General features: G+C 34.6%; 4 protein-coding genes and 3 pseudogenes across 7 annotated transcripts in view; 1 reads left to right on the forward strand and 6 right to left on the reverse strand.

Moving 5' to 3' along the window:
• Window positions 1-16,099: 16,099 nt before the first annotated feature.
• LOC120156572 (B3 domain-containing protein REM16-like) lies at window positions 16,100-17,908 on the reverse strand. Of its 2 annotated transcripts, none has more exons than XM_039167880.1 (5): window positions 17,892-17,908; window positions 17,605-17,741; window positions 16,949-17,522; window positions 16,431-16,609; window positions 16,100-16,316 (listed from the first exon to the last, which is right to left on the reverse strand). In XM_039167880.1, the coding sequence occupies exons 2-5, from the start codon at window positions 17,713-17,715 to the stop codon at window positions 16,128-16,130; spliced, it is 1,053 nt and encodes a 350-aa protein (XP_039023811.1). In that variant the 5' UTR covers window positions 17,716-17,741; window positions 17,892-17,908; the 3' UTR covers window positions 16,100-16,127. The 2 variants fall into 2 exon arrangements, with proteins under 2 accessions (XP_039023811.1, XP_039023806.1); XM_039167875.1 differs by having other exon boundaries at window positions 16,101-16,316; window positions 16,431-16,618.
• Window positions 17,909-20,925: 3,017 nt separating this feature from the next.
• LOC120152397 lies at window positions 20,926-33,867 on the reverse strand (annotated as a pseudogene).
• A 218-nt stretch (window positions 33,868-34,085) lies between these two features.
• Window positions 34,086-37,094, reverse strand: LOC120156587 (annotated as a pseudogene).
• Window positions 37,095-51,469: 14,375 nt separating this feature from the next.
• LOC120156597 lies at window positions 51,470-53,115 on the forward strand. Of its 2 annotated transcripts, XM_039167907.1 has the most exons (4): window positions 51,476-51,714; window positions 51,820-52,134; window positions 52,294-52,353; window positions 52,498-53,115. In XM_039167907.1, the coding sequence occupies exons 1-4, from the start codon at window positions 51,610-51,612 to the stop codon at window positions 52,636-52,638; spliced, it is 621 nt and encodes a 206-aa protein (XP_039023838.1). In that variant the 5' UTR covers window positions 51,476-51,609; the 3' UTR covers window positions 52,639-53,115. The 2 variants fall into 2 exon arrangements, with proteins under 2 accessions (XP_039023830.1, XP_039023838.1); XM_039167899.1 differs by having other exon boundaries at window positions 51,470-51,714; window positions 52,294-53,115.
• A 4,242-nt stretch (window positions 53,116-57,357) lies between these two features.
• LOC120156613 lies at window positions 57,358-60,423 on the reverse strand (annotated as a pseudogene).
• Window positions 60,424-64,515: 4,092 nt separating this feature from the next.
• Window positions 64,516-72,089, reverse strand: part of LOC120156634 — a 10,173-nt gene continuing 2,599 nt past the window's right edge. Inside the window, exons 2-5 of one of the 2 annotated variants that reach the window (XM_039167939.1) lie at window positions 70,452-70,462; window positions 69,217-69,223; window positions 65,627-66,096; window positions 64,516-64,810 (exon numbers count right to left, since the gene is read on the reverse strand). In XM_039167939.1, coding sequence (XP_039023870.1) covers window positions 64,631-64,810; window positions 65,627-66,091 — 645 coding nt within the window. In that variant the 5' untranslated portion in view covers window positions 66,092-66,096; window positions 69,217-69,223; window positions 70,452-70,462 and the 3' untranslated portion in view covers window positions 64,516-64,630. Of the gene's footprint in view, window positions 64,811-65,626; window positions 66,179-66,315; window positions 66,392-69,216; window positions 69,224-70,451; window positions 70,463-72,089 lie in introns of those variants that run through there. The other variant, XM_039167934.1, reaches the window with a different exon arrangement.
• On the reverse strand, window positions 67,731-68,606 carry LOC120156622 (protein MIZU-KUSSEI 1-like). Its single transcript, XM_039167926.1, has one exon. The coding sequence runs from the start codon at window positions 68,543-68,545 to the stop codon at window positions 67,847-67,849; it is 699 nt and encodes a 232-aa protein (XP_039023857.1). The 5' UTR covers window positions 68,546-68,606; the 3' UTR covers window positions 67,731-67,846.

Genomic DNA, 72,089 nt, shown 5'->3' on the forward strand with positions numbered 1-72,089 from the left:
TTTAAAAAAATAAAATTTAAATACTAAAATAAATAAAAATAATAATTTAATGGCTAAACGTATACTTTCTCCTCCAAATAAAGAAAAAGTCCTTTGTAATATATTTTGTAGACACACGTTTTTGTTCGAACTTTTAAAAAAATATTATTATTATTATTGTTATTTTTATTAATATTATTTATTACTGTTGCAGGCCACCCAAAACGATCCACTCCAACAATCGAAGGCTTCTAGAATTATCACCAACAAGCATCGTCATTTAGCATCCCCAAATTCATCATCACCAAATGCAAAAGTCAAAAACAAACCTTACCTACCCAATCAAAATCCCACTTAATCTTACCTAATCCACCATTAATCAATGATTCAATTATCCAGTCATCTTGCATGCAAAGACAAAAACAAAGAGATTAAATGGAGGCATTCGAACCATTTCAGGGGAGGAGGCAAGCAAAAAACACGAACAAAGGGGGGGGAAAAGAAAAAACAGAGAGGAAGACTTCCCCCCTCTCCCTCGTTGATTATTCTCTAAAAAAAATGGACATTTTGTAATAGCTTTGTAACCGAGGCTCCCTCCAGATTTTCGAAATATATGCAATAAAAAAGGGGTTCGTTGGAATCTTTTCCTTTGTTTCGTTTTCTTTTATGTGTATGTGCTTCAAGAATAAAAACAGTAGAGGGAAATGGAGAGAAGAATACATTTACCTTAAGAGTGACCCTCGCCGGAGAAGGTAGTAGCATCTAAGGCCACGTCGTCGTTTATGGTGTCGGGTTTTAGTTTGATTTAGGGTATCGATTAGATTCCAAAGAATGAAAGGATGTTGTTGTGGGTTTGTTTTAGGAAGAGTGTTGGTCGTTTGGACAACCATGGGTGGTGGCCGAGAGGAAGACCATTGAGGAACGACGGTTGGCGTCATGGAGGGCTCGAGTTTGGCCGGCGATGAGGTTCTTTGGATTCCACGGTTGAAGTTAGAAAATGAAAGAAATGTTTAATGTTTTTCTGGTTTTCACGTTTCTGGAGTGTTAAAAGGAGGTGTCTTCATTTTAATTTTTTTTGGCAAATCATGTGTTAGGTCCTTGATTTCTGGAAACTTCATGTTTTGTTCACTTATTTTAGGAGTTAATCATTTAATGGTCCCTTTAATTTTAGCACCCTTTTCGTTATGGTCACTAATTCGTGGTATAATCACCCCTAAGTCCCCATAGTCTAGCTGTGTTTTCATATTATGGTCACTAGGTGCATTTGTTTTATTTTGAACTCTATATTTTACTTAGGTTTAATTTAGTCCTTAAACTGTCATGTTTCTTATTTGAATTTAATTACTGCTTTTTACCTTTATTCTTTTTTAGTAACTGCTAGTGTTCTGTTAATTCTTGTTTTAAGTTTTTTTTTTTTTAATTTTAGCACTTAATTGAGATAATTATTGTTTTAGGCCTTAATGTTATTTCATGGTTTATCGGCATTACTAGTGTTTTATTATTTAAAATTTCCGATTGTTACCTTAATTTTTGGTTTTACTATTTAGCTATTCAAATTAATGTTAATATTATTATATATTAAAGAAATTCCTATATACGAGTATTAAACATGTTAATAAAATAAGTTCATTTGAGTTTTCCATCTGTATGTATGTTTACTTATATGTATATCATTTCACCCTATATGTGTATTATTGTTTCATGTATTCTTTGTATGGTAGGTAGTTTATTTACCTATGTTTTAATATGATATATTTACCAAGTATTATTATGTTTTCATGAACAAGTATATGTATATATATATGTTTATGTAAATAAGATAAATGTTAGTCATGTTAAATACATTATATTTTACTACGTGTATGTATACTTTGTTCATTAAATACATCTAAATTAATGTTTTAAAATACATATATATATATATATATATATAAAATATTTCTTTGTTTTTTAGTGTCAATCTTTCAACAACATGTATTCGTAGAATGGGCGTGGAAAGTATCACTTGATCGAAGTGGTACAATCCGATACGACATTCGAACGAAATGAGACTTGAAATAAATCTATTTTATTATTTTATTAATTAAATATTTTATGTGAATAATTCAAGGTGTTTTTATTAATTTATTTTTATGCAATTATCAATATTCATTTTATATTATTTTATATTTGATTTGCGTTTTTTAATGAGGAAATTTTCTTTTACTATTAAGAAATAGACGAGTTAGTTTTTCTGATGGAGGATTGCTAATCTCGATATTTCTTTTTAAGTTAAAGAATTTTTCATAATAATATAAATCATTCGAAGCAAATTAATTATATTTTAATAAATGGATCATATTTTAACTTGATATTCGATTTGTGATTTCCACAACTACGATAGTGTATAAGCGATACAGTACTAAATTTGGACGCTGTGGGGGTGTTAATCCTTCCCCACGCTTAATCGACTCCCGAACCCGTTTTAATCAAATCTTTGGTAAAGGCAGACCAACTTTTGTCTTAAAAATGATTTTTTTAAAATTGTTTTTAAAAGACGGTTTTAGGTATTCGACTTACCTAACACAAAGGTCGATGACGACTCTTTTCAATTTTATCCAAATCAATCCAAAATCATTAATTTTCCAAAATTAAAAGTCGTAACTGTTTTTAAAATAATATTTAATTGTTCCACCTAAAAACGGTTATGACAGCTTGGCGACTCTGCTGGGGAATTTTTTTAGAGAGTCAGGCTGTCAGTCGTTTACATATTATTGTTTGATGGAAATTATGAGTTCGAATCTTTAGTTAACTTATAATCATTTTATTGAAGTTTTTAATTGCTTCATTATTTTTATTTTTTTGATAGAAGTTGGAGGTCTCATTAAAAACTCCCTTCGTATTCTTCCACATACTTAGAAGTATGTTGAAGAACAAGGAAGGGAGAAAAGAGTGCCTCATATTTTATTAAATATAATATTAAGTACATGAGGTAACACCAAACCCACATGCGGGAATAAACACCAATACAACCCATATCACCTAGAAATCTTACATCGTCAACCAAAAAGCCCCTAAATCACCTCAAGATGTAAGATAACATAACAAAAAAACCAACAATTACAACCACAAACTTAAAAACGCCTCTGAATACAGCAGCCGAACAATCACAACCCAATTGGAGGATCAAGTTCTAAAGAAATATCGCAATCTTCAGGAACCCAAGAATTAGGTTTGAAGGAAGGATCAACTTCATGCACCAAGATTTTGAATAAATGATCCCCGACCTTCAACTCCAACAACTCATTAATTCTCACTTGAGCATTTGTGAGTATTTGGATTTTAGCTCGATCAAAAGACGAAGGGAACTCACAACTGTTATCGATTGCTATTAACTTGCCCCACTTAGTAGCTATGTTTTGAAAGTATCCCAATTCCAAGCGTGAAAAGGAATACCTTCGCAAACTAGCCAAACGCGCCGGCTCTCCACCACAAGGCTCTCAGACCAAGTTTCCACTCTGGAAAACCATTCTGCAAGAGTTTCTAACTTTTCATCCTTCACGCATCTCAACGAATTAGAATCTTCAAAAACCATTAGAACTACGTTCCCAGCAGCTCTCATAAGCGTGAAACCCGCTAGTCCTTTGGCTTGTATTTGGTTAGCAAGATTACCAATCTTGATAAAGTTCTTGCACCACCCCACAAGACAGTTAGACAACACATGAAGTTTATCTGCGTCCACAACACCCTCAACTTCACAATGTTAATCGTCGGAAAAACTTCCAGCCCCGACTTACTATGAACAACTTTCGAGGACTTTCGCCAGTAAGACTGTCGGGGTTTATGTTTAGCCAAAGAGACTCTAATTTTGTTTCCGTAAATATGATAACCATTCATCTTAGAAATCGATGTCCTTGCTTCTTCAATTGTAGCAAAGCGAATAACCCAAAACGAACCCCATTCGAGTTTCTTTTTTTGGGAATGAAGGCATCAATAACTTGACCATGTGAGCCAAATATGGATCCAAGTTTCTTCCAATGGATCTTCTCTGGAAGGTTTTCGATAAAAATCGTGTAACAATCCTTTCTGGACCCAGTACGAAAATCTGGTTGGCCTTCTTTCGATCGATTATAAAACCCATTTCTTCTTCTTCCCACCACTTCGGAAATTTTGCATCGGAATACCCTTTCGAATAGATCTCCTTGGCACCACCATGATCAACATTAGCGACTGGAAGCGTTGGTGTTGCGTGAACAAAATACAGCTTTCCGTTGCTATGTTTCGCTTCTTGTGAGCATTTCTTCAAAGGACTGGATGATAGTGGACTTTCACCCGACCTCGCCGAAAATGATCCCGAATTTTGTTGATTTTGGGTTGAAGGAGAGTGTCTGTAAGTGGTGCCGTCGGACTCAACTATCCAACCCGCCTCACGTGCCAAGGCTGCCAAAACATCGTTCTTAGCAGCATTCGGTGGAATAGAGAAGTTACCAAACTGTCTCAATCCGGCCAACAAGCGTCTGGTAAAAACTCTTCTTTGCGGTTTCCGTAACCTTGTCCTCTCCTTTTCATTCTCAATTTTACGATTGTCCTTACCGGAGTAAGATGAAGAGGCTGCACCAGCGGATCCAGATTTCTTGAGAAGACTGCCTCGTGGAACTGCATTTTCCTTCATTTTTAAATCAATAACCCGCTTATTCAACTCTGCCACTAATGCTTTAAGAGCCTTCACTTTCGCTTCTAATTCCTTGGCAGACTCCAGGGGGAAATCACCAGCTGCAACACGGCAGTCTGGTTCAAGCGGGAGATGAGAACTCCTAGTCGATGAAGGAGGAACAATAGGAGGCCTCACGGAGGAAGCAGCCACCGCACCAGCTGAGTCAAACCCTTGAAGTTGGCTGGGTTGAGACGTGGGTTGGGGTTCCATGGTGAATACTCAGCTGTACACCACTGCTCGACACAAGAGAAGACGGGATTAGGTCACGTTTAGGCACTGCGCTGGGTTGAGTGGCGGAGGCGAACTCGGACGGCTGGAGGCTTCGAAAATCTGCAGAGGACGAGTGTAGATCTGCGACTAAAGACAGCGTATTTCGCAAATGCAAGTCCAGATCTGTATTCACCGTGAGCAGACGACCATCCTAGGAAAAAGCGGCGTCAAACGGTGGTCAGAGTGTGGCGGCGGACGGCTGACGGCGGCGGCAGACGGCGGGCGGCGGCAGCGGCCAGCGGGCAACAGACGAATGAGACAACACTTTTTAAATTTAAAAACACCTGGGCCCTAGAGAGAAGCGGGAACTTCTCTCACTACACTTTTTATTGTTATACTAATATTTGAATCTTTGCTTTCAGATCTGTTCAAGTTTTTATCGAGTTGTTTCGTTTTCCTTTGGAGTTAAATGGTTGAATTTCCTCCTCACACACATCACGTGCATTGGCATAACATGAGCTCTAGACCCGAGCTTCGTTCCAAATTAGTCGGGGTGAATGCTTTACTCTCGTAAGAATTTATTCTTCGTATGAGTTTTAGCAAATAACCAATGTGATACATACTTTATACCTTCGTAGGGATTTATTCCTCATATGGGTATAAGGTAGTGAATCCCCTTGAATTGAACTCGTTCCGTTCGAAACCTGTAATGGGTGAGGATCGAGGGTTTGGCAGCCCAAGGGGACACCGACATCAAGGATAATTCGAGTACATTTTCCTCATAGAGCCGAAACCATGCATATAGTGAACCGTAGAATAATCACCCTAGATATAACTATACCGAATCTCTGTCTGTCAGTAGGTATACAAAATGGTGTACACAAAGGAGGAGTGTTTCTAAACCCTTTTCTTTTACTTTAAATTCATACGATATATTTTTCCTTTCGAATAAAAGCATGCGAACTAGATACCATGCGGTTAGGATTATTTTCTTGAAATTAATCATTTGGGTAGAAAGCATGTATGAGTAGGATTACTATTTAATTAAAGCATGATCGGGTAGGTATCATGACGGGGTAGGTGTTTTATTCATCTTTGAATAACAGCTTTATTTGTATCGATTATCTTACATATACTAACTAATTTCTTTTCTTTTGTTTATGTACACTAACTTCTTTCTTTTGTTTGTGCCATTTGTTATCTTTCTTTGCATTACATTTCATTGTCATAACATAATGTAAAAGTGTTGATTCGCAAGGGGATACTCAAGTGGAAATTTTGCACAAGAAGAGATAAAAAATTTCAATCAAGCAGTCGCGTACACAGACATGTGCCGAGGGCTAAGAGAAGTCCAAAGTACCAGAATGAGACTTATTCGAATATCGTGCAACATTTGAGACTGGAAAGATGATCCTTTGATCCAAAGAAGTAATCTAACAGTAGATTCTTATCTACGATCATCTCATAATTAGTCAAGGAGCGATGTACTGACTTCAACACCGCCAAAGCATTAATGGAGTTAGTTTACAGAGCATTGAGGGGCATCAATTCCAAAGATGAAGATCCAAGACGAAGCAATGATATTGAAGATCGTGCAACATTCGAGACTGAAATGACGATCCACTAATCCAAGGAGTAATCCAGCAATAGATTCTTATCTATGATCATTTCATCGTTAATTATTAAGGAGTAATGCACTTCAGCACCGCCGGGGCATTAACAGAGTTAGGTTACAAAGTGCTTGAGGGGCATCATTTTCAAGGACGAAGACCCAAGATGAAATGACGATCCACTTCAGACTCAACATCTAAGTGAAGGCGCATGTCTGTAAAATGGACTGTGTTATAATGTGAAAGTTTTTATCACTAGTGAAAAGTATTCTACAATATCCATCGTTGGGATTAACATTTTTGCATTTGCATTTTCATTTCATTTTTAAGCATTTTCATAAAAAAAACATGGAGTTAATTCATGAAGGATTCTATAAAGTGGTCCTAACCACGTGACACCACAAATAAGCAAAAACCTGAAATCAGTACAGTGGGGGCTTGTTCAGTTAGTTGTAAGACTGAGCCTTCCAGGATGATCTGAGCAAATAGTCCCCATATACTAAGGGTTACAATGTTGATCCCCTGTACAATGACCACATAGGAAACTCCAGACATTTCGTTGAAAACTGTAAGGCACTGAAGTGCAAGATCCAGAACCTGATGGATTCAGGGGCATGAACAATCGAAGAAGAATAGGGGCATGCCATCTACCACATTGCAATGAGAACATTGTTTTGTTTGAAATCGTTTTTGTTCTGTCTTTTATATTTGTTTAATCTTTTAAACGACTGAACTTATGCTACCTTCTAAGGTTGAATAATTGAGCAAATTTTAATCTTTAGTTCTTCGAATATTGAATGAATTAAGGATTCTTTTAATTCTTTAAGAATTATAGATTTTTGACATATGGCAAGATCAGACCTTTCTTATACTGTATAAAAAACCCCCGTCAATTTTTTACCCAGAACAATTCATGGATACAGAAAGAGTCATACCCATACCTTTCTTTGAGTCAATAAAGTCACACCATAATCTTTTTAGACACAACACTGACATCTTTATACCAATAAAACCTAAGGCATTGAGTTGTTCACTTGAGCATGAACCTTCCTACCAGAAGACACAACGTGAGGCATCTGGTATCAACTTCCTGAAGATGAGCCTAAACAATTGAGACATGTTGGGAGCAAGAAGCAGAAAGGAGAATTACTTCGAAATAATTCTATAATGCATTAATTACATTTTTTTCATGTGAATAAAATTAATCCTGAAAAATCTATCCCTTTGGGGATATCTCTTCTGCGAAGACTTTTGTGTATGAGATGATGAACAGCTTTATTTCATTTATCCATATATGTATATATATATCCCTTGTTGTCCTGTTTTGAGCCTATAATTTTTTTTTCTTATTCAACCCTAACCAATGATCACCCTCCACACTGGGGGGCAAGGTGGAAGAAATCTGCTCACATGAGTGAAGACATCAATCCAGAGTAGATACCGAAAGGTGAAACAAATGCCAAGTTCGGATGTGTGTAGACTACCGGGATCTCAACTGAGCAAGTCCCAAAGATAATTTTCCACTGCCACATATTGACACATTGGTTGACGATACAATTGGTCATGCTTTTTTCTCCTTCATGGATGGTTTTTCAGGGTATAATCAAATCAAAAATAAACCCTGAAGATAAGGGAAAAACAACATTTGTGACAATTTGGGGTACCTTTTGTTACAAGGTGATGCCCTTTAGACACAAGAATGCTGGGGCAATATATCAAAGAGCCATGGTTACTTTGTTCCACGACTTGATGCATAAAGAAATAGAAGTATACGTGGACGATATGACTGCCAAATCACAAACTGAAGAAGAACATGTGAAGGTCTTAAGGAAGCTAATTTTAAGATTAAGAAAATACCAGCTCAAACTTAATCCAGCCAAGTGCACTTTCGGAGCTACTTCAGAGAAATTATTGGGATTTGTAGTCAGTGAAAATAGGATGGAGATTGATCCTGATAAAGTCAAAGCAATCTTGGAATTACCAACTCCTAGAACGCAAAAAAGAAGTACGAGGATTTCTTGGGAGGTTAAATTATATTGCCAGATTCATCTTTCAGTTAACTAAGAAGTGTGATCCAGTCTTCGATTATTGAGAAAAAAAAACCAGGATAATGGGATGATAGTTGCCAAGAATGTTTTGATAAAATTAAGAGTTACTTGACTAATGCTCCGATTTTAATGTCACCAATCCCAAACAAATCATTGATCTTGTACCTGGTTGTCTTTGAGAAGTCAATGGCATGTGTACTGGCACAACATGATGAAAATAAAAGAAGAGAACGAGCTATTTACTATCTCAGTAAGAAATTCACTGGTTGTCAGAGTCGATATTCCTCAATTGAAAAGTTATGTTGTGATTTGGTATGGACTACTAAGAGACTAAGACAATATTTGTTGTATCACACAACCTGGTTAATATCAAGATTGGATCCGTTAAAATATTTGATGGAATCAACTGCTTTAACCTGAAGAATGACAAGATGGCAAATGTTGTTGTCTGAATTTGACATAGTCTATATAAATCAGAAAGCAATAAAAGGAGGTGTTATTGCTGATTTCCTGGCAAGCAGAGCTTTAGAAGACTATGAGCCAGTAAAATTTGATTTTCCAAATGAGGACTTAATAAGTATATCTGCGGCGGAAGTAGATGCTCCGAATAATGAAGTCTGGAAAATTAACTTTGATGGTGTCTCAAATGTTGTGAGACATGGAATTGGGGCAATACTAGTTTCACCAGAAGGAGATCATTATCCTTTTACTAGTAGGCTCGCATTTGAATGCACAAACAACATGGCAGAATATGAAGCATGTATCTTGGGTATTCAAGCAGTAATTCAACGCAAAATTAAAAGCTTGGAACTATTTGGTGATTCTGTTCTGGTTATTTATCAACATCGAGGGGAATGGATGACTCGAGACTCCAAATTGATAGAATACAAGGATTTGGTGATGAATTTGATCAAGGAGTTTGAAGAAATTTCTTTCACTTATATTCCCCGTGAAGAAAATCAAATGGCGGATGCTCTGGCTACGTTGGCAGCCATGTTTAAGGATGATGATCAGTCTCGAATGATGCCTATTCGAATGAGTATAAGAGAAATGGCAGCTCATTGTTGCAATATTGAGGAAGAAGAGGAAGACGGTCTTCCTTGGTATTACGATATTCTCCAGTATGTGAAGTATCGAACTTATCCAGCTGAGGCAAATGAGAATGATAAACGAACTTTGAGAAGATTGGCAATGGAGTATGTTCTCGATGGAGACATTTTGTACAAAAAAAGCAAAGAGAAAATTAAAAAAAACAATTAGAGCAAAAAGAGAAAATAAAAAAAGAGTAATAAAAGTAAAAGAGAAAAGAAAAAGAAGGAAAAAAGCTAAAAGAAAATTAAAAAAAAAACAACAAAGAGCAAAAAGAAAAGAAAAAAAGAAAAAGAAACAAAAAAAAACAAAGAAAAAGGGACGAGAATTGACTCAAATGGCACATCAAGCTTCAAACTATGAGATTGATCAAGCACAATTATTCCAGAATCACTTCACTCGAAGATCATGGAGCATACAAAGAGCATCAAGAGTAAGACATACGAGCATATTCAAATTGAGCAAGACAAAATTGAAGGCATCAGAATGAATTGATCCTTGGTTCAATACCCTTAAACACTTGTTTGGGCCTTTTATCCATTTCTTTCTAAACCATGAACCATGACTTACATTACGTGCCTTAAAAAGTTCTTTCTAATCATATATGGATTTCTAGACAGAAGAGACTATCTTCAGATTTTATCCCGCACATCAGGGTTAATTTTTATTTGCAAAAGGTTTTCTAAAATCTTTAATGCATGATAGAGAAAAATAACAAAGGGGGTTCAAGACGTAAATTTTGAATGACGTTTTGAAACTAAAGGAGGATTTGAGTTGAAAACCTGAAAAGGCAACTCGAATATAAAAATGGTGCAGTTGAGGCAATTGCTTAAATTTCTTGATAAGGCATTGCACAATCCGAGTGTGACCATGAGAGCTAGGAGCCAGAGAACACTTCTAGTAAAGGAGCATACAAGCTACCCCATCAAATTAGTGAACATCAAAGAAACAAAAAGGCCAAACCATTGACAAAAAAAGCAATAAACTGAGACAATTTACCCTTTCCTTACCTAACCATTTCCCAAAGATAGCTTTGATTTTGACACTTGTCAAAAAGCTATAATTTATTGAAGGATTAACAGTGTAATTAATTCTTTGATATCCAATGAACTTTTTTTATGATTTGTCAATTGTAAAACATAAAAAGGGACAATATTTTCAAAATTTTTGATTAAACATGTTTTAAAACTTTTCTAATTGATATTTTGAAAATAAAAGTGGAAGAAAAACACTTTTCAAATAAGACAATCTCTCTAGAGTGAATCTTGGTATTTGACATGTGGCTCTCAGACACAAAGCTAATGCTTAGAATCATCGCTGAAACAAGCAAAGAGGAACAATGGGGCATCTTTAAAGATTCAACAACAAATGTTGGGGCATATTTGGAGATTCAACATCGAATATTGGGACATCTTTAGATATTCAACATCCTGATGCGAATAATCAGATCTTCTGAAGGCCTTTCCTCCACATACAGAATTGGCATACATCTTAGACATACTTAAGAGCATCACGTAGGAACCGAGTTATCACCCATCTTAAATATGGCCAAGAACTCTTCATCACGTATGAGCAATGTCATCCATTGACTAGATCTTCTCATTATGTAGGAGTCTTGTCACCTTTAAACAATCAGAACTCTTCAACACGTATGAGTTGTGTCGTCTCCCAAATCAAACAACAAATCTCAAAACCAAAAACAAAGAACTGGACAAAAACTGGTTGTCTTTTTCATCTTTATCCTATTCTTGTTAACACAAGAATGTGCAAAGAGGGGCAGCTGTAGACACCCATTTTTGTCCGGGCTTTAAAAAAAATATTATTATTATATATTATTATTATTATTGTTATTTTTATTAATATTATTTATTAATGTTGCAGGCCACCCAAAACGATCCACTCCAGCAATCGAAGGCTTCTAGAATTATCACCAACAAGCATCGTCATTTAGCATCCCCAAATTCATCATCACCAAATGCAAAAGTCAAAAACAAACCTTACCTACCCAATCAAAATCCCACTTAATCTTACCTAATCCACCATTAATCAATGATTCAATTATCCAGTCATCTTGCATGCAAAGACAAAAACAAAGAAAGATTAAATGGAGGCATTCAAACCATTTCAGGGGAGGAGGCAAGCAGAAAACACGAACAAGGGGGAAAAGAAAAAACAGAGAGGAAGACTTCCCCTCTCTCTCGTTGATTATTCTCTAAAAAAAATGGACATTTTGTAATAGCTTTGTAACCGAGGCTCCCTCCAGATTTTCGAAATATATGCAATAAAAAAGGGGTTCGTTGGAATCTTTTCCTTTGTTTCCTTTTCTTTTATGTGTATGTGCTTCAAGAATAAAAACAGTAGAGGGAAATGGAGAGAAGAATACATTTACCTTAAGAGTGACCCTCGCCGGAAAAGGTAGTAGCGTCTAAGGCCACGTCGTCGTTTATGGTGTCGAGTTTTAGTTTGATTTAGGGTATCGATTAGATTCCAAAGAATGAAAGGATGTTGTTGTGGGTTTGTTTTAGGAAGAGTGTTGGTCGTTTGGACAACCATGGGTGGTGGCCGAGAGGAAGACCATTGAGGAACGACGGTTGGCATCATGGAGGGCTCGAGTTTGGCCGGCGATGAGGTTCTTTGGATTCCACGGTTGAAGTTAGAAAATGAAATAAATGTGTTTAATGTTTTTCTGGTTTTCACGTTTCTGGAGTGTTAAAAGGAGGTGTCTTCATTTTAATTTTTTTGGCAAATCATGTGTTAGGTCCTTGATTTCTGGAAACTTCATGTTTTGTTCACTTATTTTAGGAGTTAATCATTTAATGGTCCCTTTAATTTTAGCACCCTTTTCGTTATGGTCACTAATTCGTGGTATAATCACCCCTAAGTCCCCATAGTCTAGCTGTGTTTTCATATTATGGTCACTAGGTGCATTTGTTTTATTTTGAACTCTATATTTTACTTAGGTTTAATTTAGTCCTTAAACTGTCATGTTTCTTATTTGAATTTAATTACTGCTTTTTACCTTTATTCTTTTTTAGTAACTGCTAGTGTTCTGTTAATTCTTGTTTTAAGTTTTTTTTTTAATTTTAGCACTTAATTGTGATAATTATTGTTTTAGGCCTTAATGTTATTTCATGGTTTATCGGCATTACTAGTGTTTTATTATTTAAAATTTCCGATTGTTACCTTAATTTTTGGTTTTACTATTTAGCTATTCAAATTAATGTTAATATTATTATATATTAAAGAAATTCCTATATACGAGTATTAAACATGTTAATAAAATAAGTTCATTTGAGTTTTCCATCTGTATGTATGTTTACTTATACGTATATCATTTCACCCTATATGTGTATTATTGTTTCATGTATTCTTTGTATGGTAGGTAGTTTATTTACCTATGTTTTAATATGATATATTTACCAAGTATTATTATGTTTTCATGAACAAGTATATATATATATATATATATATGTTTATGTAAATAAGATAAATGTTAGTCATGTTAAATACATTATATTTTACTATGTGTATGTATACTTTGTTCATTAAATACATCTAAATTAATGTTTTAAAATATATATATATATATATATATATATATATATATATATATATATATATATATATATATATATATATATATATATATTCTTTGTTTTAGTGTCAATCTTTTAAGAACATGTATTTGTAGAACGGGCGTGAAAAGTATCACTTGATCGAAGTGGTACAATCCGATACGTCATTCGAACGAAATGAGACTTGAAATAAATCTATTTTATTTTATTAATTAAATATTTTATGAATAATTCAAGGTATTTTTATTAATTTATTTTTATGCAATTATCAATATTCATTTTATATTCTTTTATATTTGATTTGCGTTTTTTAATGAGGAAATTTTCTTTTACTATTAAGAAATAGACGAGTTAGTTTTTTTGATGGAGGATTGTTAATCTCGAGATTTCTTTTTAAGTTAAAGAATTTTTCATAATAATATAAATCATTCGAAGCAAATTAATTATATTTTAATAAATGGATCATATTTTAACTTGATATTCGATTTGTGATTTCCACAACTACGATAGTGTATAAGCGATACAGTATTAAATTTGGACGCTGTGGGGGTGTTAATCCTTCCCTACGCGTAATCGACTCCGGAACCCGTTTTAATCAAATCTTTGGTAAAGGCAGACCAGCTTTTGTTTTAAAAATGATTTTTTTAAAATTATTTTTAAAAGACGATTTTAGGTATTCGACTTACCTAACACAAAAGTCGATGATGACTCTTTTTAATTTTATTTAAATCAATCCAAAATCATCAATTTTCTAAAATTAAAAATCATAACTGTTTTTAAAATAATATTTAATTGTTCCACATAAAAACGGTTATGACATGTTTCTTTCTTCATCTTCTTTTTTTTATGAAAAGTCGTCGACTATTATTATTAGAGAAAACAAATAAGAAAACGTGGCTAACAAAACGTCCCAAAAATGAAAGAAAAACAAGAGAAAGAACGGAGACACGAGAGCCCTCTGGAAGGTGAGCAGAACAGTCGAAAGCAGGGTGACTAGTCGACAAAAACTCCGGCCAAGAGGGAATAATGGGGGTTTGCCAGAGCAAAATTAGAAATCCCTCCAAAGAAGATGCACCCAAGGTTCGTCATCTGCATGCTTAAGGGCTCTGAACGGAGATTCCTCAACCCAGAAGCGGTCCGTGGAACTACTGATGCCTTCCACCGCCATCGCATGCGCAGCTTTGTTGCCGTCCCGTCCGATGAAACCAAATTTGCTGGAGAGAAAGGATGCCGCCAATGAGTTGTTCCGCGTCGCGAGTGATGGGTCCTGTTTCCGATAGGTCAGCTACTTTGCTGTTCAATTTGACGATGATCGACTTGGCTTCACTCTCAAGCAGCACCGAGTGGAGGTCGATGTCCCTACCAAATTTGAGACCCTGCAAGACAGAGGTAATGCTGTTGTTTAACATATATCAAGAGCCTAGCCTAGTGTCAGTCCATCATCGTCTCTAGCTATAATACCTGAACAGGATTTACAAGCCCAATTGTTGTAACTTACATGACATCCACATTGGTTTCGGCATAGGGTTGTGGATGAGGCTTCCTGCGGGCAAATCCATACATGAAGGACAAGAGTAGGATCATTTCGTATTTAAAAGCATTTAATGTTATATTATATAACATCTTTTAAATCATTTCTATTTTAATAAAAAAATTAAAATATTATTAACTTTCATCAGCCACTCATTGGACTTAATTTTAAATTATCCCAATAAATTATTGTACTTCAAATGAAAACACATTAAAAAGATACTTCATAATAAAGTTGATAGTACAATGATATGCCGCTCTCATTGTACATAAGATTCACACAAATTTTTTACCTCAAATAAAACATAATGAAACATCTCTTGTTAATTTGAGTCAAATATCAACACCGAGTAATGAATATTTTATCAAAAAATCCGTTAAGGTGCAAGTGTTTATAAAAAAACGTGTATAATTATTGTGGCGTTTATCAAAAACTTCACTAATGTGTATGACTATTGTGATTTTTTTTTTTGTTGCAAGAAGGCTAAAATGCATGACTATTGTGGCATTTATTACAAAAACACCATTAAACTGCCATTAGGGGACAGATTGCAGACTTGCTTGCTGCAACTCCAATTGCTCCCTCTTTTGCATAACTTGCATTAAATAACTAGTTGAAAGTTATATATATATTTATTTATATTAAATTAATAAAAAATATCAATGAAAAATTTAAATACACTATGGTTCTTTTATTTCGTGTGTCATGACGTGTTGGAGAGAGAAATTTGTTTCCGAGATAAATAATTGTGTACCATGTCTTTTCATTATGAATTTTGGTCGAGGGTCATGCACGAGTTGTAAATGAACGATATTTAATAAATTATTGGTGAATTATTCTTATAGTGTTAGTTTATGTTTATTTATTAAGTTAGTTAAACTAAATAAATAAGTATAAATAAAAAAATATTTTAGAAAAATAAATTATTTTTAAAAAATATATTTTTCAAAATCTAGCCATAAGAGAACTAGTTTTACTTTGGAAAGTTATTTTTAATGAATGAAAATAAAGGATGAGATGAGCTTCTTAAGGCATAAAGCCTTTATCTACGAAGTTGTATACTGCACAATACATGGATTGCTAAAAGCGAACACACGCATATAATTAACATATATAATTACAGCTGCACAATGTTTTCTAGTAGGCTTACTAGCAAACTATATTAATTGTGTTTAAAAACTATATCATATCTATTTTCAGGCACGTAATGATGATGCATCGATTACCTTGACTATGTCCGGTGTCGGTGTCGGTGTTGGTGTCGAGTTCAAGTCGACTATGTCTGGGGGCGAGCTCAGGGGACGATTTACCCGTCTCATAGGAACTGCAGTTGGGAGAACATGGAAGATCGTAACATGCAGGATGATTGGTTTACTTCCTATATTTGCAGGCTCAAATACACACATCATGTTCTTCTATGTTGTTGTCGTTCACAAACTTCCTCCATCCACCTGAAAGCCCTCCGCTTTTGCGAGTTCGGTGATAATAAAATCGGGTCCTCCATGTACGCTGATCCATACGAAGAATCACATCTGTCTTTGTTTTAAAGAGATGTTTAACCACCCATGCAATGGGGATAGACTGCACAGTAAACATGGCTCAGCTCTAACATCATTGTCCAACTTGATTGGACAAACAATGTATACATTAAAAGCCATAATCAAGACACACGATCGAGTTTGGGATTAACTTTACCATATAAAACTTTCTGTCAACATGTGTGGGCTTCATAACTACCATAAAACCTTCATCGGTTACAACTTCTTGTGCCTTTAAGAGAGCATTCATTTTCTCAGCTCGGGTCGCAACCCTTTTACCCGTTGCATGCCACAACGAGACGAAGACATCGCCATCTGATGTTGTATGTTCATACTCTGAATCATGTGTGTCTTAGGGGCGGAAAAGAGAGTACAAGTATCAGTCACCCAATTCTTACGAAAGCAAGGTCATGCATAGGGATTGATCATAACATTATGTGACAGGTTCAACCAAGGATGGACCATGGTGGCAATCAATTTCATATTCTCAAATATTTTCTATTGATAATCTATTGACTCCCCCATAAAATTTTATAAAGTTTATAAGTTGGCCTCAAACATAACATCCTCCCTACGATTTATCACTGGGTTCAACAAACTAGTATAAAAAATTAACAAATTCAACCATGGAATGCAGGTTTTATGTTTAGAATAAAGTCTTCAGAGTGCTCCTACCAGTTTCTTGTCTTTCAACCTTCACTCCTACAGGAAAAGTGGATAGTTTTTTGCTTGCAAGGCTCCTCTTTGGTGTGATGGACCGAGCACCGGAATCCAAATTCTCGATCTTCTTCTTCTTATTAGTAGCCGCGTACTGAATAGCATTCCTGGATGGCCTGGCGTCGGTGTCATTGTTGGTGGATTTTTCCGGACTGCTTTCAAGGCCACACCGAGAAGACTTGTGAACAAGTTCATCAGGATTTTCACTCGCTTTCCTTTTCATTTGGTGTCCACAGTCGGATTCCGTGTGCATACACTTCCTCGCAAAATAAGAACATGCTTTCTCACATAAGCTCTTGCCATCAAATATCAGAACATCGAAATGGGACACCCCATTGTATTTGAAGATCAACAAGTCATTCTCGATCAACGAATGGTCTTTTACAAAAGTTTTCCATCCGCCACAGAAGAACAAGGTATCATCGTCTGCTGCTGTCAGTCCTACATCCCATATGACACCACTGGGACCTTTAAGAGTCACATTTTCTGGAAGCCTTTTCTTCACATTCTTGGCAAACTTTTCCGGTATTTCCTGCAAGTCAAAGAAAGGCTAAAGAAAATCGCCATGGAGAGCAAGAGAAGAGGCTGTGGGCTGTGGCAAAAACACAACTCACCAAGCGCTGAAGAAAATCAGCATGGAGAAATTGGGAGAAATGAATGGACTGAAAATGGGTCCAAAAGATTTCCTCTTTCCAGTTCCTACAGTCTTTGCATGAATCTCCCATTTGCTTTAACAGCGCAGATCTGCAAACTTAGATGATTAACAAATGAAAAAACCAGAAATTGAAAGCTATTAACTACAATTCATGTACAGGACTGGTTTTAATTATTCATGATTATGAGAAGGCTAAAAGCAAACCAAAATGGTGAGTAAAAACCATTGAAATGTTTGTACCACAACGATTGAATAGCTGAGACTGAGCTTGAGTGGTGTGTTTTTTTAGACAGAAGCCTTAAAGGACGAGATTTTATGGTTTTGACTCAGAAAACAAAACATGTGGAACACACTTGGCAACCCACAGTTACCACTTCCCACGTTTCAGCTTCGGGTACTGCGCTGTCTGGTATGGTTTCCATAACACACATTGTGTTTGGTACATTGCTATGCTTGAGTGGGGTGTTTTTTAGACAGAACCCTCACGGTTGTTGATTATACGATAATGTTTTATTATTAATAGTAGATTTTTTGGGATATATTATCGAGAATGTCATTATCTCTCTTTCCTTAAGTATTGTAACATTATCGACGTTTTGGATTAAAATGCCCTTAAATTTTTAATTTTTTTTAAAAATATCCTTATTCTCAAAAATATCCTTATTCTCTCAATGAATAATAAAAATTCTACGAATTTTAAATTACAAATTTATCCTTAAATTATTTTAAATTTACAAAAAAAATCTATAATTAAAATTTTATATGAAGTTGATGAGTTAAATTTTTTTTATCATTTCATTAAACCCTTTTTATATTTTTAATTTTTTTTTAAAAAATTATATAAATATTATGAATTTAATTTTTTAAAGAAAATATATAAATATTTTACAATTTGTAATATTATACAAATATATAATAAGCATGGTTTTCAGAACCAGATCGGTTAGCGAATCGGTTATGCTACTGGTTCACTGGTTCAACCGGTCGAACCGGTCCGACCGGTCGGAAGAACCGGACGATGTCATAATTATTTAAAAAATTAAATAAAAATACAAAAAATATTTAATAAAAATAATTTTTTATATCACAAGTCATAACATATATAAGTTAAAAACTATAAAATCAAGTGAAACAAAATGATTCAAAATAACTACAACATAATATTTAAGGTAAAACATATTAAATAATAAATATAATTATATAACTATAATTAAAAAAATAAATTTGGGGTTAAAAAATCATAACAAAATGATATTGTTTGGTTTAATTTTTTTAAAAACAATCTCACATGGCTAAGAAACATAGAAGAGCATCCCAAAAGTCTAAAAAGTAAAAATATGAGAACAAAACAATCTCACATTGCTAAGAAACATAGAAGCGCATCACAACTAACTTCTATAAATAATAGAGGTAATTTGACATTCAAAATCATGGAGCCTTTTGATGAGCATTTAGTGAACTATTCTTTCATTCAATCAAGCTCGAATTTTAAGCTTCAATCGAGCTTCTAATTTTTTTGAGTTCAAGCCTTTTTTAGTTCAAGTTTCAATATTATATTTCGAGTTTGAGTTGAACCTGATAATTTTTAGTTTGTGAGTTTGAGTTGAGTTTACTTTTAAAGTTTTCAAGTTCGAGTCGAGTTCAGCAATACTCGAGTTCGATTTGGCTCGTTTAACAAACGACGTTGTTTGGTTTAATTTTTTTTTAAAAAAAAACAAAAATCTGGGTTTTTCTCGGTTTTCAGCCGGTTCGGTTCGAACGGTTCAACGGTTCTGGCCGGTTCACTAATAGCGGTTCAATCGGTTTAAATTGAACCGGACTAAGCAACGGTTCTCGGTTGAACCGGCCGGTCCGGTCCGATTTTCAAAACAAAGATAATAATGATAATTTGGTCAAATATATATTCTAATAATATTTTATTTCTTTAACCAAATACGGTAATATTATATTCATGCTAAATCAACCAAACACAAAATATAATATTCTAAGTAATCTTATTCTCTGATAATCTTTTATTCACACTAATAATCTTACATTCTGTGAACCAAACGTATCATTAAATGAAGAGCTTTTATGGTTTTGACTCGGAAAACAAAACATGTGTTCAATGTTGAACACACTTGGCAACACACAGTTATCACTTCCCACGTCTCAGCTTCGGGTACTGCGCTGTCTGGTCTGGTTTCCATAAACCAAATTGTGTTTGGTACATTGCTTTCTCTCTCTCTCTCTCTCTCTTAACTACATGGATAGCGGTTTACATTTGGTTTTTAAAATATATAATCCAATTAATTAAAAAAAATAATATATGATTATTTTCATTTAGTTTTAATTAATATATAATTATTCAGAAGTTAACTTTCATTAGTTTAATTATGAGTTTGTTTATTTGGTTGTAATTGGTTTTTTTAAAATTAAATTTTAAAATATGAATTATATTTTTGGAAAACATTTTTTAAAAAACAGTTTACATTGTTTAGATGTTGCATTGTAAAATGTTTTACACTGTTTGGTTAGTTTTATTGAAAATAATTTAGGAAATCTATTTTTTTAAATGTATATATTTTTATATTTTTCTTATTATTTACATTTTAAATTTTTTTAAGTTATTTTTATAAAATGTATTTTATAAAATTTTGAAATGAAATGTTTTATTTGTATAAGTACATGAAATTAAATTTATAGATAATATAATAATTTATGTTGATTGTGTTATAAATATACAATTTTAGGTTTGAAGTATTCATGATACTTTATCTAGTAGCATTTTGATAATTAAATTTTAACTCATAATTAATATTATATGTAAGTTTAATTGATATAATCTTGATAATGTATTAAAAATATATTATCAAAGTAAATAATTAAAATTACATCATTATTAAAACAACAATAGTACATCACATTAGAAATAATAATAATATTTTCAAAGTATTTAATTAAAACTACATCACATTAAGAAAGCGATATTATCCAACCATAATAATACAAAGATATTGTCGAATTCATAATTAGTGCTACAATAGATCAAACCAACATATGATTAAAGTCTATAATTAGTACTACAACACATTAAAGTTTAAATATTATCTAAGTCATAAACAGTAATACTCCACATTAAAAGTTCACATCCTAACTTTGAGGAAACTTTTGAACCCAAATTTTCCTATGTTTTGGGTTTTTTTTTTTTTGCCAAGAAAACAAACATTAATACTTATCTCTGAAGTACGGTTAGCCATAAGCTTTAACCAAATTGTTGTCCTAAACTCAAACACTATGTGCTTCACTACAAACTGTAATGCCAAATTTAAGAATGATTCTTTGAAGACAGAATCCACTACAAACTGCAATGCCAAATTCTTAGTATGAAGGGAGACAGTTAGCCATAAGCTTTAACCAAATTGTTGTCCTAAACTCAAACACTATGTGCTTCACTAATTTAATTACCTTAGATGATCACTAACTATCAATGGTGTTACATGTTTAGTAAGAAGGAAAGATCCTACTGAGTTTTCCAGGCAGGGCATAGAAGCATTCAGTCCTCGAATCGGCATTGAAGTTCCTGAACTTTTCGCACCATTGGCTGCCGTTATCTCGCTCAACCGATGTGTCCCCGCAACCAAGTGTGCAGTCCAAGAAAAAAGCCACGACAATGGCCAACGTTGCTGACGATGAAAACATTACTTGCATCACATTGTTGAACTGCAACTGTTAACGAAATCGTGTTAAGCAAGACGAATAACGATAGAGACTGATGTGTTAAGCATGCGAAATGAATTGACTCACCCATGTAGGAGTGTGAACTGGACCATGACCGGATACTAGTACATAGTCATTGAAATATCGAGGCATTGAGAGGCCCAAAAAGAGAGAAAATCCCAGTATGAACTTGGTTCTGAAGCTGTTTAGGTTGCAAAACTGAAGAAGACCGAGCCCGGCTGAAGCTGCGGTCAATCACAGTGTTCCAAAAACCGGGTTAACTCACATTATTGTTGGTTAATGAGTTCATAAAGAAGATACATACCAACATAGGCAAAGAGGACACTGTGCAGAGCAGCAACAATTGGCAATGGTACTGAAGCCATAACAGCCCCGAATTTCCCTGTCCATAAGCATCACACCGTGACAAAATCAGATCAATCTACATGTAATAATACCCCAAAAATACTCATAAGTTTTGTTTTGAGTTATTGTTCATGTTAGAATATACAGGATTACCGTATCGAATACGGAAAAGAAAAGCATGAATAATGCCGATAGATGAATGACTCTCCGACTTCCGACTCTTGTTAATCCCAAAAGACCTGCATTTTCACTGAATTGCAGGAGACATCATCATCAAATAATGCTTTAACAAATGTAATTATTAATGAATTTCGAAAGTAAATGATAGTTACACTGAAGCAGTGGAGCCAATTCCTGTACCAAATAAACCATTGGGCAAAAGGCCTACTCCCTGGAGTTCACAGAAATCCAAGAACTTATTAGAATCTAGAATTAGGAAATGCAGAAGAAGAGATAAAGATAATCTTATATGTACCAGCCAACCAACCCCACGGCTATGCACAAAAGGTGGCATAGGAGTGGCACTTGCATATCTCGATGCCGCAATAAATGTACCAGTAGACTGCCAAAGAAACTGAACGAAAATGACAATTTTATTTGAACTAAGAAATTTTAATTGCAGCACCTATTGTATAGCTGATGTATATGACAGGGGATGAGAATACAAAAGAGAGCATCATAATATTGTGCAAGCCAATACAAGTCAACATTATCGATACATAGGAGCATACCAAGGTGCAGCACCGATGAGCCCGGATTGGTCGGTACGGCAGCTGAACTGAGTTTTTGGAGCTCTATTATCATAAACACCAGTTGCTGTCAAAATTTCGCCATAAACCCATATAATCGCAACCGAGAAAAGGATCGCAAAACGATGGCGCATCGCTCCCTTGGATTTGAGTAACGGGGGAGCATACTGCAAAGGCGTCAATGATAAACCACATCAGTTAATAACACAAGACATAGGAGAAGGTGAAATATAATAGACCATCACATGATTTGCACAGAAACTTGAGGGTGAAGAATTAAGAACAATGGGTCACCTGAGATAAGAAAACCACTGCTATTAATGCCGGAAGTCCGATTTCAATGCATCTGGACAACTACAGTAACAATGGAAGAAATATGAAAAAAAAGTAAACAATTACTAAAAAAAGAAATGGGATTCACTCACGTTTTACAGAGCAATGCCAGAATGCTTACATGAGGGAAACCATTTGCATAGAGGCCAAGTCCTGTGAGAATCACAAGAGGAGCAGCTACAAGTGGGCTGAAAAACCAACAACACAAATTTCAATCGTTTTAACAAAATTACAAACCCCCTATGCCCAAATCACGTATTTTTCTACTGCTATAACCTGGATTGCTTTCGACATGAAGCTAGAAAAAACCAGAATACCTACATAATCTCAAGGCTCTAAACAAGGAAAAAGAAGAAGAAGAAGCTATCATTTATTAGAAAGAGGAGGAAGAGCATTAGGGATTCGAAATATTACCTTGGAATCGTAGATCTCCTCACTTGATTTTGCTGGTACAAAATCTGCTGATTTTGTTGTGGGCTGAGTAATTGTTGGTGGTGAGAATAAGAGGTGATAGTTGATAGGAGAATGATGGTGATAGTTGATAGGAGAATGAAGGAGATCAAAGGCAAAGAAGGGCAAGCAGTTGGTTCGTAAAATGAATTCCCGTTTTTTTCATGGTAAGTTGTTTTACAGGAATGAAGGAGCTTCTTTTACGTTGACCGTAAATGTAATTACGTTGATCAAATGATTTTACGGGAACCAAGCACGATAATTCGGCGGAAAGAGGGAAAATAGTTTTCGTAATTAGATTTTCCCAAATAAATAGACCCAGGTAGTTCTGTTGTGCAGCGGTTAAAAACGACTAAAATATGGTGTGACCGATTATGTTATATCATTTAACAGGAAATATTATCAAGTAAAATAACAAATTAGGTAGCACTTAATAATAAAATAGGTTAATTACTAGAAACATTATCAAACACAATAACATATTAGGTAGCGTTTATATAATGTAATAGGTAGCGCTTATATAATAAAATGGGTTAATTACTGAAAATATTATTAAGTACAATAACATATTAGGCAGCGCTTATATAATGTAATAGGTAGCGCTTATATTGACATATTCTATCATAAAATCGATATTTATATCAGTAACATTACAAATTTACTTATTACATTATAATTATCGGTTTCGATATTTTTGGGATCGATACAATTTTAAATGTATCGACACTTTATGCGTGCACCTCGTTGGGCATTCATTCTGGAAAAAAGTATCGACACAAACTTAAAACGTGTCGATACATTATGTATACGTATTTTCTCATAAAACTAATATATTTCTACCGGGTATATTGTAAATTTACCTATTACATTGTAATTATCGGTTTGGATTTTTTGAGATCGATATTTTTAATAAATGTATCGACACTTTATGTGTGCACCTCGTTGGACATTCATTCTGGAAAAAAGTATCGACACAAACTTAAAATGTGTCGATACATTATGTAGACCTATTTTATCATAAAACATATATATTTCTACCGAGTACATTGTAAATTTACCTATTACATTATAATTATCAGTTTCGATGTTTTTGGGATCGATACTTTTAATAAATGTATTGATACTTTTAATAAATGTATCGAAACTTTATGTGTGCACCTCGATTAACATTTATTCTGGACAAAATGTATCGACATTTTTTAAATTTGTGTCGATACATTATGTAGACTTATTCTCTCATAAAACCGGTATATTTATATTGGTTACATTGTAAATTTACCTATTACATTATAATTATCGGTTTCGATGTAACATATGTGTCGATACTTTTAAAAAATGTATCGACACATACGTTTAACTATTCTCTCATTATAATATAATTATATATTATTATTATTATAATAAATAATAAATATAATTTATAATAATTTTATTTTAATAAAATATAATAATTATAATTTTTATTTATAAAATTATAGATATAATATTTTAATAATAATATTGACATAAATAATATTAAATAAATTATTCTAATATTTTATAAATAATATTATTATTTTGTTAATAAATAATATTATTTTATTATATTTGATGTTTATAATTATATTGTAATTATGATTATTTTTCATCACTTCATTATGATTATTTTTTAATATTATATTATATTATATATATATTATTTGAAAGCTAATATCAAAAAAGAAATACCGTGTCCTTTTTTTCATTAGTTATATTGTGACAACTTACAAACTAAAAAATTAAAATTAATTTGTATAATTTGTGTTTACTAATTTTATCATTAAAAAGTCTATTTTTACTGGTTTTGTTATTGTTGGGCATAACAAAACCGATAAAAATTACTTAAAATTATTATTTCTACCTAAAACATCATTGTTTTGTAACATTTCCAGTAAAATGCCCAACAATAATAAAACCAATAAAAAAATAACAAAAACGGTAGTGTTTTACCTGTTTTGTTAAAATAATGATGTTTTCGGTAATTTTTACATGTTTTGTTATTGTTGTATACCAGTTACATTGTAAATTTACCTATTACATTATAATTATAACATATGTGTCGAAACTTTTAGAAAATGTATCGACATATATGTTTAACTATTCTTTCATTATAATATAATTAATGATATATTATTCTTATTATAAAAAATAAAAAATATAATTTATAATAATTTTATTTTAATAAAATATAATAATCATAATTTTTATTTATAAAATTATAGATATAATATTTTAATAATAATATTTACATAAATAATATTAAATAAATTATTCTAATATTTTAAAAATAATAATATTATTTTGTTAATAAATAATATTGTTTTATTGTATTTGATGTTTATAGGCACTATTACTGCTTTTCTTTTAAATTCCAAAAGTGTCGATACTTATTTAAATAGAATTGATACTTTCAACATTCGCGGTAGGTAGTTTAATGTAATAGTAGCGCCTATTTTTTACCGTTTACATTATTATACATGATAATATTTCCAGTAAATAATCGGTTATGTTATCATTTGTAATATTTTAGACGTTTACCTAATATATTGTAATAACAAATTAAATAATTAACCTATTTTATTATGTAAGTGCTACCTATTACGTTATATAAGCGCTACCTAATATGTTATTGTGCTTGATAATGTTTCCAGTAATTAACCTATTTTATTATATAAGCGCTACCTATTACATTATATAAGCGGTACCTAATATGTTATTGTGCTTGACAATGTTTTCAGTAATTAACCTATTTTATTATATAAGCGCTACCTATTACATTATATAAGCGGTACTTAATATGTTATTGTGCTTGATAATGTTTCCAGTAATTAACATATTTTATTATATAAGCATTACCTATTACATTATATAAGCGCTACCTATTACATTATATAAGCGCTACCTATTACATCATATTTGTACATGTTATATTGTAAAGTATTGATCTTTTTTATAAAAAAGATTGATACTTTCAACATATCAGGTAACATTATGATAAAACCGATAAAATTTACCTGATATGTTGAAAGTATAGATACTTTTTTATAAAAATGTATCAATACTTTGTTGAAAGTTATGTAATTTATGTTTCAAAATTTTTTAATAGTACTTCATGTTTTCCATCTACAATATTAATTTAATAATTTCATTTACACAAAAAATTATTTAATTGTTTTGATATTTTATAAAATATATCTAGAATTTAAATTTAACAATTTTAACCAAAGATAATAATAAATATGTAATATCTATGTTTATCATTTTTAATTTAATAATAATATATGCCGCAACATAAAAATAAACCATTAGACGTGTATAATTACTAAATTAATATCTTAAAACTCACTAAAAAATAACCTTAAATTAATGTTTTCCACAGTGAAATAAGTATGGACACTTATATATATGTATTGATACTTACCGATAACCAAAGTTTACCGGTTACCAAATTTTTTAATAGTTTTTCATGTTTTCTACTTAAAACATTATTAGTTTGTCAACATAATAGGTAGCTCTAAACCGAATTTATTAAATATCTTTTAATACATCCGGTAATGTCGTATATTATCCGTATATTAGTCGCCTTTCCTGAGACAATCCCAACAGACCCTATTTGGCAAGTAAAAGATTTAATTTTAACCCTTAAAATTTATCATTTCAGCCCTCATTATCAACCGTCGTCGGTTATCTTCGGCCACCACCACCATCTTAAACCACTTGAATTTTGTTCTGAATTGCACGTTAGTTCGAATAGTGGTGATAATGTGGCTTACAGATGAAGGGATCAATCGAAAGACGAAAAATAGTGGTAATGACTTAAAATCCAAAGAACCTTTGAACTCTTCTCCACGAAAAACGATGGCAGATTACGATGAAAAGTCAACGGAAATTTGATCGGAGGTCGACGTTGGTGCTGATGACGATGACAGTGACACTCACAGCTGGCTGACGACTATGGAAGAGAAAGGGAGAAGATGGTAGGGGAGAACGGGTTATTTGTTTTCTTAATTAAAAAATATTTTAAATTTTTTAATTTCTAAAATAAATTTTTAAAATTATCAGAACGTGTCACGCATCATTTAACGGAGATTTTTAATAACGGTTAACGTTCAGACATCTAAAAGTGGAGAAAACATTAGACACATTTTTTAGCGAAAATGTTTTTAGACATTAAAACATTTTTTTGAGAAATAATTTTGACACATATAATATTTATATTAAGGCTAAATTCAAAATAGTTTAGGTACAAAGTTGTAATTTACCCCTTTTTAATATTCTTCTCTCTTACTCTGGCTTCCCCTACTTGCACAGTCCAATACCGTTTCATATCGTTCATCTTCTTCGTTGCATGAGACTAAAAAACCAGAATGGTAACAAAGAAAATGAGCTGAACTGATTCTTCATTCTTCTTCTTCTTCATTTTTTTTCTCGGCAATATTGAAGTAATGGAGATCATAAACATTCCAGTCCTTGTTGGAAGCAATGACACGAAGCCAATCCCAGACATTGTGCTTCTTCAAATACTTCTTAGTCAAGTATTTGAAGTATTTGGAAACCAAACAATAACCATTGTCAAAAACTCAACTCCACCTTTAGAACTAAAAGATTGTTCTTCCCTATTTCAAACAAAGAACCCAAGACATCTAAGAGAGTATCAGACAATCAAGGATCAAAGTAGAAGAATTTAACCATTGATCTTTCTTTGTTTTATGGTACATATCACAAAGCAGCTAAAATCATGAAGTTGACCTAATAAATAAAACCATTTCCTTAAAATTATTCAATTCATAAATAGAGCAAATAAAACGTCATATTCCTTAAATTAATTCAATTTATATCCCCCCTGAAAGTGGAAAACGGACAACAATGGAGTATAAATTGTTGGGAAATAAGCCCGAGTACAAGTAATTTCCCTATAACCAGATTAGTGAGAATGCGAAATAAAAGCAAAAAAAATAATACCCGAAATTGATAACGGAGTTCAGCCAATTGTGCCTACGTCTCCGGACTGCTGCAGATCTTTTACAAGAGAGAAAATTTACAGGTGTTTACAAAATACTCACTACTCACAAGAAAGCTCTCTAGTATTGGGAGAAAAAAATTATTTTGGGATGATTTTGAAGCTAAATGAGCTAGGGTATTTATAGTTGAAGGTTAAGAACTAATCTTATAAATACCCTAAAGTCCAGTGACTAATAATAATTATCCTATTACAATTTTTCAATAAACATCTACCAAACTTTGAAAAACCATTTTTCAAAGAAACATTTACCAAACTTTGAACTTTTAACAATCTCCCACTTGAAGACTGATTTTAATCTGTCTTCACACCTGAATAAATGCAGCAGCTTTTCTAGTCTTGTTACTCTAGCATGCCAACTGAAGTTGACACAACTTCAGTTTGTCCGTGGTCACCGTCTTTGTCAACATGTCTGCCGGATTTTGAGCTCCACTGATCTTTTCAAGTTTTAAAATCCCATCTTCCAAAAGAGACCGGATAAAATGATATCGCAATTGTATGTGCTTCGTCCGGGAATGAAAAGACGGATTCTTTGCTAGATGTATAGCACTTTGACTGTCGTAATACAAGACATTGTTTTCTTGTTTCTTGCCTAACTCTTCCAAGAAACTTTGGAGCCAAACCATCTCCTTGCTGGCTTCCATAACAACGACATATTCTGCTTTAGTTGTGGAGAGAGCAATTATCTTCTGTAGTTGAGAAACCCAACTCACTGCGGTTCCTCCTAGAGTATAGACATACCCTGTAGTGCTCCTTCTGATGTTAACATTTCCGGCTAAGTCAGCATCTACATAGCCTGTCAGTATCGTATCTCCACTTTTGAAACAAAGTGTTTTGTTTGTGGTACCCCGCAGATATCTGAGGATCCATTTGACTGCTTCCCAGTGTACCTTGCCCGGATTATTCATATACCTGCTAACAGCTCTCACTGCTTGAGCAATATTTGGTCTGGTACAAACCATGGCATACATCAGACTTCCAATTAATGAGGCATACGGTACCTTCACCATGTGTGCACGTTATTCCTCTGTCTTTGGTGATTGTTCTTTGGAGAGTCTGAAATGAACACCTAAAGGTGTACTTACTGGTTTAGCATCTTGCATGTTGAACCTGGAGAGTACTTTGTTGATGTACTCAACCTTTGATAATATCAAAGTCCCCGACTTTGTGTCTCTCTTGATCCTCATCCCAAGAATATGCTTTACAGCGCTCAGATCCTTTATAGCAAACTGTTTCGACAATTTTTGCTTCAAGTTTATAATCTTTTGCATGTTTGAGCCTGCAACGAGCATGTCATCAACGTACAACAATAAAATAATGAAGCTATTGTCGAATCTCTTAATGTAACAACAATGATCTGCTTGACATCTGGTAAAACCATTGCTACCCATGAAGCTATCGAACTTCTTGTACCACTGTCTAGGAGCTTGTTTTAAACCATACAAGCTCTTCTTCAACCTGTATACCAGGTTTTTCTTGTCTGCCTCTATGAAGCCTTCTGGTTGCCTCATATAGATTTCTTCCTCCAAATCACCATGAAGGAAAGCTATCTTCACATCTAACTGCTCAAGATGTAAATTCTCTGCAGCTACAATTTTTAACACCAGTCTAATTGTAGATAGCTTCATGACTGAAGAGAAAATTTCATTGTAGTCAATACCTTCTTTTTGCTGAAAGCCTTTGACAACCAATCTTGCTTTGTAGCATTTTCTCCCATCGTTCTCTTCTTTGATCCTGTAAATCCACTTGTTATGGAGTGTTTTATTTCCTGGTGGTAATTCAGTTAATTCCCACGTCTGATTTGACATAAGCGAGTCCATCTCATCTTTCATGGAAGACTCCCACTTGACTGAATCCTTCACTTGCATTGCTTCATCATAGCACTCTGGTTTACCATTGTCAGTCAGCAACAAGTAGTGCAAAGAAGGAGAATATTGTTGGGTTGGTTTAGGAATTCTGGAGGAGCGTCTCAGTTATGGTGTGACTGGTTCTTCTTGAACTGCTTCAGGAGTGATCTGAACATCATTTCTAGAAATCTCCTCAAACTCAACAAATTCATTTATTTCAGCTTCGGTGTTGGATCTACTTGATTCCATGGTTGACCTGTCTTTGTACATCACATTCTCATTTAAAATGACATCTCTGCTTCTGATGATCTTCCGATTTTCATAGCCCCAAAACTGGTAACCGAACTCATCACCACTATAACCAACAAAGACGCATTTGTTGGACTTGACATCAAGTTTACTTCTTTCAGTAGAATCTATGTGTACATAAGAAATACAACCAAATACTCTTAAGTGTGAAAGGTTTATTTCTTTCTTGCTCCAAACTTCCTCTGGTATTCTGCCATCCAAAGGAACCGAGGGCCCACGGTTGATCAGGTAAGTTGCAGTGTTGATAGCTTCAGCCCATAGAAATTTGGGTAATCTGGCATGTATCCTCATACTTCTGGCACATTCATTCAGAGTTCTGTTCATGCGCTCTGTTATGCCATTCTGTTGCGGTGTCATGGGAACTGTTGTATCCATCTTGATCCCATTGTTTGCGCAGAAATATCTGAATCTATGATTTCTGTACTCTCTTCCATTATCAGACCTCAACCGCTTAACTTTCAGACCAGCCTCATTTTCCACCATGGCCTTCCATTTTCTGAAGGTATCAAAGACTTCTGATTTCTTCTTCAGAAAATAAACTCACACCTTCCTTGTAGAATCATCGATGAATGTGACATAATATAATGAGTCTGCAAGTGATAGAACTGGAGATAGTCCCCATACATCATTATGAACCAACTCTAACTTTTCAGCCTTGGGTATCTTACCAATCTTTGCAAAGCTGACTTTCTTTTGTTTGCCAAAGATGCAATCCTTGCATAGTCCGACATCTATACTCTTTAGATCCGATAGCTTCCCTTTTGACAAAAGTGTTTTCATCCCTTTCTCGCTCATATGGCCAAGCCTTTGGTGCCATAGGTTTGATTTTCCATCAGCATCTGCTACTGCAATGATATTCTCTAAATTTGAGGTTACATAGAGAGTATCAGTCTTCTTACCACGAACAATGACGAGTGCTCCTTTGGTAATCTTCCATTCACAGCCTGAAAAAGTTGTGTTATATCCTTCTCCATCAAGCTGTCCTACAGAAATCAAATTTCTTTTGAGGTTAGGAATTTGTCTTACTCCTTTTAGCGTCTAGGTGGTCTAGTTTGGCAACTTTAATCGGATGTCTCCTTTTTCGACGATCTTCAAGGTTTCATCATCAGCTAGATGAACCTTCCCAAAAGCACCACTGACATAGTTCTCCATGATTTCTCGGCATGGGGTGGAGTGGAAAGATGCTTCTGAATCCAAGATCCATGATTCAATCGGACTGTTGACGCTTAGAATCATGACATCACCTGTATCCTCTATCACGTTGGCATATTCCTGTACGCCGATATTTTTCTTCGGTGCTCGGCAATCTTTTTTAAAGTGACCCTTCTTGCCGCAGTTATAACAAGTAAAATCTTTCTTTACTGTTCTTGATTTTCCCCTTCTGGATTTGGATATGCCACGATTTGAATTTCTTTCTGAAGTTCTCCCTCTGGACTCCGTGTGCAAGGCTGAGGAGGTTGATGCTTCACCCGATTCTCTCCGTCAAATTTCTTTACTTGGTACCAGATCCCGAACATCGTCGAATTTTAATTTACTATTTCTCGACGAGCTGCTAACTGCTGTAACAGTAGCATTCCAACTATATGGTAGAGATGATAAGAGAATTAAAGCTCGAACTTCATCATCGAATTCAATTTCCACGGAACTCAACTGGGTTGTGATTGTATTGAGTTCATTTAGGTGTTGAGCCACTGATGCCCCTTTCTCCATCCGCAAATTGAACAATCGCCTCATCAAATGAACTTTGTTTGAGGCCGATGACTTCTCATACATACAAGAGAGAGCCGCCATAAGACCCGCCGTGGTCTTTTCCTTTGCTATATTGAAAACAACACTGCGGGATAACGTCAGTCGGATAACTTCGATGGCTTGTCTGTCGAGAAGAGCCCAGTCTTCATTCTTCATGCCCTCTGGTTGCTTTCCTGATAGAGATTGATATATATTTTTCTGGTACAGAAAATCTTCAATTTGCATCTTCCAAAAGCCAAAGTCCGCACCATCGAACTTTTCAATTTTCACATTCCCTTCGTCTGTAGCCATCGCTCCCACTCGAATCTGGCTTCTTTGGATCGTTCTGACAATTTTCGCGAACCGCCGTGTATTAGAACACCTCCGTTGACAAATTCGTATCGCCAACAAAATTTTACTATTTACGAAATTCACTATTCATGTGAATAGTAATGAATAGTAACCTCGCAAAAATTGATAAAATTTACAACCAAAAGCTCTGATTACCAATTGTTGGGAAATAAGTCTAAGTACAAGTAATTTCCTTATAACCAGATTAGTGAGAATGCAAAATAAAAGCGGAAAAAATAATACCCAAAATTGATAACGGAGTTTAGTCAATTGTGCCTACGTCTCTGGACTACTGCAGATCTTTTACAAGAGAGAAAATTTATAGGTGTTTACAAAACACTCAATACTCACAAGAAAACTCTCTATTATTGGGAGAAAGAAATGATTTTGAAGCTAAATAAGCTAGGGTATTTATAGTTGAAGGTTAAGGATTAATCTTATAAATACCCTAAAGTCCAGTGACTGATAATAATTATCCCATTACAATTTTTTAACAAACATCTACCAAACTTTGAAAAACTATTTTTCAAAGAAACATTTACCAAACTTTGAAAAACTATTTTTAAAAGAAATATTTACTAAAACTTTAAAAACTATTTTTAAAGAAATATTTACTAAACTTTAAAAATAACTTTTTAAAAATTGATTGTCAAACTTTAAACTTTTAACAATTGAAAAGGTTGTACTATATCGTCATATTCCTTAAATTTATATCCCCTCTGAAAGTGGAAAACGGACAACAATGGAGTATAAACTACATTATCAAGACCTCGGGCATCCAAGGAACGATTAAAACAACAGTAGTTCTCAAGCAAGGGAAAGGTAAAAGCTCCCAAGCAGCCACTGCGAATAGAAATGTAGCTTTAAAACTTTCCATCGCCGACCTTGACCTTTAAGTCTAGCCCTAATTTAAAAGAGTTCACTCATACCTGATTACTTAAGAATCAAACAAATCTTAAGATCTAAGAATTCAGAACATTTGAATGATACAATAAAAAAATTAAAAAAAAAGGAGAAATAGAGAAAGCACCTCTTAGAGAAGTTAGACTCGGAGGTGGTGACGGAGTGGCAGAGAGCTCCACTATCATCAACAACCTGTTGAGGTGAAGGTTGCACAGCACCAGTCTACAAACACTCCAATCTATGGCTCCTAACAGTAAGAAGAACCTGCTGCTTCCACAGCAAGAACTTCATCTCGTCAAGAACAACATTCACCTTCTTCGTTCGTGAACATCTTGCCGTTCCTTGAGAATGACTCCACTGAACGAGCTCCACTGGTCAAACGCAGACATAGGCAAGCCAAACCTCAAAACAACCTAACAACCGACAGGACCTTCTGCAACTGATACCATGTTGAATTTTCTATGAAGATGAACACGTAAAGTAAAGATGAACTGAAATGCTTGCTTTACTTCAAAGGCTTTTACATACTTATATAGGGTTTTACAAACAATATAACCACTCTCAACTACCCTTAACAACTAACAGTTATAACAAAAAAACGCTAACTGCTTCTTTGTTCAACACTTTACATGATGCTTAAACATGATTTAATACAACATATATATAACAAACAAAAATGGATAAAAAGAAATCCATCTTCTCACAAGGAATTACTCTCCGTGGGAACACCAAAAGAAACAAGACATGTTACAGTACCATACTTTTGTATCCTTTCCTATTGGTTTCATCATCTCTAATCATCAATTTCGGTTGAAGATATCATTCATGGTGGAATTTGCAAGGTGTTTCCGAATGTCCATCATCGGGTTTTCGGTTTTAAGAGCCTCCCCCGGGAACTATGCTTCCGAATCTTCGGATATCATGGTGGTTTCAACAAATGATGGATTAAGAAACTTGGCCATAAACGCCCATGTCTTGTACACATCTTCAAAGTTGGTCAGGAAACCAAGTGATGCAGTGATGATTTTTACTCGAAAATATAAGTTTTTGCCATCTCGGTAACCATTAGACATCGGTTGATGCAGTGCCCAGTCTTCATGCCCGTGTTCGGAATATCGTTGCTTTGCATTGCCGATGACTCGTACGTGACTGAGTATACCAATGCCTAGAGAAATGCCACTCTTTTCAGCTAACTGCTGAACTACTTCTGGTTCAATTAGTCTTCCTCCTTTGATGTCTCGTACATTAAAGGCTACCGCTGCACCTCGTTCGTATTTGATCTTTGGGCCGTATATTTGCACAAGATGCAGTCCCTTACTTTGATCGGAACTCGGTAGCCGGAGTTGAAGCAGTGAAGTTACAAGCCAATTGATCAGGTAACGCAATCTAAGGGTTGTTTTGTTGAGTCCCAACATGTCTATATGATCAAGATGTTGGCAAATTATCTCTGGTTCCTTTCGTCTGTACTCTTGTTCATCATCATAGTCTTCTTCGGTACCGGATTCATCATCAACCAAGGCTGCCAAAGACACTCCTCCGGTCTCCAACTGGCTTTGATTTTCATTGCTGCGGTGATCTTCCATCCTAAAAGATACTTTGCGACGTGTGCTTGTACTTGCCTCTGGATCTTCCTCTTCCAAACTGAAGAACCTTCCGTTGTCGAACCTACTCTCTTCCCTCCTCCCGAGCAGTCTGAACTCGCCCTCTGTATCTCTCCTAACAGCACTTTCGGAGGCCAGAGTGTTATCGAGCACACCGTCTTCGATATCAGATTCTTCTTGAATCTCCCCAAAGCACCGCAAACCATCATACTTTTCATCATCTCCTGAAGCAGGATCCATGTGAACAGGTTGTTGTTCATGAATATCCTTAAACCGGTTCAGCTCATGTGATGCTGGCAACACGGCTGCGTCGAAAGACAACCAAGGATCTCCATGCAATCCTATGTTTGATGTCAATTTTGGAGACAGCCCCTTACTGTTTCTGATCTTCCTAGAGAGCCATGATGGTGGCAAGGTTGTTTCAGGTTTCAGTTGGCCTGAATCATCAGAGCCGAATGGACTCTGACCGAGATCGATCCAGTACGAATTGTCCGATGATTCATCCTCACTGAAAATCGGACTTCTCATGAGATCACCCACAGAAAAATTCTCTGCTTCCTCGAAAATGGTGCTCACTCCATCACGGTCCGAACTATTACAACGATCCATCTCAATCTCGAAAACATTCCCGACCTGCTTGGAAGTCAAAACACCAGAAAAAGCAGGCATATGTGATCCACTGTTTTTCTCTGGCAATGATTCCTCATCATGTTTAGCAGTTTGGTCTTCAAGGTCGGCTAAAACATCAAGCCAATCCATGGAGTCACTCAGGTACTGGGGATATATAGGAATGATCTTCACCATTCCAGACCCAGTATGTCCACTTTGGTTTCTCAGGCTTGTCATCACAGATTTCTTGATTAAAAGACATCCAAAACCAGTCGGATCACATCCAAACAACCTATAAAACGATGTAATAATAAAATCCGGCCGAAACAAAGACAAGCCAAGTGAATCCATATCCTTGGGACCTAATGATCCGGCATCAAGCAAAACATGCCAATTGTTTCGTTGTGCAAGCGACATCCACTGGTACGAATACTTAGCCCCCGAAACTCTAGACTGAACCGGAAACACGAAAAGACCATTTGAATGGTCTTTCTTCCTTTTTTTCTTGTTCGAGATCTGCTTTCTCAGTTCTTTAGAACAGAGTTTCAAGGAAGGCCATTTAAACCAAGCATTGTAAACCTTAGAACCTCTCTCTTTAGCACATTGGGCCATCCAAATCACGGACTGGCTCTCGTGATCGAACATGGTCAAAAGCTTTTTATTCGATCCGAAAGGGTAAGCTTCAGCGAGTAATTTAAAGGCCGAGCCTCTACTTACAGTGAAAACAAGGCCATACTCATTTGCAGGGATGTTTAAGTGATCCAAATCCTAGTCTTTATATCATGTTCTACGGTGCCAGTCTCAGGGCCTCCAAAAGAGCATGATTGCTCAAATTTGCAGTTATTTCAGACAAAGTAAATGATGATGAATCCCAATAATGTTGAGTTTGATTCAAAGAGAATAGCCCAAAACCGCAGTAATCAAGGCATACCTTAGCTGTAGGTTCAGATAAATGTCCATACTCTTCGACTCTCAGATGATCGATGGTCTCGGTCGCTTGAAACTTGGGGTACACGGCAAGGAACTTAGAAAAGGCATCATGAAGGTCTGGAATGGAGTATTGGTCGCAAAAGGTCCGGTCTGCCACAATGGAAGCGGCATTCAAGAAGTCGTTTTGGGCACGAAGCTTGGCCAGTGATGACCTTGATCGTCCTCCGTTGTTGCTTCCTTCTTGGTTAAAAGATGTGGAGTCGATATCGTGTGATTTAGCTAGTGACCCGTCTTCGGATGCTTCTTCGAGAGCTTCCTTGAGTTTGGTTTCCTGCAATTGGCGAAGCACAGAAGGCTTTCTCTTCACTTCTTTCGAACCAGAACCATTTCTCCTCTTGGATTTCCTGTCAGCCATTAGAGCTGCACAGTGGGATATAGGTTTCCATAGTGAAAAATGCATGAATGTCTGCCTCTTTTCACTCACAGCGTGTCGAAATCGTGCCAGAGCTCAACGGGGAACCAGAGTTTTTGCATGTTCAGTTCAAAGAAGCCTAGGAACAAAAGCAAAAAAGAGAAAAGTTTCAAACGGGAGCGGAAAGCAAAAGTTGCGTATGTTTTGTTTCATGAATCAAGCTTTAGGACTTTTACTTTATTGCCTAAAACATTCAAAATAACACCAAAACAAAGATTGTTAAACTAAGAGTACTAACAACTTTTATGGTGTCAAAGAAGAAATCGATGGTCATTAAGAAAAAAGAAAAAGAATACAAAGGCCAAGCCTTTCAATTCCCGCGTTAATTAGAGCTGGTTAATACCAACATTCTTGCAGTGAATGCTCGGTGCCTTTCTCCTTCGTCCACCACCTCACCATTCTCAGTGTACTATTTTGCCCCTCGCCCCGTCAATCCAGCTCTGCAGGGATGACCATAGAGTTAGATGAGGGAGCGAATGGGACGGTGAAAATCTTAATTTTTTTATATAGTTTAGATATTTTTTATTAAAAATATGTTTTCATCCACTAAAATTTTATAAACTCACATCATACGTCTATTCATGCAGTTCTGTCTCATTGATGAGTTCACTTTCTCTTTCTCTTTGGACACGTATAATCACTTTATATATATATATATATATATATATATATATATATATATATATATTTAGACACATAAATTTTGTAAAGTCCATAAAAATTATAAATTATTAGTTAATTAATAGTTTCTAGCTACATTAAAATGAAACCAATATGTTTAAGAAGAGAATAAACGATTACTAAATTAAATATTAAAAATCCTTTTTATGATATGCTTAAATAATAATCTTACCGCGCGTTACATTTCGTTGTAGCCACATCAACTAAATTAAAACCTCCGAATTTATAATATTTTTTTAATCAGATTAATTATTTAGTTTTATTTTTTATTGATAAATGGGGTGTTTGATAGGTTATGTATTATTTTTTATAGAAGATATGTTATGTATTTATCTTGATATAATTATTAAAAAGAATATGATATAATAAAATTCATTAAGTGTTAAAAAAATTGTTTTCTAGAAGTTATGAGTTTAATAATCGAGTTTATAAGGTGTATGTATGTTGTTAATAGATTAATAAAGTTTTAAATAAATAGTATATTATTACTTCGTACTATTAAAAAATATATACTATAATAACAATGTTGAAGTTTATTTGTTAGGTTAACTTCTTTTAGTAAGTGTGTATGAATCAAATTTAGGCAGAAGTCATGGCATTTCCAATCACAGAATTTGCTAGAAAAGAAAAGATGAGAGATATGGAGGGAGTGGAGCAAAGTTAGAACTTGACAACGGAAACTTGTGGTGACCAACAAACACCAAATGAGAAACTTTTGCGGTGCCTATCAAATTCCCCTCTAACAATTAACGGTTTGTTTCACTTTCTTGTAATAATAATGATAAAAACATCCTCGTCCTTCAATTTTTCTAAAACGATTCTTCTTTATGAGCAGCCTTGGTTCACTCCAAGGCACCTAAAATGACCGCCATGAAAACACTACCATTCCTTCGGGAGACCTCGGGCTACTTCCTAACGCTTCTCCTTATTGCTTCTCTCCTTCCTTTGTGTTCGTCTTTGTTTTCGTTTTCCAGTCATGCCCGTTCCGATTCTGAGGACGCGCTCATCACTCGGCGCCAGCTCTTACATCTTCGCGAAACTGATGATTTGACGGATGATTATGAATCGCATGTGAAGCTTAATTTCACGTTCGAGAATTCCGGGCTTAGACGTGCCTACATTGCATTTCAAGCATGGAAGAGTGTCATGTTGGTTTTTTTGGCAAAGTCCCACATTGGTTTTTTTGGCAAAGTCCCACATTGGTTGTGTATAAGGAGGAGGGGAAATTCTTTTGCTATAAATAAAGTCATCCTCCTCCTTAGTTAAGTATCCCACAAATATAAGCATTATTCACTATTAAAGGCTATTTGTACTTTTTCTCTCTTTGTAATATTTTCTCTACTAGTAAAAAATTATTTTAGTAGTGTTCGAGGAGGTAGGCATAATTTTGGCCTAACATCGTTAAATTTTGGTGTTTTCTTTATGTTTATTTAATAGCTATTGTCGGGTATAGTTGTTGTTAATTATTGTCCTATTAAAATTACTTGTCTTGGTAGTTATGTCTAAGGAAAGTGGGTTTTAAGAGGGACCATTGTGACCCCTCCTCTTTCCTGGGAATCTATCTTGGTGTGATTTTTAGTACAATCGTTTTCACAATAGTCACCTAGATAATAGTTTTCAAGGTGAATTTGTTATTATTGGTGGAAATTAATCCGAATTCCACAACAATTGGTATCAGTGCTCTTGGTTTATTTTAGTATGCTCTGTGGTTGCGGCTTAGGCTGATCTTCCACATCAGAAAAAATTTCCTTGGGATAATTGACATTCCGCATTGACAGCTATTAAATAGAATTTGTAGCAGAAATGACAGATGCAACAAAAACATCCACATCGTCGTCAACAGCTGTGACAAATGTTAGATTTGCAGTAGAGATTTTTTATGGCACCGGTCATTTCGGCATATGGCAAAGTGAGGTTCTAGATGCCCTATTTCAGCAGGGTCTAGACATTGCTATTAAAGGAGAGAAACCAGATGATGTTGAGGAGAAAGAATGGAAGAGGATCAATAGATTGACATGTGGTACTATTCGATCGTGTCTTTGTAGAGAGCAGAAGTATGCATTTTCTAAGGAAACTTCTGTAAGTAAATTGTGGAAGGCGTTGAAGGAGAATTTTTTTAAAGAAAAGCGGTCAGAACAAGCTCTACATGAAAAAGAGATTGTTCCGCTTCAACTATGTACCAGGTACCACTATGAATGATCACATTACTAGCTTTAATCAGCTGGTGATTGATCTGATGAATATGGACGTGACTTTTGAAGACGAAGATCTGGCTTTGATGTTGATGGGATCACTTCCTGATGAGTTTGAGTATCTTGAAACTACTCTACTTCATGGGAAAGTTGATGTGTCTCTTAGTGAAGTAACTGCTGCCTTGTATAGTTATGAATTGAGAAAGAAAGACAAACAAGAAAACACAAGTATCAAAGCAGAAGCTCTTGTTGTTAGAGGCCGTTCGAAGAGTCAGAATAAAGGAAGGAGAGGGAGATCGAAGTCAAAGTCCAGATTGAGCAAAGATGAATGTGCCTTTTGTCGAGAAAAAGGGCACTGGAAGAAAGAATGTCCCAGGCTAAAGAACAAAGGCAAACCTGAAAGGGGAAAGGCTGTCTCAGAATCAAATGTGGTCGAGTATGATGATGCAAATTCAGATTTCGCATTCTCTGCTACGCCATCAACCAACTATTCCAGTTCATGGCTGTTAGATTCAACTTGTAGCCACCATATGACCCCCAATAGAAAATGGTTCTTTGATTTTAAAGAACTAAAAGGTAGAATTGTCTACACAACAAATAATTCCCCTCTTAACACGCTTGGGATTGGTTCAATTCGCTTGAGGAATCGGGATGGATCAATCAGAACCTTAACATGTGTCCATTATATACCAGATTTAATGAGAAATCTCATCTCTGTGGGAACCTTAGAGTCAAAAGGTTTAAAAGTGAGGGAAAAAGATGGGATTATGAGGATTATCTCTGGTGCACTGGTGATAATGAAGGGAATCCAGAAAAGAAACAATATGTATTACTTTCTGGGTAGTACAATTGTTAGGACGGCAGCAGTGGCAGCTTCTACTGATGAAAAGGAGCCAGAAGCAACCAGGTTATGGCATATGCACTTGGGGCATGCTGGTGAAAAATCCTTGAAATTGCTGATAGATCAAGGATTATTGAAGAGTGCTTAGGCTTGCAAATTAGCTATTTGTGAGCATTGCATCAAAGGGAAGAAGACGAGGGTCAAATTTGGAATAGCAATCCATGATACTAAAGGTATTTTGGATTATGTTCATTCAGATGTATGGGGGCCTTCCAAGACAACTTCATTGGGAGGAACACACTATAATGTCACCTTTGTTGATGATTTTTCCTGGAGAGTTTGGTGTATACAATGAAGACAAAGAATGAGGTGCTATGATTTTTCCTTAAATGGAAAAAGATGGTGGAGACTCAAACAGGCAGAAAAATCAGACGTCTCCGTACAGACAATGGTGGAGAGTACAAAAATGATCCATTTCTAAAAGTCTGTGAAGAAGAAGGTATTATCAGACACTTCACTGTCAGATCTACACCACAAAAAAATGGGGTGGCAGAGTGAATGAACCGGACATTAGTGGAGAAGGTTCGGTGTATGTTGTCTAATGCTGGGTTAGGTAAAGAATTTTGGGTTGAGGCTTTGGTCTATGCTTGTCATCTTGTCAACCGCTTACCATCGACTGCTATTGGTGGTAAAACACCATTAGAGAAATGGTTTGGAGAACCTGCTACAGATTATGATTCCTTATATGTGTTTGGTTCCACTGCATACTACTATGTTAAGGAGTCAAAGCTGGATCCAAGAGCAAAGAAGGCGATCTTTATGGGGATCACCTCTGGTGTGAAAGGCTATCGTCTTTGGTGTCCAGAAACAAAGAAAATAATCTTCAGCATGGATGTTACCTTTGATGAATCTACCATGCTGAGAAAGGTAACTTCAGAAAAATTGGAGCAGACAGATGGAACTCCCAAACATGTGGAGTTTGAAGGAAGCAGAATTGACCCAGCTAGTAAAGAAATTGATGTTGACTCTCCCATGGTAGAAGAAGAGTTAGATGAAGAAGAGGTTCAGACCCAAGAACCTCCACAACAACATGAATCAATTGCACTCAGAAATGGAAAGAGGACCATTAGACAACCTACTCGTTATGCTGATATGGTCTCTTTTGCATCACCAATTGTAATTGATGACGTTCCTGCCACTTTTAATGAAGCAGACCAAAGTTCAGAACATAAAAAGTGGAGGATCGCCATGAATGAAGAAATGCAATCTGTTGAGTTAATCGATCGACAGAATTAGCCAAGAGGGGGGTGAATTGGCAATTAAAAATTCGGTGGAAGCTTTTGCAGAAAATTGAAAAGATTTGCACAGCGATTTAGAGTGGTTCGACTTTCTCAATCAAAGTCTACGTCCACTACCTTAGCTATCCATACTAAGGATTTTCCAACAAATTCACTAATTTGTTCTTTCTTTTGAGGCCAAAGAGATAACCTTACAATACCCTCAAGAATATACCCCAATTCTTGAGAACACTCTTTTCCCAAAGAGAATATTACAAATTTGCAAACTTACAAGGAAAACCTCACAAGGTAAGATGTTTGCACAATTCTAGAACAAGAAAAGAACACTCAAAGATAATTACAAATGAGCACAAATGGTGTTCTTGAAAGCAAAATGAATATTGAAATGAAAATTGGCTTGATTTGCACAAACTTGGTGTTTGATGCTTTCTCTCTTGTTTCTCTATGATTTCTTGTTGATCAAATGGTGTTCATCATTTAATGCTTCTTTAATATTCTTAGGCTCTATGCATGAGATAAATGCAACATAATTACAAATATTTCTAAGAGAAGATCGAGTTGTTACCCCTTTTGATGGATCACCTATAATTTCATCATCCTTGACATAGTTGTACTCTCTTGGATAAGATACTTTCCTTTCTTCAATGGTTGGATTCTCAAGAGGATCATGAGTTTCCTCATTTTTCGTTTCTTCCTTTGATGATGGTTCTCCAACTTCATGTCTAACGTCATTTGTATTTATAACACCTACATCATCATTCACACAAGAATCCTTCCTCGGAAGGGGATTATCATCGAAAACAACATGTATAGACTCTTCTACAACTAAAGTTTTTTTATTAAATACACGATAGGCTTTAGAATTTAAGGAATAACCCAGAAAAATTCCTTCATCACTTTTAGCATCAAATTTGCCAAGGTTTTCTTTACCGTTGTTTAAAACAAAACATTTACATCCAAAAGGATGAAAATAACTAATGTTAGGCTTTTTATTTTTGAAAATTTCATATGGAGTTTTCTTTAAAATTGGCCTAATCATTACTCGATTTACAACATAACAAGCGGTATTTGTGACTTCCGCCCAAAAATATTTTGGCAAATTATTTCACAAAGCATGGTTCTAGCCATTTCTTCTAAAGTTCGATTTTTCCTCTCAACAACTCCATTTTGTTGAGGGGTTCTAGGTGCTGAAAAATTATGACTAATACCATTAGAATTACAAAATTCAATAAATCCAAGATTTTCAAATTCAGTGCCATGATCACTCCTAACACTAGTTATAGAGTAACCCTTTTCATTTTGGATTATTTTTGAAAATGTGATGAACTGTTCTAATGCTTCATCTTTAGTACTTAAAAATAGAACCCAAGTATATCTAGAATAATCATCTACCAAGACAAATGCATATTGTTTTCCACCCAAGCTAGTAGTCCTAGTTGGCCCAAAAAGATCTACATGGATCAATTGTAATACTCTACTAGTTGATACGTCATTAATGGATTTAAAAGAAACACGCTTTTGTTTTCCTTTAGCACAAGCATCACAGATTTTATCATTATCAAATTTAAGCTTAGGCAACCCTCGAACTAAATCACCTTGAATTAGCCGTTGCAAAACACTCATACTAGCATGTCCTAGTCTCCTATGCCATAACCAACTATCATGTTCATCTTTAGCAACTAGGCATAAATTAGTCATATCAAAAGAATCTAAATGCACCATGTAAATGTTCCCTATTCTATGACCAACAAGCATAATCCGATTACATGCAATGTCAATGACTTTACAACCATTAATTTCAAATAAGACATTGAATCCTTTATCGCATAATTGACTAATACTCAATAGATTATGCTTTAATCCATTCACATATAAAACATTCTTAATTTGTATGGAAGATGTATTACCTATTGTACCAATACCTTCAATGTGACCTTTTGAATTGTCTCCAAAAGTCACTTCTCCTCCATTTTTGGCGTTAAGCTCAATGAACCGGCTTTTGTCTCCGGTCATATGTCTTGAGCATCCACTATCAAGGTACCATGAATTTGAATTTGTTTCCCGTGCCTTGTAGCAATGCTCCTTTCCCTACAAACATAGATTAACTTTTGATTTTTGGTACCCAAATTCTTTTGGGTCCATATTCATTAGTTTCCAAAATCCTAGTCCCCTTAGGTATCCATTTGTGTAGGATATTTTTATTTTTAGTAATAATGAGTTCTTTAGGAACCCACATACTTCTAACGATTTTTCCATTAGAGGTTCTTTGGGGACCTCTATGATTGTAGTTTCTAAAACTTTTTCTAACAAAGTTGGATTTTGAATTTCCACCTTTTTCAAAATGTTTGTTCCAACTTTATCAAAAGAAGTTTTAAGATCATCAATTTTCTTTTGATGATCATCATTGATCTTTGAAAGTAAATTTTGCAAATCTAAATTTTTCTTTTCAAACTCTTCTAGTTTGATTTGCAAGTCTTTGATTTTACTTTCAAGATCGTTGTTGGTTTTGGATATGAGTTTGTTTTCATTTTTCAATTTTGAAATATCGTTTTTATATTTTAAAAATAATTTCTCATAATCCGAAGCCAACCCATTATATTCCTCTAATAACTCATCATAGGATAAATCATCAAAATCGGATGAGTTAGAGGTTACCTTATAATCTTCCCCAAATTCCATCAAGCACAAGTTAGCTACTTCTTGTTCCTCTTCATCGGAACTTTCTTCATCGCTCCATGTAGCCACATGAGCCTTGTGCTTATTCTTTGATTGACCCTTTTTCTTCAATTGTGGGCAATCATATTTAACATGCCCTGACTTTTTGCATTCGTAGCAAATGGTTGGGTCCTTCTCTTTCGGTTCATTTTTGAGGCCTTCATTTCGTTTGAATTTTCTTCCTCGATAAGGTCTCATTATTTTTCTGAACCGTTTGGCAAACAATGCCATTTCCTCATCATCGTTATCGTTATTCGAATCACTCTCATCTTTTGTGGATTTGAGAGCAACTCCAATGTTTTTCTTCTTCTCCTTCTCCTTTGGTGTCTCGTCAATTTTGTCGAGGTCCACCTCATCTTCGAGCATCATTTCATGAGTGAGGAGTGACTCAATTAGCTCTTCAAGAGTTAAGGACGTTAAGTCCTTAGACTCGATGATTGCCGTCTTCTTTGATTGCCACGATTTTGGGAGGGAGTAGACTAACTTCCTTATAAGCTTTTCATTTAAAATGATCTCTCCATATGATTTGAGACCATTGACAATCGTTGAAAATCTATTCGTCATAGCTTTGATATCTTCATTTGGTTTCATCCTGAAATTTTCATAGCTATGCGTTAGAATACTAATTTTAGATTTCTTTACCTCATCGGTACCTTCATGAGTGACTTGAAGTTTGTCCCATATTTATTTGGCGGTTGTACACGATGAAACTCTTCCGTATTCATCTGGTCCAAGAGCACAAAAAATGATATGGATGGCTTTGGAGTTGAGCTGGAACATTCTTGTCTCTCCTTCACTCCACAACCTTGGATGAGTGAGAGGTTTGATGTATCCTTCTTCTACAGCATTCTATGCTCCCATGTCACTTGCTTGAATGAAGTACATCATTCTATTCTTCCAATAGGCATAGTTAGCTCCATTGAAGAAAGGAGGCTTGTTGACGGGCATCGAATCGAGACCGGAGTCGAAGTTTGAAGCGGAGGCCATTGATGACTTTGATAATCGATATAACTCTTCCCGAATCGACTCAAGAGGCGATTAAACCTTCAAATGAGTTAGGCTCTGATGCCAATTGTTGAGTTAATCGATCGACGGAATTAGCCAAGAGGGGGGTGAATTGGCAATTAAAAATTCGGTGGATGCTTTTGTAGAAAATTGAAAAGATTTGCACAGCGATTTAGAGTGGTTCGACTTTCTCAATCAAAGTCTACGTCCACTACCTTAGCTATCCACACTAAGGATTTTCCAACAAATTCACTAATTTGTTCTTTCTTTTGAGGCCAAAGAGATAACCTTACAATACCCTCAAGAATATACCCCAATTCTTGAGAACACTCTTTTCCCAAAGAGAAGATTACAAATTTGCAAACTTACAAGGAAAACCTCACAAGGTAAGATGTTTGCACAATTCTAGAACAAGAAAAGAACACTCAAAGATAATTACAAATGAGCACAAATGGTGTTCTTGAAAGCAAAATGAATATTGAAAGGAAAATTGGCTTGATTTGCACAAACTTGGTATTTGATGCTTTCTCTCTTGTTTCTCTATGATTTCTTGTTGATCAAGGGCTTCAGAACTTGTTTAAATACACCTTGAATCACTTCTGAACGTTGGGGATAATTAATGAAGATAATATAGCCGTTTTAGTGTGAAAACAATTAATAAAACAGCTTGGAGCGTGGGGGAATCGGTTCCCCCTCATAGGGAATCGGTTCCCTAAGTGTAAAATTCAAATATTTCGACCGTTGAACAGGGGGGAATCGGTACCCCCTATGGGGGAATCGATTCCCTCCGAGCATTTTGGAAATCTTGGAGCCAAACCATTCAGGGGGAATCGGTACCCCCTTGGGGGGGAATCGGTTCCCTCTAAGCAATCTGGAATTTTTTACTTTGAAATGGTTCGAAATACTTTGAAAGATTATTTTGAAATTGTTTTAAGATTAAAACTTAATTTTACACTTAAGTAAGGATTAAAAATGATTTTTGAAATATTTTGAGTAATGTTTTGATATTCGAATAATTATATCGAATATACTTAGAAAATCATTTTGGAAAATCTTAAAATTCATTTAACTTAATTTGTTATATCGAAATATCAAAATGTTTTCAACATTCAAAAGAATTAGACGTGGAAACTAGCTAGTCTTCCGAAGAGAAAGAAGGCAATTGGGTGCAAGTGGGTATATGCAAAAAAGATGGATTTCCTGACAAGAATAACATCCGCTATAAAGCAAGATTGGTGGCTAAAGGCTATGCTCAAACGGAGGGAGTTGATTATAATGAAGTATTTTCTCCAGTTGTAAAACATTCCTCCATCATAATTTTCTTGGCTTTGGTAGCACAGTTGGATTTGGAACTAGTTCAGATGGATGTAAAAACTGCATTTTTTCATGGAGACTTGGATGAGGAAATCTACATGACTCAGCCATATGGATTCAAAGTTGCTGAAAAAGAAGAGATGGTGTGCAAATTAGAAAAATCGTTGTACGGATTGAAGCAATCTCCAAGGCAGTGGTACAAGCAATTTGACAAGTTTATGATAGGGCGTAAATATGATCATTGTGTGTATTTACACAAGCTACAAGACGGATTATATATATATATCTTATTCTTTATGTTGATGATATGCTGATAGCTTCCAAGAGTCAGACAGAAATTGCGAAACTAAAGACTCAATTGAACAAGGAGTTTGAGATAAAGGATCTTGGTGAAGCGAAGAAGATTCTAGGCATGGAGATATCAAGGGATAAGAAATTGGGGAGGCTTTGTTTGTCTCAGAAAGAATATCTGAGGAAGGTACTAAAACGTTTTGGCATGAATAAGAAGTCAAAACCAGTTAGTACACCTCTTGCTCCTCATTTCAAGCTCGGTGCATCCATGTCACCTAAGGATGATGCAGAACGGGAATACATGTCAAAGGTTATGTATGCAAGTGTTGTTGGTAGCTTGATGAATGCAATGGTGTGTACGAGACCCGATATTTTAGAGGCAGTTGGGGTTGTGAGCAGGTATATGCATGATCTTGGAAAGGATTATTGGCAAGCTGTGAAATGGATTCTGCGGTATATTCTGAACACCGTAGGTGTTGGTTTGGTCTTTCAGCAGGACAAACAAGATGGTCATTGTGTAGTGGGTATTGTGATTCAGACTATGCAGGTGATTTGGATAAGCGTCGATCAACTACTGGTTATGTGTTTACATTTGCAAAGGCACCAGTCAGTTGGAAGTCCACCTTACAGTCAACAGTGACTTTGTCCACTACAGAGGCAGAGTATATGACAGTTACAGAGGCTGTGAAGGAGGTAATTTGGCTTCAAGGGTTGCTTGGTGAATTGGGAATGGAACAGAAGCACATCAAAGTACATTGTGATAGTCAGAGTGCTATTCATTTAGCAAAGAACCAGGTTTACCATGCAAGGACGAAGCACATCGATGTTCGATATCACTTTGTACGAGAGATTCTAGAAGAATGTGGAGTCATAATCCAGAAGATTTAGACCACTGAGAATACTGTTGATATGTTGACAAAAGTGATAACTGCGGTCAAGTTTAAACATTGTTTAGACTTGGTCAATATTGTTACAAATTGAAAGAAGAATTTGCAGACACTCTGAAGATTGAATTTTTGAGAGATGTGTGTGGAATTTTCCAAGGTGGAGATTTGTTGGTTTTTTTGGCAAAGTCCCACATTGGTTGTTATTATTGGTGAAAATTAACCCGAATTCCACAACATGCCATATATTCGGACCCTTTCAACACCACGATGAATTGGGATGGTCCTAAGGTTTGTGATTACGAAGGGGTTTCTGTGCACCATCCCTCATTGATCCCAAGTTGACAGTCATTGCCGGTGTCGATCTTAACCATGCTGACATTGCCGGATATCTGCCTGTCGAGTTAGGCCTATTGACTGATTTGGCTCTGTTGCATATAAACTCTAACCGATTTTTTGGGATCATTCCCAAAACTTTCTCCAAGCTTACACTTCTTCATGAATTGGATGTTATCAACAATCGTTTCGTTGGTCCTTTCCCCAAAGTTGTTATATCAATACCCTCCCTTAAGTACCTTGATTTAAGGTGCAATAACTTTGAAGGCAAATTGCCTTCAGAGTTGTTCAAAAAGGACTTGGACGCATTGTTCTTGAACAACAATCGGTCCGTATCGAACATCCCGGAGACGTTCGGCTCGTCTCCCACCTCCATTATCGTCGTCGCCAACAATAGGCTTTCCGGTTGTATTCCGAACAGCATCGGCAAGATACAGAACATGTTGAACGAGATAGTGTTCTAAAACAACAATCTAACGGGCTGCTTGCTAATGGAGATTAGGAATCTTGGAAACGTAACGGTTTTGGACATCGCTTCCAACACTTTCGAAGGTGTTTTGGCCAAGACATTTAAAGGGCTAGGCAAAATTGAAGAACTTGATGTTACAAATAACATGTTGACGGGTTTCGTGTCGGACGAAGTCTGCCGGTTATCGAGCTTAAAGAAATTTGCTTTCTCTTACAACTATTTCAATGGCGAGGTTGAATCTTGCCTATAATTGAAGAGGAAGGACATTGTCGTCGACGATGTTAGGAATTGTTTACCTGATAGGCCTAAGCAGAAGCCGGCTAAAGAATGTCAACAGGTGGTAAGCCGACCAGTCGAATGCGGTAGGTCAAAATGCGGTGGCGGTCAAGCACTACTGAAGCCGCAACCACCTAAACCTAAACTGCCTCCTACGCCTAAACCAACGGATGATGATGACCCTTATGACCAATCACCTATTAAGAGGCAGCAGCCTCCACTTCCACCAAAACAATCAACGCCACCAGTTGTTAAACCTCCCATCCACTCCCCTCCTCCGCCAGTCAGTTCTCCTCCACCTCCAGTTCGTTCACCACCACCTCCAGTTCAGTCACCACCACCACTAGTCTACTCTCCTCCACTACCTAAACCACCTCCTCCTGCCCCACGAAAAGAGGTCGTTCTACCACCTAATATCAGATTCAAATACTCATCACCACCTCCACCAAAGTTCCCAGGATACTAAGGGGAACGTATTGAGTTTTCAGCACTTTTTTGTAGTTTTACAATTTTACAACATAAACACAGTGTTATTTAGTTTATAGCCAAAAAGAGAACGTTTATACTTCTCTCCCTGCAATATGCATATTTGCAAATATGAAAATTTAGAAAGTTATGAATATTGGCAATTGTATTGTCTCTTCAAGTTTTCTATTTTTATTTTTATCAGCAGAAACTGAGGATATAGTTAGGTAGGAAACATATTAATTTAATTTTGTTTTATGTGAAATGATAATTAAATTTAGTTAATTCATTAACTTTAGATATCAAATCCAATCACAGTTTGAAACCTGCTTTTATTGTTATTTTTCATTTAATCTGAACATTTGAATTGATGTTTCATCATATATTAAAAATATATTCATATATTTCATTTTATAATTAAAATGAACCGGCTATTAGATTGATATACAATTAAAATACGATAATCCTTTATAGTTCTTAGAGGTGATAATTGCATCGAGATTGAGTCGAGTTATTCAGATCATGTTATTTAAGTTTAGATTTTAGATTATGTATAATTTAAGTTTGATTCATATCAAAAAAAAAAATTGAAATTAATTTAAATTTAATTCGGATAAATTCATAAAACAATAAACAAAATTCATAGATCAACCAAGGGTAAACTACACGCTTAGTTACTTATGTTTGGGTAAGTTTTTATTTTCCCCAATGAAGTTTCAAAAGTTACAAATCGATCACTAGCGTTATCGATTAGTCACAAAATGATCCTTAACGATTAATAGGCGTGACGGAAAATACAATTGACGCGTTAACTGCTGACGTGGATGGGGTTGATTGGGTTGAAAGCCACGCTGGAGACCAACATCTTCCCCTTGAAATAAGAACCCAATCCCTAAACTAAAATTAGGGTTGCCTTGGAGTTGGATGTCTTCGACTAGATCCAACTCCATGTTACTTATGTTGGTTTAGTCTTTTGTTACCACCGATTAGAAAATAAGCAACAAAAAATAAGTAAAAGGAAAACTAGAAATCAACAAAAAGAAGACAGTAGACATGAATTTTCTCCAAATCAACATTAATCACAAACCGACACAAAAAATTCCCAATCCAATTAACCCCAAATTTGCTTATTCGACATTATTATTATTATTTCAATAAAAATCTACTAAAAAAAATAGATTCACTACACTGCAAAGCAAAATGAAGCAATCTAAATTCTAAACTACAAACCTTCATTTTTTCCCCTTACTAAGCCAACATTTTGCAGCTAAATCGCTAATATACAAAAAATATATAAGAATTCAATTGAAATTGATGAGTTTTTCAATGACTTGCACGTCGTTTTATTTGTTATGGTTACTGGAAATAGCTTGCTGATATTTTTCTAATTAACGTTTTGTTTAAGAGATATTTTTCTAATTAAGGTTATTTGAGGATTATTTTTTCAATAAATGAGTTTTAAATAAAAAGGCATGCGTAATTTACCCAAAAACCTCAAAATTTTCAAAAAGAAAAGAAAAGAAAGAAACTATTAAAAAAAACTACGGAATACTGTCCATTTCCGACCACCCGTTAAACTGGAGTACGTGACCATTAAAGCAGCGCCAACTTAGTACTGCGAGTCGGGCCTAAAGCCCAAATGGTCATTTCACTTTTTCACCCCAACTTAGTACGTGACCATGAAACATGATGCGGAAACGTAGTTCAAAGCGAACGAGTTCAGCGAGTGAGTGAATCAGTGACTCATCGTCTACAATACGGTCCACACTAAACTAAATCCCGTTAACGCAGAACCACCGGCAACCCCCTCCTATGACGAGCCGCCGTGTCCTTTCGTTTCTGTTTTTCTTCCTGTTCTCTCAGATCTTAGCCTTCGCTTCCAATCCTCCCCAATCAAACTATCCCCAAATCCTACAGGTAGACAACAAACATTCAAATTAATAATAAATTTCCCTAATTATCATTCCTCCAAAAAGAAAAGTTCCCTAATTCTCATTAAATTTCTTGTTTGTTTGGGATCAGGATGTAATTGAGAAGATTGCTTTGAAGCAGAAATGGGAGGCGGAAGGGCTTAATTTTACAAAATTTGAATTGAGCAAGGTTAGGTTTGGGACTGGCAAAAGATACGAGTTTCGGATCAGATTTGGAAAAACTCATTTGCTCTTCAAATTTCCCGACGAAGTTTCTTCTTTGAACAAGCTCACCGAACGAAGTAGCGACGATTTCCTTGATTTTGTCAACGAAATTAATTCCTCGGCCGTACTAGATCCCTTTACAATTGAAGGTCCCTTCGAATTGTTCCTCTCGCGCGCTCACCAATCTTCACTCCTCTTCCCGGTATGCTTCCCTTTTGATATCCTCATTAATTATAAGAAAGTGTTAACTTTTTACTTGGTTCATGTTTAGGATTTAGCGTTTGCTTAATTATTGTCTCGTTTGTAGTACATATTAATCATCAATTAGTAGTAGTCTGAAACTTGGGTATTTGGTCATCAGCTGAACAATTCACATACTGATCTGAAACGAGTCCTTGTCGGTGAAGGCGTCACTTTACAAGTAAGTGGAGCTCACGAGATTTCTATTTTCCAAACGCTTAATTTTGGCTTACCGGCGAATGAAAATGATGTCAAGGAGAAGAAAAGGGGATATTGGCCCTACCGGCATTCGTTTGTACACCATTACTCCCCGTTCGTGTTCTAGGGTCGGTATCTCTTGTTGCCTACCAAACTCGGAACCCTGATGCCCGCATTGATACTCATTTCCCATCCAAGGATACTATTGAGCTGCTTCCTGAGAAGTGTTATGACACCCGCGATTACACGAAACAACCTTGCCTTATAGATTCTATAAGTTCGAGGATCGCCAGGTTACAAAAAGTACTCAGGACATTCCTAGGTGATAAAAATAATCAGAAGGGGGTTTTTGGTTCTCTTAAGGTGAAAACTAAGGCATCACCTATTATTCATTTCCTGTTAGAGCTGGAAAAAAGCATTGGAAAGAATGAGAGTGTTCGTGGTATGTTAGCTGAATGGAGGACGAAGCCCACTGTCGAGCGACTATGGTTTGATATAATGGCTAGAGTCGAAGGAGAAAAACTGAAGCCCCTTACGATCAAGAAGGTCCGATCTTTTGTTAGTGTAGATACTGTCTCATGGAGTAATTTGTTGTCGAACATTTCTTTTACAAAGTTCCCATCTATTCTAGTCCCTCAAGAAGCCTTGACATTGGATATCAAATGGTAGTTGAAAACCATGTAAGATGCTTTTGTTTCTGATGAGATTTACCGGTCAATGCTATACGTGATTGTCTCCGTGTTTATTCCTCAGTTGATTAGTGTAACATATGCATTACTGTTATGCATAACAAATCTTTGAATTGCTTGTAAATAAAATTTACCAGAAAAACGATGATTGATGAAAGAACTTACACTCGTTTAAATTAGTTTCAGCTCCTTTAGAATAACAGCAATGGTATGATCTCTTTTTCCTTGTAATATAGGGAGACCATGCTTATGTTTCTCATCCTGTTATAGTTCCGAGATTTTTCTCCTGCTCCTTCCCCCAGTTATCTTGTTTCGGTTTTCTCAAAATAGTATGACTTGTGTTCGTTAGAAACTGATGCATTTCAGAAACCATTCTCCGACTCATGAAACCTAGCAAATGTTGGTTGGTCTAGAACCGCTGTAAAAGGTGATTCGAACTTATTACATACTAGTTATGATCAGATTAGTGTTCATCCAAGTTTGCATGCTTCGAACTTTCCTTTGAAACGGCGATCGTATTGGGAATCGAAGCAGATTTCTTGTCGTCCTTAGGAATGACCAAATAATATAGGACAGGAATTTGCGGTGACTTGGTGAACCGTGTAGACGAGTGTTAAGGTACTTCTTGAATGTTTCCGGTTGTATGAATCCAACGGACCTGTAGGTGTTGTTCGGTTCCGTTCAATCGAGTCGAACTTTGGCAACCAGTGGCGGATGTATGTGGCTCTTTAGGGGAGTCATTACACACCCATTATTTTTAAAAAATATATTAAATTCAGTTTAATTTGATAATGAGAATATAAAAAAAATAAGAAAATTTGTATATCTAATTTTTTAGTATAAAGATTTTGGACCTTATCTTTTTAATTTTTAAATCCAATTTCTAAATCCGTCATTGTTGGCAACCCTGCTAATACGAAACTATCAGACAACCCAAATGCAGCATGTTCTTGTGTTTAATAAATTATAAAAACCTATCGAGTCAGATAAATTGATCGGCTCGATTATAAATTTTAATAACCGATTAACGTGATCGTTTTAGCCAATGTTATAACCAATTAAACTAATCAATCTGTCGACTTAACTGAGTTAGGCAATTCGATCTGTCGATTTAACCTAGTTAGGCAATTCAATCTCCACGATACATGTCTCATTCACGTCCCTGGTTCCGACTTTCATAAGACAGTTGTGTCTTGTAATGGAAGTGGCATTTGTTTTGCCACGTCATTGATGGGACTTCTAGAGCCGCCTTATTAGTATTAAGGGTAAACTATATATATGACCATTTAACTATTAGTCATTTTCACTTTGATCATCAGTTTTTTATTTTTGTCAATCAGATCACTTAACTATTTGAGTGTTACAATCAAACCACCATTGTTAACATTTAAATGAAAGGTTGACGTGGCTGTTAAAAATATCAGTATAATTACATATTTAATCTTTAATTTTTATACATTTTATTAAATTGGTACTCATTTTAATTTAAGGTTAACTATATTATTGACCACTCAACTATTTAGCTATTTTACTTTTACCATAGATCTTTCAATTTTGTCAATCAGACCGCTTAAATATTAAATTTTATCAACCAAACCATTTGTTGTTAATAATTGACAGAAACTCTGACATGACAGTTAACAAAATTGGCACAATTCCACATTTAGTCCTCAATAGTTATATGTTATATCAATTTGATCCTAAATTAAATTAAATTTATTTTCCAACAAATCCGATGGTGACACGTGTCAATTATTTCGACTCCTCTCGCTTGTATGATTTCTCTTCATTACCAATTTTCCAATTGGATGGTGACATGTGTTGCCAATGGATTGGGTGGAAATAAAATAAAATAATTAAATTAAAAATACTTTCCATTCATATTGTGACACGTGTCAAGCTCTGATTAAAGGATTAGATTAAATTAAATCAAAATTAGGATCAAATTGATCTTATGAATGAGTTTGAGGACTAAATATATAAGTATGTCAATTTAGTTAAATACCACTTCAATACATCCGTTAATTATTAACGGCAAATGGCTTGACTGATAAAATTTAATAGTTAAGTGGATTGATTGACAAAATTAAAAGATTAATGATAAAAGTAAAAGTGTTAAAAAGTTGAGTAGTCAATGGTATAATTTACCCTTTAATTTAATTACATTATTTTAATTCTCTAATCACGTGTGTAAAAGGGCTAAAAGGCTAAATAGTTAAGGATTAAAATAATTGAATTAAATTAAAATGGAGACAAACCGATAAAATGTGTAAATATTAAAGATTAAATGTGTAATCATATTAATATTTTTAATATTCACGTCAATTTATCTGTTAAATGTTAACGATTTATGACTTGATTGCAATACTTAAATAATTAAATGATTTGATTGATAAAAATTAAAAGACTTATTGTCAAAGTGAAAATAGACAATAGTTAAGTGGTGAAAAGTGGTTTTAACTCGCTATCTTGTTTTGTAAGGGTAGTTTGACTTGGCCCATTTTGACTAGGTCTTGGATCTAGGGTTTTCTCTTCCCTTAGTCTGGGTTGTAGGGCTAAACTCTAATTAAAAAAATGGTTATCTCTTGTTCTCATATGTAATGGGATAAGGGGAGGTAAGATAGTAAGTTGCCCTAACACCAGGTTGAGAACAGCTTCCGTAGAAGATCTCCAAATTATGAAATGTTTTCCGTGAGACTCGATCTCACGACCTCAAAGTTAAGAACCTTGTGCTCTACCAGTTAGTAGCTCAGTTGGAGTCTAAACCAGTTTAACTTGGATATACATATATTCACTGGATCTGATTTGAATAAAGATTTTAAAAATAAAGATTTTAACTTAAATCTTCTTAACAGTAATAATCTAAGATATAATTTTTATTTTTATTAATTTAAGTACAAGATAATATCATATGTTTATATTTTTTATATTTTTGATGTTGAACTAAAAAAATTAAAAAAAAATAAGAATAATTATTTTATTATTAAGGTGATTTTACTCGTATAAATTTAAAATAGAATTTAAATGGTTTAAATGATAATAAAAAAGTGGACGTCAGAATTGATAAACCAGTATGGAGCAATGTGAAGTGTGAACGCAGCCCCACTGGGTGAGAAGAGACCGATCCAAAAGACACAGACAAATGAAAGCCACTGACCAAACTCCAAGGCCATGACTTCACCTTTGTCTCTCTCTTTTTAGGTGTTTATCTTATTGTTCTTTTGTACGATCCACGCGTTTTCTATCCCTTCACTCGTTTTCTCCCCCAAATAAATAAAATAAAATGATTCCTTGCTTGTTTGGCTCTCACTCCTACTTCAGAAAATTAATAAAAAAAAAGCCTACAAAGAAAACGATGGCCGAAAATAAGACGAGATATTGAGATTGATTTGGTTAAAATTTGATAAATATTTGATTTGAATAGATTTGACTCGAATTTTTAACGAGTCGAAATGAATTATTTGATACTCGACTCGAAAAGCTCGTGAGCAGTTCGAAAATATAATATATTAAAATTTTATTTTTTGAAAAAAATAAATTATTAATAATATTAACATCTAGTGTGTTATTTTTTTAAATACAATATAAGATTTTTCGTGTATTTAAAGTTTAGATTCGAGTTTAAGTTTGAGGTTTTAATTAAGTTTAAGATTTGTTTTTCCTTTTTCAAGCCTTTTCGGGTTTTTACGCGCTTCAGTTCATGATTTCGAATTCAAGTCGAACTTAAAAATTTTAAACTCACGAATATTTGAGTCGAATTAATCTCCATTTCAGAGTTTAACTCGGTTCATTTACGGCCTTAATTGATCTAACTTCCAACTATCCTTTTATGAATAACTAAATTATGATATTTTCAAATGTGTCCGATTGTAATCATTATCTGGTATACATATGAAATTCCAAGTCATAGAAATAAAAAAAATCCAAATTATATTCTACTTTTACTGTTACTTTTGAAAAATTATTAAATAAAAAGATAAAGAAATTTACATATTTATTTAAAAAAACATTATTAAAATTTTAAACTCCCCACGTGAGGAAGATAAAGGTATTGGAATTGAATTGGAATCCCAATCTTATTATTGCCAACAATTATGGTCAGAATTGGTGACTGATTTCTCCATTGATTTATTGAATCAAGAAGCCATCAAATTGTGCTTCCAACCCGCCTATCCCTATGTTCTAATTCCTTCTTTTCTTTGGGGTCTGTCACTTGACTGATAAAAAAAACACAATATACCTTCAATCGGAAAGGAAAAGGAAAAGGAAAAGGAAATGAGAATGGAAAATTTTCTTTCTAGAAAAGAAGCAAGCCTTTTCATTTCCGGGGTTTAATACAAAAATTGCATTTCTTTCAAAATGATTATGTACATTGAGGTTGACAGATACGTGCACTGTTTTTTCACCCATTGAGCCAGTCCAGACTGTACCATTTTTCTGCAACTTGAACATGTAGGTCCGGCACTGCCTTTTCAAGAACTCTCCACTGATCGAAAGCTTCTTCATCGCATACAACTCGCCGCAGTGACTTCAAGTTCGATAAAACGGCCGGTGTCGGTAGACTCATGATCTGTAAACAGTCCCTCATGTCTATCTTTTCCAAGCTTGTTAACTTACCTATTTCCCTGGGTAGACATTTCAAGTTAACGCATTGAGAGATATCGAGGTATTTTAACCCGACTAACTCACCGATACCGGGAGGGAGCGTCTTGAGTTCCGGACAAGCGTATAGCCTAAGTATCTGTAGTTTCTTCAGCATACCTAAATCAGCAGGCAATTCACGTAACCGGTGGCAGTTGGTTATGTTCATACTTTGTAGTGAATTCACCTTACAAATGCTCAATGGTAGCTTAATCAGATCATCACAATAATCGATTACCAGCTCTGATAAACGAGGGAAGATCTGGGGCAGGTCAAGCACCGATGGATCGAGGCTGTTACTAATTTTGCATAGAACCATGGATAGTTTCTGCAAGCTCCTCAATGGAACAGTGGCGTTGGATAATTGAGGAACAGTCACTTTTTCAAGCCATAGACTCCGCAAATTTGCCAGATTATTAAAAACAGAAAAATTCTGGAGCGTTGCTTCGGTTGTACCGTGGTTTATAATGATCAGTGCCCTGAGTTTGGGCATATTATCTATGAAAGGAGGCAAGAAGTATTCGTCTGCAGAAAAATTCAGGATGAGTACTTCGGCCTTAGGGAACTCCATGCGGAACCAATCCATTTCCCTCATTACTCCTGTTCATTGATGAAATTCGAACTTAATGAGCAATGACAGTGAAACAACAATTGTACCCCTAAAGAAATACTAATATTGGAATCCCAGAACAAGTGATCATAATACCTGTATGAACTGAAACAATCTTAGCATTGAATGGCTGATCTGTGTTTTTTCCCATTCTCTTGGAAGATCGGTATCTCTTCTAGGCATAAGTAGCCGCTTCCGATCGTTTACATCTCCCTGATTGCTTAGATGAATAGCAAGGTCTCAATACATCATGCTGAGTAACACAGATTTCATAGTAACTGCAGAACGCATCTCCAGCCCTGCAGAATACAATCCCGAAAACAAAAAAATTTAGCATTCCAAGACTTCAAGTAACTAAAGCCACTCGAACTAAGTAACATATCTCAAGTCTCAAGTAACTAAAGCCACTAGAACTAAGTAACATACCGAGCATCTTTGACCAGAGTGAGTAGGTTCTTATCAGAAAGCTCCATAAGAATGGCAAAAGCTTCTTCTTCGTCAATGTTGTGGATTTCAACCCACATATTTACAAGAACATCAAGGGGGATTTTCTTATCTTCAGGAAATGATCCCAAATCCAAGAAACATTCCTTAACCTTCTTCTTCAAGCACTCGACACCAATTGCCATTCGATCGAGCAATTTGTTTTCATGAGACTCGCAGATCGGTTCTCCTCGTGATAACCTTTTCCTTGCATTTATCCAGTACATTTCAGGTTGGTCTTGCAAGGAAGCTCCAATCACTTTAAGTGCCAATGGAAGTCCTTACATTCATTAACAATCTATCAAATCCAAAATTTGACAAACATCAGCAAAGATAAAAGCCGGCTTAACTATATCAACTACTAATCCTTCAAATTTAATATTAGCTAATTACCTGTTTGACCAAAGTTGCATTGCCGGTAGGAGGAATCGACTTCCGTCCGAACGAAGAGTGACAAAACAGGGACATAGATTCATCTTCCCTCAACAACTCAACTTTATAAACTTCATTAACAACACTTTTTGGGAACTTACATCTTGAAACTACCAGGGTTTTATACGTCGGGACCTTGAAAATAAGTTTTTCGAGTACAGGTAACGACCAGACATCATCCAAAACAACCAGAGTCTGCGGTCCAATTCCCCACTCGAACTGTGACCTCCCTTGTGGGACAAAATTGTTATTAGTACTCATAGCCTCGTTTCCTGTAATGAATCCCCAGATATTTGCCCTTAATTGTTCCAGATCCGGTGATTGTGATACAGTTAGATACAAGATTCTGTTGTTGAAATAACCTTTTAAAAAAACAGAACCTGTTAGTTTTTAGATTCATAATAGGCCATTAATAAAAGAAGAAGAAGAGAACATGTTGGATCACTTACTTCGAACTTGATTATCTCTACGAATTTCATTAGCTAAAGTTGTTTTCCCCGATCCTCCAATGCCCCAAATTCCAACAACGCTTAAATCATCTCTTTCAATCAACATCTTCTTCACCTTATTTTTCCCTAATTCCAAACCAATTCCACCAAAAATTCCCAAATTAGAATCCTCTTCAACTTCGATTCCCTGTCGACCAGTTGTTCCCGGTTCAGCGTTCATCGAATCAAGCCGATCCTCCACCCAGTTGAACCGCTCCTCCAACCGGTTGAACCGCTCCATAGTTTCGATCCTCATGTGGTTCACGTCGGCTAAGAAGTGAGCCTGCATCGGGCCGCTAATGAACCCTTCTACGTGTTTCTCTAACTTCTCCATCTTCCTCACCAGCTGGAGGTTCTTGTAGAAGTTCCATCGGCGGGAACCGAGGACTGTGCGGGCCAATTCGAGGCCACCACTTAAGGTCTCGGAGAAATGATTTAGTTGAGATTGACGGAAAGCGGGGCGTTCGATGCTGGAGCACTTGAGCTCTTCGATCACGGGAAGGAGTTCTTGGATGCTTCTGATTAGATTTTCCGCACTAGATTTGCAGAAAACGGATTTGCGTGTGATCTCGTTTAACTGCCCGAGAAGTTCCTTGACGATATCTCCGGCGAATAGTTCGTTAAACGACATCGTCGGTTCGTTGGTATAATCGGCGAGCAGCTTTTTCCTTGGTGAGTGAGTAAATGAGTTAAAGATCCTAAATGGTTAGCGTAAACTAAACAAAAAGAAGAAAAATAAACAAACTGCCTCAAAAAGATAAAGACAACCATCAAAATATTTTATGCATAAAATATAGGGTAAATTATATGTTTTGTACCTAAATTATTAGTTTTGGTCTATTTTAGTACATTGACTTTCATTTTCTTTAAAATCATACTTAAAGTTTAGTTTTATTTCATTTTAGTACCCGTTAAAAGTTTAATGTTAAATATTGAAAAACTGAAAGTTTAGGTACTAAGATATGCCAAAACTGATAATTTATGTACTAAATATATTAAGTTTTTAACGGTAGGATACTAAGATGAAACAAAAACTAAACATTACATATGATTTTTAAAAAAGTAAAAAAATTAAATACCAAAACAAACTAAAACTAATAGATTATATATTAAATAGCGGAATTTACCCTAAGATATATCTATAGTCCTCGATCTATTATTTTTATTTATTTTAATCATCAAAATAATATTTTATAAAAATATTAACATCATAATCACTTTTTTTTTTGAAACTTTCATATTTTATTTCTTTATTCTTTCTTCGGTGACAATGATTGTTATTTTTTTATTAATTTTATTCAAACTAATTAAATAGTTACATATGTATGTTTCTAATTAATCTAAATAAAATTTTTAAAAAATAAATTATTTGTATTCAGGGTGACGATAATCAAACCAGAAACCCCTTAAATATATTTTTTTACGTCTAACTATGAGTTAGACTTAAAATTTATTACAATTTCATCAAAATATATATTTGAATTTATCAAATAAAACTAAAGAAAATAAATGTCAAACTCATCTTAAACTAGGTTTAGGGTGTTTGGTAAAGCATTCTAAAAGCAATTTTAGCTAAAAAAAAATTATTTTGAATATAAAATCAATGTCAAATAATTAAAAAAAAATAAGGGAAAAAACTACGATGGAAACGGTGGTTTCAAACCACTATTAAAATATTAATTGAAATTAGTACTCGAACTTAGGGCTTCTTCCCAAGAAAGATTAAAGTTCAACCATTAAGCTAGTATATGCAATTGGTCATATATCATCAATTTTATATTTATTTTATATAATTGTTTAATTAAAGACTAAAATATTAATTTATTTTAAAATATAAAACATTTTTCATTATAAACCTAATTACTTAATTAAAAATTAAATTATTTATTATAACTTAAAAATAATTAAAAATTTCACTTTAAATCCGTCCTTAAATATTTAACTGTTTGTGATCGAAATAAAAAAATCAGAATAATATTAACTATATATCTGTAAAAAAATTATTTTGATGACTAATAATAAGTTGATAAATACTAATGTAGTTTAGTATTTTTAAAAATTTATAGAAAATATAATTAAATGATGGGAAAACATAATTTCATTTTTCTATCTGAAAAATCATTCACGATTGACTACGTTCCTAGAGCAGCCCACAAGCTGCTAGCCGATGCTGTGGGCCTGTGGCCGAGTTTGTCTTAATTACTAATAATCGGTCAAATTTGTTTTTATTGAACTCCTAATGAGAGAGCCGAGCAATATGGTAACAGTTTATGGTAATGGTTAACAGTGAATCACAGATTCTTCATTTCATTTGTTCAAGATTACAAGTTTTATTTTCTAAAAAAATATATTTTAAATTATTATTAATATTTCAATATCTTATAGCATGTTGTAGATTGAAACACGTTTTGAATCTGTAATAATATGTTAGGATTGTGATTAAGGACTAATTAATGATGTAACTTAAAATATTATTTTTGTCTCTTTTAAGTGAGAAAAAGTCATATGTGTAGAAAGAGAAAACTAATTTGGGTATTAATGGGCTGATGCTGAAAGAGAAAATGGACCCACCAACCATTGACTAGCGCATTGGCGGTAGTTGTACAACACAGTAAAAGTAGACCTCTGATTAATGGTTCCAATTAATAGCTACAGTAATCTTAATTTAAGCTTTTAAATTCTTTGAACCACTAATATTTTTCATGCATACTTTTAAGAATTCAATTTATCTATTATATTTGATATCATCGATTAATTTAACTAAATATTATTAAGTTATTTTAATTTAAAAATAATATGTATTATTTTAATAATGCTTTTGTCCTTTCACTCTTTCCATCATCTTTAGATAAAGTAAAATAAAACTCATTAAATATATAATTGATAATAATAAACTATATTGATAATAATTGAGGGTTAGGGGAATACTCTTAAACCCTAACAGCTCTTCTCTCCCCCCTTAAGTTTGTGTCATTTTTTTATAAATCAAATTAATTTTTTTCTTTGATTTTATTTAGCCAACGACAACATCGGTTTTGATATCGATTACCGACTGTCAGTTCAATTTTCTCTTATTTTTTGTAGTTTTTAATAAGAATAATTCTGTCTTTGTGGCATGTTTTTCGTTTTTTTTGTCGTTTAATTATTCTTTTATTTATGTTTTTTTTACAGAGTTGGATTTGAAGACGCTACGACTAATTAAGATATCACTTATCTGAAATATTGTTGATGTTCTCTGTTATGAACATTCGGATTGAATTTGGATGCGTGACGTTGCGTTCGTATATAATTTCTTACGACGTTCGACTTTGATTTGCAGTTCTCAGTGATCTTTTAATAGCTTAATTTTCTTTTGTGGTTTATTTACCGATGCAACTAGATTTATTTGTATATATTTTTATTCGAGTCTTTTGATTGAGTTTTTAACCTTTTCCATTTATGGTACTTATATAATCTAAAATGATTAGTTTTAATATTATAAGAAAATGTCTAAATTATGTATTTAGTTTATAATAGTAGTAAATTTTTATTATAATTTTAGATATTTTTACATTTTAATAATATTAACTGCTTTTATTTAAATCAACTTTGTCTTGAAGAAGTTAGTGTACAGTTTAATCTCAATTTTTTTTAGGAACAATCGACATATCAAAATAATACCGGTTTGAGTCATAAGTACTATTTAGATACGAATATTATAATTACTTAATTGAGGTAAAATAATCATGCATACTGATGTAATGAATATGGTATTTACATTATAGGGTAGTTTACGTGTTTAATATATAAATTATTTATTTTGATCGTTTTTAGTACATAAATTTTCAATTTTTTAAAATTATACTTAACGTTTAATTTTTATTTCATTTTAGTACTGTGAAAAACTTAACCGCGCTGTATTTTTTATGAGTAAATGATATCATTCATCACATAACTATCTTCTCACTCCTATTTTGATAATAAAGTTTAAAAATTTTCAATTTAACTACTCAACTTTCAAATTGCTCCAATTTCAAACACTGTTATTTACTTTTTTAATATGAAATTTATTATTACTATTTTATTAATATATAATTAAAATAAATAAATTTGAAAGTTAGACTTATTAAATTAGGAGTAATTTGAAAGTTAGTTAATTAAATTATAAAAATTTAAACCTAAAATAGAAGTTAGAAGATAGTTGAGTGATGAATGATGCAATTTACCCATATAAAAGGTGTCACCTACAGATCACCTGTTAAGTTTTTAACGGTGAGATACTAAAACGAAATAAAAACTAAACGTTAAGTATGTTTTTAAAAAAAATTAAAAGTTTAAATACTAAAACAGACTAAAACTGATAGTTTAGATACTAAGTGCAAAATTTACCCTAAATTATAATGTGGTTGGTTCATGTATCAGAAGAAATAGTGACTGGTAATTTAATTCAGAAAGCTAATTAATTAAGTTGTTATAGTGATAACTCACCAATATGTTGACCATATTTATGTAATCAGTGACGATTAATGTAACAAAGTCTTAAACCTAAAACGCAAAGTCGTCCCTATATTTCTTTTTCAGAAGGGTAATCATAGCTTGGTTAGAATAACAGTTCTGTCCGTACTATTTCTTTATATATATATATATATATATATCATAATCAATTAATTATGATGAAATGTGAAGAGCTGTCATTTATAGCCTCGGCTTGAGTTGACTTTTTCTTGAAACAAATTCTAAATTATTCAAAGTAGAATGTAATGTACGTTTAAAGAAGCATGATCCCAAGATCTTCATGACTAAACTAGCAGAGTAATTAAGCTGTCAGTTCAACTCTTCATTGCAAGGATTTCTTAAAACCTATTTTACACACGCTCTAATGCCCTCCGTACCAAGGACGAAACATGTGTTCCATCAGCTTACAATGGCAAAAACAAGTCATTCACGAGAAGATGACCGAATGCTACTGCTGCATGCCGGACGCTTCATCTTGAGAAGATGAGACAGACCTGCCACTACATGCAGACGACTGCTCGGAATACCCGTCTTTGCAAGCGCCCACCCGTTTTTGTCCAACAGCACAAAGCAGGGAACATATTTGATGTCGTAATGGAGAAGCTACATCAAAACGAATGCAACTAAATCAGCCAGAACTTGTACCGGTCGGACTGAGGTACACGAATAATCTACCGTCTTGCACGGGCAGACGCATGGTTAATCATCAAATTATGGTTCTCCTAAGTCTTAAAATCAATGCCCAAAAAAAACTACTATTTTTGTTCTGCATGTAAAGGAAACATATTGTAGGGAAGCAAAAAACAAGACAATCATAGTCCATGATACATGATTTTAAGAAATGGGAAAAGACCAAGAAGGATCACCAGGAACTTGCTATATGCTCTGATTTATCAACTAGAACGTCATTTAAACAAACTTCCTCGGTAACTCAAATAACTAACATGCATTCGTTGAACCTCGAATATAGCAGTACCTGACATGCAGCTTTCTAAGAGTTTCTACCATCATATACGATGATGAACCACTTTCACATGTTATCGGGATGCTGACAACCAAACTTACTCGAGAGGTCTTTTAACTCTACATATCTAACTAAAGCCATAATCTATGGGGAAATTACTAAACCTTAAACTAAAACTAGTGAGAGTGGTGCAGTGCTGTCATGGAAAATCGCGAAGTCCAAGTGTTCATCACTGCTTACCAGTTACCACAATTGTCTTTAAGCAGACCTGGAAATGGATGAAATTGACATATGGAACTGAGACCTGTTAACACTAACAATAACTGTCTAATTTTTTTATCATAAAATACAGTGGTATTCAAATCAGAATCTTCAATTTTCCATGTTCATTTACCTTGGAGCCATATTCGTGCATCGAACTCTAAACATATAATCGAAATTTAGGAGATAAGTACCTCAGGCAGCCATTTCTCATTCTCAGCATCAGCCAAGACAATGTTGAGCCAATCTGAATTCCTATTTTCCACCTCCATGACAAATTTAAGTAATGAATTACACAGACTACATTTAGGTGAGTAAAACTCAATCACGGTTGCCTCCTTCCCACTCGCTAGCGCGGATGCGAAAGCTCTCTGCTCTGCTTCCCCTTGTTCTTGAGGACTCGATGTTTTCCCTTTAAACTTCAAGTTGTTGTTTTGAGTAGCACCGCTAGCCAATTGGATAGGCTTAAAATTATTGACCCATAAACGAGAAGGTTTCGAAACCGAGTCGAAGGTGTTTAGAACAAGGGAACCAAGATTTTGCATTGACTTGAATAACCAAGGACCTTCAAAGTTGCAAAGGTTAGGGCTTTTGGTCTGTTTGTTTACATCCCAAGGCCATTTCAGACAGAACAAATTTTGTTTAGGAGCAGAACTCATCTTCTTCTTGAAATAAGATAATCTCAAAACTGGGTTTTTATCCTTTTTGCCAAACAATCACAGAACCCAATCAGATCTTAATATACACTGCATTTGAAACAAAACCAGAAAGAAAAAACCTTCAGTGGTCGTGTTCTAGTTGCTATTGAAATTTCTAAAAATCAGTAAAAGAAACTATGATTGCTAACTCAATAAGAAAAGGAACGAAACCGAGAACAAATTACCTATGAACACTAGAATTCGAAAATGAGGTCCAGCAGGATCATAGCGATGAGAACAACAAAAGCCGACGAGGATACTCCAAATTCAACATGCTATTTTCTTCTTGGGCCGGGTTTCATTATTGACTTCCATGGATTTATTTTTGTTTCTTTCGGTCTATTCTAAGGCCTTTTCTTAATTTTAGGGCTCTAGAATTTGCCTATATCAGATGACCTCTAAGCCCACGTTTCATCCAACCTTCATCTATTTGTCACCATCGATGAAATTATACCACCGTCTAAATCAAAACATTTTAAATTTAAAATAATAATTCAAACATTTTTTTCTATAAATCTGTAATTAAACGATAAGTTGAGCAACTATCTCGTCATTCCTCAAGACAAATCCGAACCCAACAATTCTTCAAAATCTACCTTGAAATTAAAAGAGAAGCTTGTTTGTTGGGCTTTGCTGAAGCGGTGATTTGAACATGGATTATTCGTATTCGGGCTGTTTGTTTGCCTTTTAATGGAACCATTCATCGCTGAATGCTGAACCGTTCAGCATTCAGCGTGTTTGTTTCGCACCTCTGAATGATTCAGTGCTGACTGATTCAACAAAACATTGCTGAATGATTCAACACAAAAAGTACATTCTGAATCATTCAGAGCCAGTTATCAAACAACATGTCACATTCAGAGCCAAATCATTCAGAGTCTTTGAATCATTCAATATTTGAATCATTCAGCGCTTAATCATTATAAAGTAAACAAACAGATCCTAAGTGTTTTGTTTTTAGCTGTTTGTTCAGTTTCCGCTTGTGGGTGCTTCTTCTCTTTTACCTATTTCGTTTTCGTATGTTGTTTCTTCTTCGTTCCTACAAGATAACTAGGTTGTTTTCGCTTAATCATTCAGAGTCTCTGAATTATTCAACATTTGAATCATTCAATGTTTAATCATTCTAAAATAAACAAACAAACCCTAAGTGTTTTGTTTTTTTAGCTGTTTGTTCAGTTTCCGCTTGTTCTTTTTGTTGTAGTAGGGTGCTTCTTCTCTTTTACCTATCTCGTTTTCGTATGCTGTTTCTTCTTTGTTCCTACAAGATAACTAGGTTGTTTGGATTCGAATATCAATGTCGGATAAAGGTAAATTTATTTGTTTCTTAATTTCTTTTTATATAATTTTCAGATACGTTTTCTTAATTTATGTTCATATATTTAAAACTTATACAGTAGATTGTCAACATCATTTGGGCTATGAGAAAGTAAGCGGGGAGTTCCTGGTGGCAAGTATTTTAAGCCTGTCAGCCATGACAGGAAATTCTATTTAGATTTGAGGATAAAATTTCGTAATTGCTTTGTATTCAAGTAGATAATAATCTCAATCCAAAACCCAAATTTACTGTCAAAATACATTAAACCAGAAACACTTTCTGCCATTATTGAACATCTCCATGTCCATTGTCAAGTTTCAGACAAAGTGTTCATCTTATTCTCAAAAATGTCGAAACATTAAAGGAGAATAGTCTTGTATGGTATTAGTGTATAAATTTTTCTAGCGAGATCTTACAAAGAAAATACTGAGTTCCGGACCAGGCACAACACCATCGGGATTAATCATATAAAAAGCTTCCGAATCCTTGGATCCGATCACCCTCTCAAATCTAGCTCTCATATACGTTAATTCCCCGTCGGTTTCCTTGTCGTTGGGGCTAGGAAGAACACCGGCGCCCATCGAAACACCTCGGAGCAGCTGCATAACATGGAGCTCATCATCGGACAATTGTTTCCTCCTGATAGAATACCCCATCTTCCTCCCATTGCAGAACACCGCCCACACGAACTCCTCCAGCACCTTCTTCTTATGCGTCCTGGTCTCGCTCTCCAACGCAATCCTCACTATGTCGGAGGCCATTTCCTTTTGAAGCAAGCTCGTGAGCATCGGTAGTTCGATGATGAACGCCGGTACGCTGTGGGGATCGTCTTGTATCGCTAAGCACACCCTGCCTTTGCGATATCCGAAAATGGTACCCGTGGTGGCACTGTCTTTCAGCAACGGCCGCCGTGGTCGGCCCAATAGCGCGACCATTTTGCAGCCGGAGGTTAGCATGGGGAAGAGCTTGAACATGCGCAAGAGGCCGCCGCCACCGCTGTTGGACTTTTTGTGCTTGTCGCAGGTAGTTGGACGGAGCAAAGACAGTATGGCGGCCGGGTTGTCCATTTGGAAGTATGAAGTGGAGTGAACCGGTGGCATTATTGGATTGAAGAAGGTTGAGATGTGAGTGGAATAATAAGGAAGATTCAACTACAAATATAGGGAGAAAAGGTGGTGGTCTACTCGGTTTTTCATTTTCATTATCCCTTGGAACATTTGAGGTGGGGGAGCCACGACAAGGGAGCCTACACGCTCTAAGTTGGTTATGAGAAAATGACAAATCACAATGTTACTATGCTGTAGTATTGAACAGTCTATTAGATTGAGAAATGGTAAATTCTTAGGTTAGTTTAGGGGTCGTAATTAAGTTAAAAGAGTTTGTGAGCAGTTGAAGTTTGATTTAATTAAAATTTGATTGGTCTTTCATTTATATTAACTTGATTTGAATTCGAGTTTGACTCGAGATGTTAACGAGTTGAGTTGAATAAGATATGATTTGACTCGATAAATTTGCAAACAACTTATTTAATATGTTAGTTTGGTGTATTTGTGGATTGTTTTGTAAATTATAATTTTGTAGTTTAGATTTTAGGATTGATTCATCATTTTTTTTTCAATTTATTTTTATATTAAGACGTATACTTTTTCAAACAAAAATGAGATAAAATTTCTTGCGAGCTTAATAAGTCAAGCAAAATTTTTTTTTTGAACAAGCATCAAATTGAGTCGAGTAATACTCAACTTGTGATCGACTCTCTTGATAAGCATTTCTAATTTAGTTCTATGAATCTTAAACTGATCAATTAATTTATATCGAGTATTGTAGAGACTCATTTATCGACAATTCTCTAAAGTAATTTATTTAATTTACAACGTTATAAATCAAACATTTGACCTTACTTAAGAGATCTAATATCTCGTTGTTTGCATTTTTTATTATGACTTTTAGATAAAAAAAAAGAGGAGTAGAAAAGGACAAGGCAAAGGCCAAGGGCAAGGGAGGTCGGACCACAACTTGGGATGGCAAAAAGGACTATGACAACGTTTGCGATTAGCATGTGGGTCTCCAACACAAGAAATTGGTACTAATTATTGAGGTTCACCTCATCTTCCATGGACAATGGGGCAAAATTTTAAAAAAGAAGCCTTTGCTTTAGCTTGTGACCGACTTTTCTTTATTGTGTCCGGTCACAGTCTCGTTCGATTGAGCCATTTCAAGAAGCTACACAACCAAAATCTTTTGGCTTTCAACTCAAACATTTCTCCTCGTTTTAATCTCATCAACTCATCAATGGTAGTTTTTTAGAGTAACATTCCCCACATGCCATGTTAATAATGGCTTTTGCAGCCACGTGATAAAACAAAGACTTGTCTTTTTCAGACTGGGGATTCATCTGAAAATGACTCATCATTTAAAGGGGTTTGCTAGATGGAGTTTGATGAATTTCTGCAAACACAAAAAGCAGACCTCTGTCCAATGATTTAACTGTGTTGATTTCCCATTAAGTATCCAACGTTATTGCATTCTTAAGAAATTGAAACTTTGGTTAAACTCTAACTGAGTTGATCTAAGCAGATAATTTGGGAAAGATAAACGTGGGAAATAGGCGCCTGAATAAGTTCCTTTGCTGCAAGTTTTGGTAGTGGAAACCAGTATGGGGAAAATCAAACTAAAAGGCTTTTGGCATTTTAGAGACAAAAAGTGAATTATATTCTCTGAAAGCTGGCTTGTTTTTTGCAGGCTTTAGAATTTCTTACGAAATAAGCCTCGTATTTCAGAACCAGATTACCTGAATCTGCTGATCTTTTCTTCCTGATCCTAATGTGGAAATAGAACTATATCCCCAAATAGTTCATCCCAACGAGTTATGTGTCGATGGGAACTTGACGATTCATTCCTTTTGATTTGAACAGGGAGTCGTGACCGACAAGTGGATGACCGTTGACCGATATTTCTCTATAAGAAAAAGCGGGTCATGACTCACGAAGGAGACGAAGGAAGAAATGGTTTCTTTTCTATAGAAGGTTCCAGCTCCTTAATCAATCTTGGCTGAGATATTTATAGTGGTTCTTAACTGGTGTTGTCAAACATAGAATCATTATGGCTATTCATAGATCAGCTGACTAAATCAATTTAATCGCCATAACTTGAATTTCGTTCTAGTAGGTCACATACATGTTAAAGTCTTGTCTTTGTATTGCAGTAGATTCAGATATATGTGTGTGAATGATGTGAGCTTCTTCGAGGCTCCAACGAAAGGAGAGAGGTCTAATAGATAGTTTTCGTTATGTCAAGTGAAAATTTAAAATTTTTTGTATAATACCCCAAATTTTGGTTAGTGACTAAAACATAAATTTTGAAAGTTTAGTGACCAAAGTAGAAAGCTAGAAAAGTTTAGGGACCAAAAAGGTAATTTTTAAAAGTTAGGTATTTGACCCCGTAAATGAATAGTTTAACCCCAATAATAAAATTTTCGTGGGAATCAAAATTTTGATCTAAAATTCGTGTTAAAAGCTATAAAGCAGTAAAGTCTGAAAGAAAATTGGATAATCTGTTCGAACAAGAATTTTAAGAAAATTTGAAGGATGATAGATAAAGGTTGGAAATATTTTTTTCAAATTTTAGAACAGTGAAATTTAATGTGAACTAGTGAAATTGAAGTTGATTTTACATATTTAGTTAAAATTGAAAAATTGAGTGACTGAATTGCAGTTTTTGAAAATTTGTAAGGGCAAAAGTGGAAAGTGGATTTTTTTTAAATTTTTTTTCATATTTTATTTTGGAATATTAAAAGGGATGATAATGCAATGACAAGTTGAAATTATCATGTTTCATTAAGGGTAAAATGATAATTTCACATTAAATGAATTTTAAATTCATTTATATTAGATTAAGCCTAGTGTATTATATTTTAATTGAAGAAAAATCAAAAATTTTCAGTTTCTTCCCGCCCCAAAACGTGCACCACCATAGCTATAAGATAAGAATTTTTTTTAAGCTTATTCAATTGATTTTTGGATTAAGCTATTAGATAGAGAATTAATCCCCTTGAAATTCTCTATCATTTGGTATAAATATTACATAGAGATCATGCTTATATGATGATTTTGGAAATTAGGGTTTATGTAGGATTTATTAATTTTGAGGATTCGATGAAAGTTTTTATGTTTTTGATGTTGGAGATTAATTCTAAAGTTTGTATGATGATTAAGGTGGTGTTTGTTTTTACTGTGTAAGGTCTGCAAAGCTCTTATGTCTGCGCCGCGCAGACATTGAGCTTCGCAGACCGTTTATTTTTTAGAAGATAAAAGCTCTTCTAACGTATGCGCAAGGTCTTCTTGGTGCAGACATGGTTTTATGTCTTCAAAAGTCTTCAAAGAAATTAAAATTATTTAAATCTATTTTAAAATTTTATTTTAAAATATGAATTGATTTATTTTAAAATATGAATTGATTTATTTTAAAATATGAAAAAATTTATTTTAAAATATGGATTGATTTATTTTAAAATATAGATTGATTTATATATATTGATTTATTTTAAAATATGGATTGATTTATTTTAAAATATGGAAACATTTATTTTAAAATATGGATTGATTTATTTTAAAATATGAAAAATTTTATTTTAAAATATGGATT

Source organism: Hibiscus syriacus, unplaced genomic scaffold (genome assembly GCF_006381635.1).
Source record: "Hibiscus syriacus cultivar Baekdansim isolate YM2019G1 unplaced genomic scaffold, ASM638163v2 tig00002840_pilon, whole genome shotgun sequence".
In the NCBI taxonomy this organism is placed as follows: domain Eukaryota; kingdom Viridiplantae; phylum Streptophyta; class Magnoliopsida; order Malvales; family Malvaceae; genus Hibiscus; species Hibiscus syriacus.

Excerpts from the sequence above, each read along its gene's own strand:
- LOC120156622 (XM_039167926.1), bottom strand. The coding sequence starts at position 68,545 with ATGCCACCGGTTCACTCCACTTCATACTTCCAAATGGACAACCCGGCC.
- LOC120156572 (XM_039167875.1), bottom strand. The coding sequence starts at position 17,715 with ATGGGAGATTCATGCAAAGACTGTAGGAACTGGAAAGAGGAAATCTTT. Across the intron at positions 17,523-17,604 it reads CTGATTTTCTTCAGCGCTTG|GAAATACCGGAAAAGTTTGC; the intron begins GTGAGTTGTGTT and ends TTTGACTTGCAG. Across the intron at positions 16,317-16,430 it reads TTGACAGAAAGTTTTATATG|TCTATCCCCATTGCATGGGT; the intron begins GTAAAGTTAATC and ends TTTACTGTGCAG.
- LOC120156597 (XM_039167899.1), top strand. The coding sequence starts at position 51,610 with ATGACGAGCCGCCGTGTCCTTTCGTTTCTGTTTTTCTTCCTGTTCTCT. Across the intron at positions 51,715-51,819 it reads ACTATCCCCAAATCCTACAG|GATGTAATTGAGAAGATTGC; the intron begins GTAGACAACAAA and ends GTTTGGGATCAG. Across the intron at positions 52,135-52,293 it reads AATCTTCACTCCTCTTCCCG|CTGAACAATTCACATACTGA; the intron begins GTATGCTTCCCT and ends TTTGGTCATCAG.